The sequence below is a fragment of the Stegostoma tigrinum genome, chromosome 10 (genome assembly GCF_030684315.1).
Source record: "Stegostoma tigrinum isolate sSteTig4 chromosome 10, sSteTig4.hap1, whole genome shotgun sequence".
Taxonomy (NCBI): Eukaryota; Metazoa; Chordata; class Chondrichthyes; order Orectolobiformes; family Stegostomatidae; genus Stegostoma; species Stegostoma tigrinum.
The window spans coordinates 84617202-84681081 of record NC_081363.1 but is presented as its reverse complement, the minus strand read 5'-3'; the positions used below and the strand labels follow the sequence as shown (position 1 = coordinate 84681081).

Here is a 63880-nt window from a genome sequence, read left to right as displayed (position 1 = left end):
GGTTAGTAGGTAGGAAATGGAGGTGCGGCTTGAGGTGGGAGGAGGGGATAGTTGAGAGGAAGGACAGGTTAGGGAGGCGGGGACGAGCCAGGCTGGTTTTGGGATGCATTGGGGGGAGGGGAGATTTTGAAGCTGGTGAAATCCACATTGATACCATTGGGCTGCAGGGTTCCCAAGCGGAATATGACTTGCTGTTCCTGCAACCTAGGGGTGGCATCATTATGGCACTGCAGGAGGCCCAGGATGGACATGTCATCCAAGGAATGGGAGGGGGCAGTTGAAATGGTTCGCAACTGGGAGGTGCAGTTGTTTATTGCGAGCCGAGGTAGGTATTCTGCAAAGCAGTCCCCAAGCCTCTGCTTGGTTTCCCAATGTAGAGGAAGCCACAGGCCCGAAACGTCAGCTTTTGTGCTCCTGACATGCTGCTTGGCCTGCTGTGTTCATCCAGCTCCAGACTTAATGGGGTGTTGTTCTCTCTTACACTTGGTGCACATTTAGATCATTTTGCCTGCAAAATTGCTGAAAGCGAGAGTTGAAAATAGTGTAGTGAGGACAACATGCAGTTTGTGTCTTTGGTAAACAAAGAAACAAATAGTGTATATTCTTAACCAGCGAGATGAATAAATTGAGGAGTAAAGGGCTGAGAGGAAGGCAACTTAAAGGGTCAGTATCAAATCAAGTAGAGGAAGAAAAATTGAGTATAAAAGAGATTGGATAGAGAGAGTCAAAATAAAAGAACGAAAAATTTAAAATGTGACAGTTTTAACATCTCTATCAACACAGCCTGAAGAGAGGAAACTTGAAATTATTCAATGTCTGAGCGGAGACCATTCAATGATACTTGTTATCAGTGCTAACATTGACCGAGTACTTGCACTGTTGATTTAAACTATTTGTGGTATGTTTAGTGGGAAATTAACATGCATCTTAATGAAAATTATGATGTTATGGGTCACGTCACTTTTGCAAAGCTGTTAACAGCTTGAGGTAGTTCACAGTTTCAGGGTTATTTCTTCCTCACTGCTTGTTGTCAGCTAACTTGTACTGACAGTAAGAGTCATTCACATAGTTATCCTTGCAATGAATTCTGGACCGATGTGTTATGTCCCCAAGGTTCCTTTTTGTGAAACAAAGTAGAGCATTCAAGCAATCCTTTTATTGAGAGACATTCTTCAAAATGGATCTTTCAGAACCAGTGGCGCAACAAATAGCCATACTGTTCTATGACAGGAGCCAAAATGATTGAACTGGATACTGTAATCTAAGGTTACTTTCATATCATATCATATAATCATCTTGCATCTAAAAACATTTATGAAGTCCCAAGGTTCTCCACACACTGGCGCTGCTGCCTCAGCAGTAGAAATATCACTTCGTTATTTGAACCTCTGTACAGCTCATTTGGGTAATTTCATTTTGTTGCTTGGAAAACTCAGCAGGCCTGGCAGCATCTGTGAAGAAAAAAAATCAGAGTTAACGTTTTGGGTCCAGTGACCCTTCCTGATTTACAGTTTCTGCAGTTCTTTCAGTTTTCATTTTGTTGCTTGTCTGAGTAAGAGTCAGCAGGAAATTATGCTTCTGCACTCAGAAAAAAACACTACTGAGGATGTGGGCAGCTGAAATAATGGAAAATGCTGAAAATGCCCAGCAGTTCATATAGCATCTGTAGAGATGGGAAAACAGTTAAGTTTTCAGGCTGCTAGCTCTCATAAACTGCCCAATATGTTTTAGCTACAGTCTGTTTTAATTTACAGTCACTTCCTTTCTTTTCATGAAGCAGCCTGTTTTTCAGTAGTACCAATGTCAATAAGTGGCCTGTATTTCAAAATGGCTTCCTTCAGCTTAGTTTCTTGTTCTGCTTTGGCGTAAGTCAATAGGTACATGTTGGGTAGTTTGGGAGGACCGTACTGTAACTATGGTCCTCATTCTTTCCAGTTCACTCATCTTTCTTTTTTAAAACTCCATGATTACTGTTGGCATGTTTAACGGATTTGTCTGAAGTTTGTTTCTTTGCTGTCTCTCAAAAATGTTTTCCAAGCTCTCTCTTTTGTTTAAAAGAAAAAGCAGTAGTTGCTGTACCCTTTACGGTTAGAAGTTAGAGGCAGTTCTTGTGTGGCTGTCTCCATTCCAGTTTGAAATCTGTGTACTTCAGTCCTTGCAGATTTAAGTTAACAGTCTAACATTTGGCTGTGTGTTTATTTTAAAAGTCTTGTCTCCCTCTGTTCAGAGACCTGTTCAGTGTACATAAAGTGAAGGTCCTTGGAGTCCATAAGATGTTGTAGCAAAAATAGGCCATTAGTCATCAAGTCTGCTCTGCCATTCAGTGAGGTCATGGCTGATCTGCTAATCCTCAACTCCGCTTTCCTGACTTTAACCAGTAATTCTTCATTCTCTTACTGGTTTAAAAAGCCATCTACTCCTTGACTATACTTAACATTCAGCCACGACAGCCCTCTGTGGTGAAGAGTTTCACAGACATGCCATACTTTTGAAAGAATCCCTCCTCATTTCTGTTCTAAATGGGTAACCCCTTATTCTGAGATTGTGTCATAGACTGTCACGCAAGAGGAAACAACTTTTCTGCATCTAATCTGTCAAAAACTCTGATCATAATCTCATATATTTCAATAAGCTTGCCTATCATTATTCTAAACTCCAATTTGTACAAGCACAACTTATTTAACCCCTCCTCATCAGACAGTCCCCAGTGCCAGTATATCTTTCCTCTGATAAGGAGCCCAGAACTCCTTATAGTATTCCAGTTGAGGTCTGATCAGTACCTTGCATAATTTTACCAAGACTTCCTTTTTTTTTTCTCCACACTTGAAGAAGAATCTGATTGGTGTAAAAACCCAATTGCTGCTGCTGGTAGCCGCTCCTGCCAGGCGATCTGGGTAGTGGCATTTCCTGCTTTATTGTCCTGCATCATCTTTGTCTCTACTCTGATATTTGTCATCTGACTACACCTAGGCTCATCCCTCTTTCTGCTGCCCTGTACACTCTTTTTTTCCTTCGTCAATCTTGTCAATTATGATCAAATGGCTGAAATACAGAGATACGGAAGAAGGGTCTAGACCCGAAACGTCAGCTTTCCTACTACTCTGATGCTGCTTGGCCTGCTGTGTTCATCCAGCTCCACACCTTGTTATTTCAGGCTGAAATACTGACCCTGTTTTTTAGATGAACTTGTTAAAGTTCTTTTTACTTTTGTAACTTCAAAAATCTATAAATTTGTCTTGTGCTTATGTCTTAGCACTCGCATTGCTAAGGCCTCTTTTATTGTTTCATTGATCTTTACTTGCAGCCCAGGTTTCTGGGCCACATTAGAAGGTGATAGAATGTAGCATCTTCCACATCATTTCCTTTGTTATAAGCTTGAGTGATCCTGTTCACATATCTTCACCTTTTAGAAGATTACAAGCGATTGCTACCCTTCTTTTGATTTCAGCTTTGCAGCATCATCTGCTATAATTTGCCCTAGTTAGGCAAACTTGTCTAACTTTTCCCAGTGTGACACCATCTACATCATCTCCACTTCAGTGACTTCTAACATATATTAGCCCCATCATCTTCAATTTAGTTTTTGCTAATGTATTTCTTCTAGTTAACATTTCTGTCAACTTTTCGGTGTTCAGACTTCAACTTCCATGAAGGGAAATGGAGATAACAACATTGGAAAATGGCACAGAGGAGATTATCTGGCGGGGTATGCTCTAAAAGGGTAGCCAAATGGCCTACTCGTACTCCTGTACCGGAATCCATATTTTAAACTTCTGGATTTTACTTCATCGACAATATTTGTAGGGTCTCTTCTATTTTTGTTTCTCCTGCGTCTTTGGTAGCTGTCCTCTTTGCACACAGTACATCAGGAATGAAATAAATATTCAATATGGGATCAATTTGTTGCAAACTTCTCGATTTGAGGAAATTGAGGACGTGATCAACACGAGGCTCTTGATGGAGCTGATTTGGATAATGGTGTCAGGAAGGTAAAGTATTAATACTAGTCCTGACTTTTTTTCCTTTTTTATTTGGGGTTTCTCTCCTGAGCTATTTGATGCAATTTCGAGGTGAAACAAATATTTATGTACATTTTCTGTTTGCATCTCTATTAGGTTATGACTTTTCAGAAGTTTTGCGATGGTTTGCTGAGAGAGTTGATCGTATCATCCTGTTGTTTGATGCTCACAAGTTGGATATATCTGATGAGTTTTCTGAGGCTATCAAGGCACTGAAAGGCCAAGATGATAAGATCCGAGTTGTCTTGAACAAGGCAGACCAAGTTGATACACAGCAACTCATGAGGGTGTATGGAGCATTGATGTGGTCCCTTGGCAAAGTGATTGACACCCCAGAGGTTGTACGTGTCTACATTGGCTCCTTCTGGTCCAAACCTCTGCAGATTACAGAAAATCGGAAACTTTTTGAGTTGGAAACAGAAGACCTCTTCAGGGACATTAAGAGTTTACCTCGCAATGCTGCCCTTCGCAAACTCAATGATCTCATCAAACGAGCCAGGCTTGCAAAGGTATGCATTTAAATGATGCTTCAATCAACTTCCTTACAAAACGGTAATGGATCATAGTATGGTCAGCTGCTCACACCCAAAACAAAATGCTTCACAGGAGTGGAACCTGAAATAACTTCAGCTATTCTGGGAACAGTTCAGGTTAGGCTGTATCCGTGAAGAGTATGTCAGAGAGAAATGGGCTCAGTGTTTTTATCGGCAGCTGTCTAGATGGTTAGCTTTATTTGTATTTGGGACTGTATTTGTATTTGTAGAAAACTGTGAATGGTTTGACTTTTTCTTAATTCGCACACTAGGTGTTATTTGGAGGGGAACTTGCAAATGGTGGTATTCCCAGGTATCTGTTGCCCTTGATCTTCTAACTGGTGCAGTTATGTGTTTGGAAGGTACGGCGAAGGATCTTCCATTTTAGTAAGAGTTGTATACGTTCTTTTTCTCACCTTTCAGTATATTTCATTGCCTGTAACCTTTTTAAGAGGCAGTCCGACGACTCAGATTCTGAAATAAACTGACAAGCTGATGGGTGGTGGTGTGGTTAGCACTCTGCTTTGCAACACCAGGGACCAGAGTTTGATTCCACCCTTGGGCAACTGTCTGTGCGGGCTTCCACCAGGTGCTCTGGTTTCCTTCCACAGTCCAAAGAATTGCAGGTTAGGTTGATTGACGATGATAAATTTCCTATAGTGTCCAGGGATGTATAGGTTAGTGGATTAGCCATGGGAAGTGGGAGGTAACAGGGATAGGATAAGCAGGTGGCTCTGGGTGAGATGCTGACTGGTGAGATTCAATGGGCACTTAGAACAGCAAGTAGACAATGGATCAGCTTCATTCATAAGCCCATCTGTTAGCTAGGTGAGATGGCATACTGGATTGATGTAATCATTCTAATTGGTGTCATTGCAGCTTCATTTAATAATGAGAAGCTCTCTTTACCAACAATGATACATATATTTAGTATCACACTTTTGGATTTACTGTACTGCAGAACAGTCCAGTGGAAACTAGACAGTTGCAGTGCAGCCCTTGCTTTGACCAAAGATAAAAGGCATGTGATATTTATATAAAGTATTTCCTGAGGATGTGCTGTGGAGTTGTGCTTGAAATTTTGGAACATCTAAAGCTGCAAGGTCATGTGCAAACAGTAATTTAATGTCCCATTTCCACTGATCTGTAGATTGAGGTTTTTAAGATGATTTTTTTTTTTCCCCTTTCTGGTCTGATAAAATTTTGAATATGGGCCATTTGAACATTTGGATTAGGAATGTATTTTATGTTCCAGAGCACAGTGGCCTGATGAACATTTTGTTTTGATAATAAGAATCTTGAACTAATTTATTTGTCACTTGAAATTTCCCCCTTAATCCTTTTTAATTGTATTTACAGAATGCAAATAATACAGGCTATGAAATATTTCACTTCCCTTCAGGATTTGTTGGGATGACTTGATCATTTGTCTTGAGTTGATCTAATGCATTTTCTTAATACCTACACAGTGGATTTAACAAATTAGAACAGAAAGCCTGGAGAAACTCAGGTCTGGCAACATCTGTGGCGAAAGAAACAGTTCTCCAGAATTTTCTGTTTTTAGTTCAGGCATTCAACATCTGCGGCATTTTGCTTTTCATTACTGCGGACTTTGTTGTTTTTCGATGACGTTGTATGTTATATGATGTTATATAACATATGTATGGAATGCTCTGCCCCAGAAGGCAGTGGAGGCCAAGTCTCTGGATACTTTCAAGAAAGAGATGGATAGAGGTCTTAAAGATAGTGGAATCAAGGGTTATAGGGATAAGGCAGGAACAGGATACTGATTGTGGATGATCAGCCATGATCATAACGAATGGTGATGCTGGCTCAAAGGGCCGAATGGCCTACTCCTGCAACTATTGTCTATTGTTGAGGTTAGGTTTATGAATCTAGGTTTAATGTTCGCTTCTGAGGCCCATCCTTTAGCTACAGTCTGCATCTGTGGTCTGTAGCTGGCTTTGTATCTTCTGGATGAACCACAACATACTGCTGGCCTCAAATTTCATCCACCATTCTCAGTAATCCATCAAAGGGGCCCAGATGCGCTCCTACCTGTCTGAAGTTTAACTGTTGGCACCTCGACCTTGTGCGCATATCTCTGCTGTTGTATTTTTCCCAAGCTATTCGAGACCAATCTCATTGCCCTATACTTAGTTGTATAAGTTCCTCATGTTTAAATACGTAACAGTTTTGTTTTGTTTCAGTATATATCCGTTATCTATTTTGGGCATTCTCTGCTCTCAACAACCGGATGTTGTAATGACCCATGTAGTGAGGAAATGCCTTCAGTGTAATCCCTTTAAGACTGAAGTGGACTGGGGAATATTCATGAACCAGCCATATAAATATTGTGATTACAGGAGCAGATCAGACTAGGAATTCTGCAGTAAACAATTTGCCTGCTGTCTCCCTAATGTCTGACCACTATCTGCAAGGCACAAATTAGTGTTCTGAAATATTCTGGACTTGATTGGATTCGTCTAGCTTCTTAACGCCACCATTCGGACAAACCAGTCATAGAGTCATACAATAGTTGGTGTTAAATCAGTAGAGGCATACAGCACGAAAACAGACCCTTCAGTCACAATGTGTCTGTGCCAACCAGACATCCCAATCTGACCTACTCCCATTTGCTAGCATTTGACCCATATGCCTCTGAACCCTTATTCATATACCCATCCAGATGCCTTTTTAAATGTTGTACCCACCTCCACCACTTCCTCTGATATCTCTTTGCATACACACACCACCTCTGCATGATAATATTACTCCTCTGGTCCTTTTTAAATCTTTTCCCTCTCACCTTAAACCTATTCCCTCTTGACTGGCATCCTGTGCACCCCCTTAAATGTCACTCCAACACCAACGCATAATATACACCATGTACAGGATGCACCGAAGCAACTCACCAAGTCTCCTTTGATTTGCACTTTCCAAAGCCATGACCTCTACGGTCTAGAAGGACAAGGGTCAAAGATGCCTGGGAACACCATCACCTCCCAGGTTCCCCTGCCAGCCACACGCAGTCCTGGCTTGGAAGTATGTTGCTGATAGTAGAAATTCTGGAATTCTGTTCCCAGTAGCTCCTCTGAACTGTAGGAGTTCATAAAGGCAGCTCACTACCATGTTCTCCAGGACAAGTAGAGATGAGAACTAAATGCTGGCCCAGCCAGTGACGCCCATGAGTTATGAATGAATGTGTTTAAATAAAATGTTTGCACATGTCTCATTATATCTGACACTAACGGCGTTTTGATCCTTTTCTAATATGAATGAAATCAAAATGTGATATCAGTGCCATCCACATTGTGCTGTTTTTAAGTTTTTGATGAATCATAAAGTAGCAGAAAATCCATGAGAGTATGCGGCTAGTCGGCCTACCATGCTGCTATCCAAAGATCTACCCAGACTAAATATGGTTTCGGGTCTGGCGGTGTCTGTGAAGAGAAGTCGGAGTTAATGTTTCAGAGGAAGTGTCACTGGACCCAAAACATTAACTCTGATTTCTCTTTATAGATGCTGCCTGACCTGTTGAGCTTTTCCAGCAAACTCTGATTTACAGCATCTGCAGTTGTTTAATTCTTTTTTAAAACATGATTTCAAGTAGACATCCATGTCATTTTAAAATGTTTTCCCCTCCACAATAATGTTCTCTCATGAGCTCTTACCACCCGGCATTCTGTTCAATCTGACATTTAATATACCCACTCATATTGTGATCTTGCTTCAATCTGATTTCTCTCCCCAACTCTCTGCAATAGTTTGCACCGATCTATTCCTTGAACTTTTGCAGCATTTTCTCACCAATCTCTTCCCCCTTTCTTAGCCTTCATGTGTTTCCATTTCTTTCGGCCTTGCGTCTGTTGCACACATCTGTGATGTCATGTCTCAGTGCCTTTAATGCCCCATGAGCTGGAACTGCCGAAAATAACCTGGAAGCAGAAAGCAGCTAAAGTAACTTTGGCACGGAGGTAAGTGTTGCACATTAGAAATTAAATGCTTTTGGGCAGAGTCCAGGCAGATGCTTTCTAGATAGAATTTAATTGCACCCAACTGTGCACTGTAAAATCTTCCAGCCTCCTGGCTCACCTGCTATTGAAAATTTCTAACCAACCTGTTCAGAGATGTCAGTACACCCCTCTGGAACAAGTTGGACTTGTAGCTGGTTCTCCTGATGCACGACCACTGTGCCATAAAATCCCAATGAAAGCAGCAGAGGATGGTATTTGTTCTAATATTCTTGGCAACAGCAAAACCGAAACTGAATCAAATTAAGAGGAGCCTGAAATTAAAAGGAAAATGGGGAGGGAGTATGGGGTGGCTCAAATTAAAACATCATTTGTGAGGCAAATGTCTGCCAGTTGATGTCCTTCCTAGCCCCAATCCCCAAAGTTCCCATTAACTAGTTATTGCACAGTACCTATTCACCCCATTACTTTAACTGCTCTCTATTCAGCATCCTGTTAACAGAATCTGATACTAAGAATAGGGAGTGACCCCAGGGGGCAAAGGAAACAGATGGGGCTGTACAAAACATTAAGTGGCCTGGAGGACTGCAGGAAGTAAGGGCGACAATAAAACTGGTTCAAAGGGTGTGAGTGACGTAGAAGGATTGGGGCCAAAATGAAGGGGGATGTGCTTAAATACAGGTTGTATGCTGGGGCCAGAGGAACACCAGTGAAAAGTTTGAGAAACACCCAACTTGGAATTCATGCAGATGTGTAAGTTAGCTTTATAGCCCTGAGGAACTGGAATATGGGAGCAGAAGGCACAGCAGCATTACCTCATGATAGGAATTTCCTGCTATGTTGTTTGTGTAAAGGAAGGGCTTGCATTTGTACAGCGCCATTCACAAACATCTGTGTCATCTAGGATGTCCCTAGATTTTACAGCCAAATGCAAATGACATATAGTCTCGGATAGTTCAGCTGTGAACATTGACTATACCCATCACAAAAAGTATGACAAAAGATAATGGGTTTTGTTGGCTGCGTGCATACATCCTCAGCAAGATATTTAATGCTAAACTGCTGTGACGTTGCAAATAGTGAAAGTGTAAACCATGATGAAGTGGATTATTAGGGCAGTGTGATAATGGAGTCATGGAAAGGTAGTTCATCCAACACTTCTGAAGTATTGCATATTGTTTCTAATTTTGTGAGTACAACTTTAGCTAACTTCTAACAACTAAAATAACCAAATAGAAAATTTTGAATAATTTACAAAACAGAGAAAGTATCTTGGTTGGAATGGATAATGAAATGATATTAAAACTGAAAGTTTGTGCTCCAGAACTAGCTATACAGCCCTGAGGAACAGAAATAATGGAGCAGGAGGCACAGTAGCATTAGCTTGTGGTAGGAAATTTATGTTTTGAATGTTTGCATAAAGGAAGGGCTTTCATTTCGGCAGCACAGTGACTCAGTATTGCATAGCTGCCTCACAGCGGCAGGGATCCGGGTTCGATTCCAGCCTCGGGTGACTGCCTGTGTGGAGTTTGCACATGTTCCCTGTGGCTGTGTGGGTTTCCACTCTCAGTCCAAAGATATGCCAGGTAGGTGGATTGGCCATACTAAATCGTCCATAGTGTCCAGGGATGTGCAGGCGAGCTAGATTAGCCGTGGGAAATGCAGGGTTGCAGGTGTGGGTCTGGGTGGAATGCTGTTTGGAGGGTCAGAGTGGATTCAATGGGCCAAATGGCTTGCTTCCACGATGGAGGGATTCTAACACTGGAATCTTCCCAGTAATGTGGAAAATTGTTGGGTACGTGCTGTCCACAAAAAGCAGATAAATCTATCCCAGGTAGTGACGATGTCATCAGTCTGTTCTTGATCATCGGCAAACTGGTGGAAGTGTGTCATTGACAGCGTCGTCAAACACTACTTATCAACAACCTCCTTTCAGAGGCCAGTCATCTTAACCACAGAGCATCACATCCAGAGTTCTTCAGAAGTGTGTCCTAGGCCTGACTATCAGTGTTTTGTTGATGGCCTTCTCCTCAAAATGAGGTCGGAAGTTGGGATATTCACTGATGACCGTACAGTTCACAACTCCTCAGATACTGAAATAGTCCATGTCTAATTGCAGCAAGAAACTATAACAATTTCCGTGTTTAGGCTGACTTTAGCAAGTAACGTCTGTGCAACTCAGGTACCAGACGTGACTTTCTCTAAAAAGTGAGACCCCAAATGTCACTCCTTGACACTCTTTGGTATTAAGCCACTGAGTAACCTCTATCGACACACTGGGATTGGGATTGCCGTTGGCCAAAAAATAAATTGGGCCATTTACATGAACTATGGCTCCAAGGGCAGATCAGAGGCTCGAACATCTGTGTCATGTAACATGCCTCCCAATTTCTGATAGTATCAAATGTAACAAAAATCATAATTGTGCAAAGTTAGTGCTCATGTGAGGGAGTGATAGTATTCCTATTCTGGGCTAGGAGGTCCACTTTAAGTCCCATGTAACTGAGACATGTTAACAAAAAAAATAAGGATGATCAGATTTGGGTTGCAGGTCAAAAGTCTGGACAGAAAATGAAAAACCAAGCATGACTAAAGGATCACCGATCAAATAAAGGTTCTCAGTATATGAGAAAGCTAACTAGAAATATTAAAACAGGTAGCAGGTGTTTCTATTAAGAATTTTAAAAAATAAACAATTACAAGTGTTACTCCTATAGCTTGTGCATCCAGGTAGTTAATAAAGGAAAATAATGACTTGTCAAATGAATTTAACAGATAGTTTGCATCTTTCTAGAATGGACATAAGCAACAGTTATATCTGACTAGAGTGCATGCAAGCAGCATGCCAGCAATAGATGTACATCAGAAAATAAATGAGAGGAACTTAAACCAGTTAGTCACCAGGGAAGTGGTATTGAGCAAATTATTGGAGCCAAGGGCTAACAAATCCCCAAACGCTGATGGACTTCATCCCAGGGTCTTCAATGAAGTGACTAGAAAATTTAAATATGCATTGATTTTAATTTTCCAAGATTCCCTACATTTAGGAAAGGTTTCATTAGATTGGAGAATAGTGAATGCTCTCCGTTCCTCAAAAAGGGAGGGAGACAGAAAGCAGGAAATATGTTGAAGGCTATTATTTGAGATATCATAGGGCATTTACAAAATAATCAGGTAAAGCCAATATGGTTTTGTGAAAGGGAAATCTTATTAAGCAATTTAAATTCTTTGTAGAAGTAATGCATCCTTTGGATAAAAGGCAAACCAATTTATGTGCTGTACTTAGATTTACCGAAGATTTGACAAGGTGCCACAATAGTCAGAATCAAGAAAGCTTAATGTAGTGAGTACCATGCTGGCGTGGATCGAAGATTGCCTACTTCCTATTTGCTGGTAGTAGCCATAAGTGGGTCATTGGTTGGTAAGATAGGAGTGTTGTGCCGCAGAGATCAGGGCAGGGGGCTTGCTGCCTCTACATTTTACAATATCCAAAAACAAATTTGCATGAAGGGCTGGTAGGTATTGTATCTAAATTTGCTGGTGACACTTGTAGGAACAAAATATAGGGGAGGCAATGACCTAGTGGTATTATTGCTGGACTGTTAATCCAGAGAACCAGGTAATGTTCTGGGGACCTGTGTTCAAATCCTGCCACGATAGATAGTGAAATTTGAATTCAATAAATATCTGGAATCAAGAGTGTAATAATAACCATGAATCCATTGTCGATTGTTGGAAAAAAAAACCCATCTGTTTTACTATTGTCCTTTAGCGAACGAAACTGCCATCCCAATCTTGTCTGGCCTACATGTGACTCCAGAGCCACAGCAATATGGTGGACTCATAACTTCCCTCTGGGCAGTTAGGAATGGGCAACAAATGCTGGACAAGCCAGTGACAATCTCATCTGTGAATGAATCTTTTTAAAAAAAAACGTTGTGAGGAGAACATAAGGAGACTATGAAAAGATTACGAATATGTTGAGTGGGCAAAGTTGTGACAGATGGAGTCTAATGTGAGAAAATGTGAAGTTGTCTATTTTGGCAGCAAGAATAAAAAAGGAAACATTATCTAACTGAGCTATTTTGAGGTGCAGAGGGATCTTGTGCAAGAATTGCTGTTGCAAATAATTAAGTAGTTTAATAGAATGGTATAATTTATTGTAAAGAGAATTTCTGGAAAAGTAAGTAAATTATTCTTCAGTTATACATCTGGAGTATTGTGTAAAGTATTGGTCTCTCTATTCAAGGAAGGATGTAAAAGTATTGGGGATAGTCCAGAGAAGGTTTACGAGACTAGTACCTGGAATGGTTGTCTTATGAAGGAAGGTTAGACTGACTACGCCTGAATCTGTTCTGGTTACGCAGAGTAAGAGACAACCTGATTAAACCACAGTACCCTGAAGGGTCTTGATAGGGTAGATGTGGAGAGATGTTTCTCTCGTGGGACAATCTAGAACCGGGGATCATCTTGGTTTTAAAAATAAGGGGTCACCCATTTAGGACAGAGGAGATGGACATTTTTGAGAGTTGAATCTTTGGCGTGCTCTTCTTCAGAAAGCCATGTAAGCAGAACCTTTGAATGTTTTTGAAGCAGAGGTAGATACTTGATGAGCAAGGAAGGTGAAAGGTTATCAAGGATAGATCAGCCATGATTTTATTGAATGGTAGAGCAGGCTCGAGAGACCTACTGCTTTGGATTCATATTTTTAATGTTTATAAGCAGAAGTGTGTATAAATATAAGATTCTTAAAATATTATGGGGAATATGTGACAAAATACACTGGATGTTGAATACATTATCTAACTCCTGGTGTTGTTTTCTAGGTTCATGCCTATATCATCAGTTATTTGAAGAAGGAGATGCCAGCTGTTTTTGGGAAAGAACTCAAGAAAAAGGAGATGATAAGTAGACTTGAAGAGATATATTTCACACTCCAGCAGGAGCATAATATCTCTGCTGGTGATTTTCCCAACGTAAAAAAGATGCAGGTATGACAGTATCAATGGGCTTTCAATCATTTTTCCATTTGACAATGCACAGTGTAATTTTTTCTGAGTGGAGACGTTGCATGTTTGTGAGAGACAGAGGGAAGGAATTGATGCTGTTATTTCTAGAATTATTTTACAGCAATCCTATCTCGCTATTCTTTTAAAAAATAAGTAATGAATGGTACCCTGTGTACTCCTGTGCCACACCACTTCAGACATTTTGAGAGCTGGATGTTACGTTGTTAGCAAAATGAAAGAATACAGAATCGGGTGCACTAAAGAGCATTTGTTCATTTAGGTGAAATCCTTCTTTAGGTGTAAGTGCGTAGACGTTACAGTATGAAACAGGTCATTCAGCTCAACCCAACTATGTTGTTTCTTACTCTCCATGCAAGTAAGTAATCCCAATCATATTTATTGTTTCTGCATCCTTTTTAAATTCTCTTTCTCTGCCACCTATTCAGTCTAATCATAAGTATTGACACAATTTCTTCCTCAACCCTTAAAATTGAAAGTGAATTTAATAGTTTCTGATCCCTCTGCAAATGTGTTACTCCTGCTTACTGTTCTAAATATCTTGCATTTCATCTTGAATCTCTGAGCATTTCATCTGGATCATAGTGGTGTTATGGAGGGAAGTCCAAAATTTTGATCCATAGCAGTGGGAGAAACTGTGATATATTTCAAAGTCAGAGTGGACAATTGGAATAGCTTGGAGGTTGTGTTGTTCCCATGTGCCTGCTGCCCTTGTCCTTCCGGATGGTTTTGGCCCTGGCCTTTGGTAGGTCCTGACCTGCTCTTGTATTTGTGGGACTGGACTAGTTCAATTTCTAGTCAGTGCTAACTCTAGAAGGTGATAGTGGAGGATATAGCAATGATAATGCTATTGAACATCAAGGGACAATGGTAAGATTTTCTCTTGTCGTTTTCTGGTTCTTGTGTTGCGTGAAAGTAACTTGTCACTTGGCAGCCCAAGCCTGAATGTTATTCAGGTCTACAGATTGACAAGGACTGATTCAGTGTCTAGAGAGTCACAAATGGTGCTGAGCAGGCAGTCATCAGCAAATGTCATTGTTGACGAAGGTCACTGAAGCAGCTGAGGATTTTGAGGTGCTATTCTCTTCTCTGCTCTCCCAGTGCAGCAAGACCGAGCAAAGAATTTAAGTTTAAGTAGCCAGTAAATCTGGAATATAATTTCTGCAGTGATTGCGCAACAATCATTGACTGATTTGATTTATTGCCACATGTACCTAAGTACAATGAAAAATTTTGTTTGTGTGCAGTACAAGCAGATCCTAATAAACAAAGTTCAGAGGTGATTAAACAGAGTGAGGAATGCCAGGTTATGGCTGCAGAGAAGGAGCGCAAAAAGCAGCAGTTGAGGTTTAAAAGTGCAGAACAATTGCAAGAAATGTGAGAATAAGATCTGCTGTAGACGGCCCACAAAGAGTCATCCTGTGTTGGTGCCATCCTGCCCTCTGTAAAGGCGGCAAGAGTCATGTATTATAAACGCTTGTCTGATTCACTAATGTCCTTTGGGAAACGTGATGTTGCTTCCTTACCCAGCTAACCCTCCTTGTGAATCCAAACCAACAGCAAAGTCTCTTTTTAACTGTTCTTTTAAATGGCTCAGGATGCTACTGTATACAACACAGTTGTATCAACATTGTACATAAACATCAAAAGAAAATAAAAGCAGAAGACCACTCATCATCAACCCAGGAACTGGAGATGACGGAGCCATGCAGAATCCCCGTCAATAACATTTCGGGGCTTATACTAAGTATGGGAAAACTGTATTATAAATTAATTAAGCAGCAGTCTGCTGCACTCTGAATTATATTTTAAAGCCAGTGCCCTGGACAACTCCAACCTGGAAATGTCCTGCCCCATTAACAGGACAGTTCCACCAGAGATGTTGGCAAAGACCTGTACAGTCAACATGTTTGGCAATGGAAATCCTCAACATTGACTCAGGACCCCATGACACTTCATGGCAAACATGAGCAAATACACATCCTGTGACTAAGATTTCATAACATAATTGTTGATGGCTAGTTCATCTATTCTGAGCTCATGCTGGATAAAACAGATCATATAGGAGTAAGTGATAACAGTGTGGAGCTGGATGAACACAGCAGGCAATGCAGCATTGTAGGAGCACAAAAGCTGACATTTCGGGCCTAGTCCCTTCATCAGAAAAGAGGGATGGGGAGAGTATTCTGAAATAAATAGGGAGAGAGGGGGAGGCGGACCGAAGATGGATAGAGGAGAAGATAGGCGGAGAGGAGAGTATGGGTGGGGAGGCAGGGAGGGGATAGGAAGTCCGGGGAGGACAGACAGGTCAAGGGGGTGGGATCAGGTTATTTGGTAGGAAATGGAGGTGCAGCTTGAGGTGCGAGGAGGGGTAGGTGAGAGGAAGAGCAGGTTAGGCAGGCGGGGACGAGCTGGGCTGGTTTTGGGATGCATTGGGGGGAGGGGAGATTTTGAAGCTGGTGAAATCCACATTGATTCCATTGGGCTGCAGGGTTCCCAAGCGGAATATGAGTTGCTGTTCCTGCAACCTAGGGGTGCCATCATTATGGCACTGCAGGAGGCCCAGGATGGACATGTCGTTTAAGGAATGGGAGGGGGGAGTTGAAATGGTTTGTGACTGGGAGGTGCAGTTGTTTATTGTGAACCGAGCGTAGGTGTTCCACAAAGCGGTCCCCAAGCCTCTGCTTGGTTTCCCCAATGTAGAGGAAGCCACACTGGGTACAGTGGATGCAGTATACCACATTGGCGGATGTGCAGGTGAACATCTGCTTGATGTAGAAAGTCATCTTGGAGCCTGGTGTGGGAGTAAGTGTAGCACTTCCTGCAGTTGCAGCGGAAGCTACCGGGTGTGGTGGGGTTGGAGGGGAGTGTGGAGCGGACAAGGGAGTTGCGGAGAGTGTGGTCTGTCCGGAAGGCAGACAAGGGTGGGATTGGAAAAATCTTTAGTGGTGGGGTCGGATTGTAGATGGCACAAGTGTTGGAGGATGAGGAGTTGTATGCGGAGGTTGGTAGGGTAGTATGTGAGGACTAGGGGGATTCTCTTTTGGCAGTTATTGCGGGTGTGGAGTGTGAGGGATGAGTTGCGGGAAGCGCGGGAGACCCAGTCGAGGGTGTTCCCGACCACAGCGGGGGTAAGTTGCGGTCCTTGAAGAATGAGGACATTGGGGATGTACGGGACTGAAATGCCTCATCCTGGGAGCAGATGCAGTGGAGGCGAAGGAATTGGGAATAGGGGATAGAATTTTTGCAGGCAGTTGGGTGGGAGGAGGTGTATTCTAGGTAGCTGTGGGAGTCGGTGGGCTTGAAATGTACATCAGTTTGTAGATGGTTGCCTGAGATGGAGTCAGAAATGTCCAGGAAGGTGAGGGATGTGTTGGAGATGGTCCAGGTGAACTTAAGGTTGGGGTGGAAGGTGTTGGTGAAGTGGATGAACTGTTTGAGCTCTTCTTGGGAACATGAGATGGCACCGATACAGCCATCAGTGTAACGGAGGAAGGGGTGGGGTTTGGGGCCAGTGTAGGTGCGAAAGAGGGACTGTTCCACATAATCCTCAAAGAGGCAGGCATAGCTTGGACCTATGCAGGTACCCATGGCCACCCCACTTTGTCTGTAGGAAGTGGGAGGAATCGAAAGAGGAGATATTGAGGGTGAGGACGCGTTTGGCTAGGCGGATGAGGGTGTCGGTGGAGGGGGCCTGGTGGGGTCTGCGGGACAGGAAGAAGCGGAGGGCCTTTAGGCCAAGTGCATGGGAATGCAGATGTATAGGGACTGGATGTCCATGGTGAAAATGAGGTGTTGGAGACCGGGGAATCAGAAGTTCTGGAGGAGGTGTAGGGTGTTGGTGGTGTCACGGACGTAGCTAGGGAGTTCGTGGACCAACGTGGAGAAAATGGAATCTTGATATGTGGCGATGAGTTCGGTGGAGCTGGAGCAGGCAGAGACAATAGGTCGACCAGGGCAGGCGGGTTTGTGGATTTTGAGAAGGAGATTGAAGTGGGCGGTGTAGGGATGGGAACAATGAGGTTGGAGGCTGTGGGTGGGAGGTCACGAGGTGATGAGGTCATGGATGGTTTGGGAGATGATGATTTGGTAAATGCAGGGTCATGTTAATATTTACACAATTGCAGTGCCTCTAATTGCCAAAAGAGGGTATAGGTAAGATTGAGTGGAAAAAGAAAATATATTTTAATTGGCCTGGTGAAACATGTTATAACACACCTCTGTGCCTTGTGGGATTCAAAGCTGGAACATTCTAACCAGAGATAGGGACCAGCGCTGTGCCATATGCCTGCCCTTTAACGTTTGTATTAAAGCATGGTAGTCATTGATCAGGAAAGGTAAAGATGAGGCTTCGCGTATAATTGGGGAGACTTCCCAATGGATTTCTAATCTATTACTTTAACTACTTGCCCCCCCCTCCCTCCCGGTTGCACAGGCTAAACTAACCTAAACAGATAAGCTGGCTATTGAAAGCAGGGAGACATTAACAATGGATGAGTCATTTGCCTAATGTTTCGGTCTTGTAACAAATACCTGTTCAAACTGCAAGTATCTCTAGCACAAATGGTATATTGCACATGTTTTTTGTCTCTTTGAGCTAGGCCACTGTATGCCTATGCGCTAGGTTTGTTTTGTAGAGTATGTGTATTTGGGTTTATTTATTTGTGTGATGTTTACAGGAGCATTTATGTTGAGGGAGGTTGAGAGTGCATCATGGATGATTTTTAAGTACCTCATCTCATTGATACTTCTGCTGTTGAGGTTGCCTTCAGGCTAACCACATTGAGAAAGAAAGTAATTCTTGACTGAGATACCAGCATTCGCCTGCTGAGTGAAGGAAGGCAATCTAACAGCTAACCCTACTTTGAAAATATCATCTGTACCTTTCATGTCAAAATGTTGACACTGTTCAAAGATTTCCAGAATTTGGAATGTCCAAGAACCTTACCACGTGACGTGGTTGAAGCACAAACTGTATTGAACTAAGTTTTGCAATTAACAAGAATTAAGAGTTAAACAGGTGGAATAATGTTTTTTCTTGATAACGCGAATATCCTGGAAATATCAACATCTCCACCTTACGGCTTTGAGTTGTTTCCATGCTCCTTGTTTGAAGCAGCTGATCTTATTCAAGCTGTTCTATTTTAGAATGAGCATGTCACTAGTTGATGTCATTTGGCAGAAACTGAGAAATGTTGATTCCTAATTGCATCAAAATCCATGTTTCCAAAACCAAGGGTTTAGAACAAAAGCTTTATATTTTGCAGAGTTCAATTTATAATCCACAGCTCAAATGTGGGAAGGAAATTGGGAAAACAAAGAAACAACATATTGTGTTTGGAACTTGCAGGCAGGGCAGTGAAGTTGTTTGAAAATAGTTCCTGATCCAGTCCCTAGTGTAAACACAGTACAGTCAAGAATGGCAAATACAATGATAGTGGTTCTGCACTCTTTAAAGGTCAAATATTGACGCATTTTTCTTGGACACGTGAGTTCCTTTGCACTTCCTTTTTTGTTTGGAGTTAAATGTAGATTGTTTGAATGCATACACTCTTTGCAATATCAGGAATAGAGATAGTAATTAGCCATTCATGCCCTTTTAAGTTGTTCCACCATTCAGTAAGATAAAGGCTGATCTTCCTCAGCTACATCCTACATTTCCTGTAGGCTATGTTCTTGTGCAACTGCTCCAAGGCTCCTGCAGCCTCTTGCTGGTATATACCCAGAGCATTCACAACACTCAAAGGTTCAGCATTTAAAATATTCACAATCCCTCATCATCTCCGTCTGAAATAACTAGCCCTTTATTCTGATACGCTGACTGTTTTATGTCCCCAGTTGTAGGCTCTCCATTCGGGTGAAACCTGCTAGCTGCTTATCCTCAAACTGTTGTGCCTCAATGAAATATCCATTATTCTTCTCAAAACCCTAGGTAATGTAAATGTAGTCTACTCAATCTCTCTCCACCAAAGTATCCCCTCATCTCAGGAATTAATCTAAAGAACCTTCGTCACATTCTTTCAAAGGTGAGTCATCTTCATTGTCTGTGCTGTAGATCTCTATGACTATGGTTCTTTTGATCTGTCACTTTGCGCTTGTCAAAACAACCACCTAACCATTCTAATCCTATTTTCCAGCACTTGGCTCACAGCCTTGTATGTCTTGGCTTCACAAGTGCACATCTAAAAACTACCTCAATGTTATGAGGGTTTCTTCCCCTACCATCTTTTACAGGCAGTGAGTCCTAGAACCCTACCGCCCTCTGGGTGAAAAAGGTTTTCCTCACATCCTGTCCTCACTTCTTGGCCCTTAGCTTAAATCCACATGCCCTGGTCACTTATCCCTCCTTCGAGGAGAAAAGATTCTTCCTGTCTACCCTATCAATGCCTGTCATAATTTTATGCATCTCAGTCATGTTCCCTCTCAACTCCTCTGCTGCAGGGAAAACAACCCCAGTCTACTCCATCTGTCAGCATAACTGAAACTCTCCAGCCCAGGCAACAACATCTTCTGCACCAATTCTAGTGCTGTCATATCCCCTCCTGTAATGTGGATTCCAGAACTGCACACATTACTCTAGCTGTGGCCTAACTAAAGTTTTACAGTTTCAGCATGACCTTCCTGTTGTTAAATTCTGCTTCAGCTAAAATAGATAAGTACCCCATATGCTCTCTCAATCACTTTATCCACCTGCCGTCATACCTACGTGCACACCAAGGCCCCTCTGATCATTGGTGTGTCTCAGGGTCTTATCTTTTGTTATGTGTTTGGTTTCTTTGTTTACCTTGCCCAAGTGCATCACCTCATTTTTTTTTTGAAGACTGATTTCCATTTGTCACTGATCAGCCCATCTGACTAGCTTGCCATCCTACTCACTAATTAGCACCCTTGTGAACTTTTCTTCTTTCACTGAGCCTTTGTCCATCAAGCTGCATCATGTTCTGAGTCCAGATGTCTTACTGATGAAACAAAGAGACAACAAATCCTACATATGTGACCCAGTACGACATGGGACGTTCTGTTTTATGTGCCCAAACATCTGTGGCTTGGCTGTTGAGTCTCATGAATATCCACAGTGACTCTGAGGTGACATCATCCTTTTAACTGAAGGACATCAACCATGACAGCCTTTTCTTGGACAAAAGAAATATGATTCATTACCTTAGGCTAGGAAGCAATACAGTAAGAAAAAAAGCTAATTTCTGTACAAGATATTTGGATTCAAGACTTAGTTTTAAGGCCATTTGAAAACGACTTTTAAGAATTTGTATCATTTGCAAATGTTGTAAAGCTGTAAAGGAATCAGCTGTGATCAGAGATAATGGGAACTGCAGAAGCTGGAGAATCCGAGATAACAAAGTGTGGAGCTGGATGAGCACAGCAGGCCAAGCAGCATCTTAGGAGCACAAAAGCTGCTCACTGTTTTAATCTGAATCTCTGAATGGTCCTCATAACCTAAAATCCCATTGAGCCACACATTGTCAAAAAACAGATATACATTCATCTTTCTCTAAGTCGTTCATATTACAGATCACTAAGATATGAGCACTAATCCCATGGCAGTCTGCCAACTTGAAAATGCCTCATTTAATCCTATTTATTAATTCCTGTCAATTAACCAATATTCTATTCATGTTAATATATCAACCAACACCATGAGCCCCCTTCCATATATTAAGTTTCAGTGCAACACCTTATCAATGTATTTTGGAAATCCAGGTACACTATATCTATTTGTTCCTCTTTAATTACTCTCATCGGTATGTCTTGAAAATACTTGAATAAAATTTGTCATTTACGACTTCTCTTTGATGAGACCATGCTGACTTTGATCACATTGTGATTATTACCATGAATGGTGCTGTAGAGAAAGGGTGAGGTAGAAAGGGGTCTCGGGAACTAAAATTTCTTCACTCGTGGAAATATGGGCGTCGCTAGCTAGGCTCAGCATTTATTGCCTGTCCCTAGTTGCCCTTGAGAAGGTGGTAGTGAACTGCTGCCTTGATTTGCTGCAGTCCAAGTGCTGTAGGTTGACCCACAATGTCCTTAGGAAGTGAATTCCAGGGTTTGACCTGGTGACGCTGAAGGAATGGCAATATATTTCCAAATCAGGATGGTGAGTGGCTTGGCGGGGAACTTTCAGGTGGTGATATTCCCATGTAACTGCTGCATTTGTCCTTCGAAATGGAAGTGGACAGACTTTCAGGAAATGGGAAGTGAATTACTTGCTACAGAATTCCCTGTCTCTGACCTGCCCTTTGGCCACAGAAATACTGTGGCTGTATCTGGTTCAGTTGCTGGTCAATGGTAACTCCCAGGATGTTAATAGAAGGGGATAATGATGCCACTGAACATCAAGGAGTTATGTCAATGGGCCACATTATCTATATGCCTAGTTCCAGTTTAGTTTCATGGGTAATCTCTGGGATGTTGGTAGTTGCGGATTCAGTGATGCTAGTGCCTTGGAATATTAAGAATAAATGGTGAGATTTGCTCGTTAGAGACGGTCATTGCCTCCTCCTCCTCCAAGTTAATTGTCCTTCATGACTGGATAAAGCAGAATTGCAATGCTTAGGTCTGATCTGTTGGTTGTTGAATCATTTGGTTGTGTCAAGCAATTGCTACAAACGTCACTGGACACACAAGTAGCTTTAGCAGATTGACTGGAGATAATGGGAACTGCAGATGCTGGAGAATCTGGGATAACAAGGTTTGGAGCTGGATGAACACAAGGAGCACCTTAGGAGCACAAAAGCTGATGTTTCGGGCCTAGACCCTTCATCAGAAAAGGGGGATGGGGAGAGGATTCTGAAATAAATAGGGAGAGAGGGGGAGGCGGACCTGTGTGAGTTGGTGGGCTTGAAATGGACATCGGTTTCTAGGTGGTTGCCTGAGATGGAGACAGAGGTCCAGGAAGGTGAGGGATGTGTTGGAGGTGGTCCAGGTGAACTTACGGTTGGGGTGGAAGGTGTTGGTGAAGAGGATGAACTGTTCGAGCTCATCTTGGGAACATGAGATGGCACCAATACAGTCATCAATGTAACGGAGGAAGAGGTGGGTTTTAGGGCCAGTGTAGGTACGGAAGAGGGACTGTTCCACGTAACCTACAAAGAGGCAGGCATAGCTTGGATCCATGCGGGTACCCATGGCCACCCCCTTTGTTTGTAGGAAATGGGAGGAATCAAAAGAGAAATTGGTGAGGGTGCGGCCGAGTTCTAACCTCATCCCACCCCCTTGACCTATCTGTCCTCCCTGGACTGACCTATCCCCCTCCCCACCTATACTCTCCTCTCCACCTATCTTCTCCTCTATCCCTCTTCAGTCAGCCTCCCCCTCTCTCCCTACTTATTTCAGAATCCTCTCCCCATCCCCCTTTTCTGATGAAGGGTCTAGGCCCAAAACATCAGCTTTTGTGCTTCTAAGATGCTGCTTGGCTTGCTGTGTTCATTCAGCTCCACATTTTGTCATCAAGGAATCAATTGTGGTTTTCTTTAGTAATAAGGAATACTGGCCTGTGTGATCTGGAAACCCTTGGCCTGGAAGTAGTACCAACAGTATGTATGTTAGGGTCAGAAACCGTTTCGCTGATAGACACACAGAGGGGCTATAAGCAAACGAACTGGAGGGTGAAAGTGATCAATTCACTGGTATGGACACAACAGAACAGAAATAGGAGCTCAGAATTTTTGGTGAGAAGAACCAAATCACTCTGGAGCAATTCAGTTTTTCTATATTGGCTGAAAGGGATACAAGAGCTCTTGAAGGCATTGTCTGATCTGGTTAAAATGATCTCAGAGGTTCTTGTGGTGTAGTGGTAGTGTCCCACCTGCTCCAGGGAGGGCATAACAATGTATCTGATCAGGTTGTGAGAAAATATCTAAAATGGTCTCAAACTTGAAAAGCTGTGTGACTAGCTTGGCAACACTAAACCAACGGAGTGTTTTCACGGAAATAGCTGAACCACAAACAGTGATAATGGGAACTGCAGATGCTGGAGATTCCAAGATAATAAAATGTGAGGCTGGATGAACACAGCAGGCCAAGCAGCATCTCAGGAGCACAAAAGCTGACGTTTCGGGCCTAGACCCTTCATCAGAGAGGTCTCTGATGAAGGGTCTAGGCCCGAAACGTCAGCTTTTGTGCTCCTGAGATGCTGCTTGGCCTGCTGTGTTCATCCAGCCTCACATTTTATTATCTTGGAACCACAAACAGTGGTTGTTTTCGTTGAAAATGTACTCTGGAAAGTGACACTGTGGGACTGTTGTAATGAGAGAGGCAGAGCAAGAGTGTTACTATACCTGTGAAACTCTAAGCTAAAATATGCTGTCGGAGAGGATTCTTGACCCACGCTGCATGAATAAAGAACATTGTGTGTGGAGCTGTATAATACCATACACATGGAAGGGAAATTCCTGAGGTTATCTAATGCATACCTTCGTAGTATTGACTGTTAAAAATGAATTTACCATTTTCGTTTAAAGTATTATCTCCCTGTTAATCCATATTTGTATTAATTCTGTTTCATGTTGAAGTAGGAGTTACGGAAAGTGAAAAATAAGCAAAGTGCTGGAGAAATGTAGCAGATCTAGCAGCATGGTGCTATTGGGTAGGTTTCAGAAAGGTTTGGTTGGCTGCAACATGAAATATCCATAAACATGGAGAAAGAAAAATTCCAAAGCAGTAAATGGATCATTTTAGTGAGTAATTAAAAATTACCATTTTAAAAAGTGCTAAGCTGCAGAGCCAACCAGCAAAATCGCTTCCTTTTTATCCTCCCCCTTTCTGTTAAGAAATAGGGCTAGAGACCAGGACTGGAAACATAGGCTGGATGCAGAAGTTGAGTTTAACCTACATTAACCTCGGCTCATCTCTGGTGAGGCAGGTTCCAAGGTGACTTCAGCAGAATTCGCGTCAAAGTAGGGTTCGGATGTGGATCACCTTTTCAGGCCTGGAGCTTCCTCCTTTCGGCCTGCTTTGTGGATAAGTTGTTTTGGTTTAGTTGGGGGAGGAGGTGCAGAGAGTAGGAGGAGGGGAAAAGTGGACGTATGTACAGCACAACCCCATTGAGCCAGCCAACCACCCCCCCATGCCCACTCCCTGATTGCCCTGTCAGACACTCCTCATTTTATTTTGTGGAGGACTGATGAGGGTGTTGCATGAGCTGCTGCCTCTGTGGGTTTTAATAGGGCATTTGTCAATGTCCCATGTGCGAGACTGGTCATGAAAACTATAACCCATTGGATACAGGGGTATGTAACAACTTGGGTCTACAAATTAGAGACGGGAAACGAAGTGTAATGAATGACAGAGATAATGGGAACTGCAAATGCTGGAGAATCCAAGATAACAAAAAGTGTGGAGCTGGATGAACACAGCAGGCCAAGCAGCATCTCAGGAGCACAAAAGCGTTTGTACTCCTGAGATGCTTCTTGGCCTGTTGTGTTCATCCAGCTCCACACTTTATCTTGTAATGAATGACAGATATTTTTGAGAGTGTGAAGTGGTTGCAGTCATGCTCCACAGGCCTTGACACCACCTCGCCAAGAAAATTCATCTGACCGTTTGTTTTTCATCTGACTGTCCTCACTCACTTCTCAAACTCCACTCCCACCATGTTTTACTGACAAGACCAACTGTTACCTGACCTCCTTTGATAGTACAACTCTCAACCCTCAGGCTGTTCCACAACTCCCAGTCCATCATTTAACCTACCGCCCACTCATCATTCACCTTCACCACCACCGCCCCCCGTGGTTGGCTGGCTCAATGGGATTGTGCTGTACATCCGTCCACTTTTCCCCTCCTCCTACTCTCTGCACCTCCTCCCCCAACTAAACCAAAACAACTTATCCACAAAGCAGGCCGAACGGAGGAAACTCCAGGCCTGAAAAGGTGATCCACATCCGAACCCTACTTTGATGTGAATTCTGCTGAAGTCAGCTTGGAACCTGCCTCACCAGAGATGAGCCGAGGTTAATGTAGGTTAAACTCAACTTCTGAGTCCAGGCTATGTTTCCAGTCCTGGTCTCTAGCCCTATTTCTTAACAGAAAGGGGGAGGATAAAAAGGAAGCGATTTTGCTGGTCGGCTGTGCAGCTTAGCACTTTTTAAATGGTAATCATCTGGGTCACCTACTCAATCATTCATTTTAACTTCATTCACTTCCCCAGGCCTACCCAACATTCAGCCTAACTTGCTATGCATTTTCCCTCCATTATTAAGAATGTAGCACACAATCATTTTAGAAAATCAAACCAAAGTTGACATGGTGTTCAATGAACAAGTTCTTTGAAGATGTAACAACACCACCATATGTAACAACGCCAGAAATAAGAACAGGAGTGGACTGTGGCATTTAAGCCTGTGCCGCAACTCCACTTTCCGATTCTCTCCCTAAATCCACAAAAGCCGTGTCTGTTTGATCTTAAATATGTTCACTAATGGAATCAGAGATTCCAAATTACACTTTGGCTGAAGTCATTTCTCCTCACCTCGGCTCCCTAAGCTGTGACTATGCCCTGTGTTTAGAATTCCCTGACTAGCAGCAATAGTTTCTCGGCATTTGTCCCATTAAATCCCATCAGAATTTCATATATTTCTAAGCGATTCTTCCAGAGAATATAGGCCCAGTTTATTCACCCTCTCTCCACATGTTCCCTGTTTATGGATGTGTTTGCCACAAGCATAAGCAAAAATCACATTTTGAGCACATTCTCTGCAAACCAAAGGAATATGCTTTGAGCTTTGCAACGTTTTTGAATAACTTGAGAGTCTGAGGAGCTGATTGTTTCCAGTTGTTTTTTCCACGGCAACACCTTGACCAATCTTGATTGCTTGTTTGGCACCTCATCCACAATCTTCAACATTTTAGCCTTTACCACTGATGCAAAGGAGCACCAATATGTACTGACATTCAAGTAACCATAAACTAATCAGATTAACATCGTTGTCGGGAACATGTTAGAGTCAATAAGAATTGACAAAATAGAGCATTTAGAAACTCTTAATATAATCAAGCAGCATCCGTATGGCTTCATGAACAAGGTACCATGCCTGACAAATTTAAACCAGTTCTGTGAGAAGGTAATAGGCAGAATAGATAAAGGGAAACCAGAGGATGTAATAGGTTTAGATTTCCAAAAGACATTCGATAAGGTGCTGCATTTAAAGCTGCTTAATGAGAGAAATGATATTAGGGATAATGTATTAATGTGGATAGAGTGTTAGCTAACTAACAGAAGCCAGAGAGTTGAGCTGAACGGGAATCTTCAGGATGGAAACTTGTAATGACTGGTCTAACCAGTGCCCTGTGTAGTTTTGGCAAGACTTTGCCTATTTTATATTTCATTCCATTTCAATTCAAGGCCACCTTTCCATTTGCTTTCCCTATTACCTGCAAAGGCCTGGTAGATTGGGCCTGTACTCACTGGCGCCTAGGAGAATTAGAGACCTTATAAAAACACAAGATTTTTAGAGCTTGACATGGTAAATGTGACAGTTGTTTCCCCAGTGGAGGTGCCTAGGACTAGAGAGCATAGTCTAAGTGTAAGGAGTTGCCCCATTAAGGCGGATAAGGAGGAATTGCTTTTCATGAACTGTAGTGATTCTATGGAATTGTTTGCCAAAGAGGGCTGTTGAGGCTGGGTCAGTAAATATGTTGAAGATGGATTTTTAATCAGTAAAGGGAATGAAGGGTTATGGGGAAAAGGCAAGAAAGTGAAGTTGAAGATTGAGATCAGCCATAATATTAATGAAAGGCAGGGCTGATTCAATGGGCTGAATGACCTACTTCACCCTACACATCTTATGGTCTTGTGCTGCCATCTACAAGGTGCCCCACAGCAACATACCAAAGCTCCTGTAACAGCACCTTCCAAACCAGTAACCTCAACTGCCTAAAAGGACAAATTTGTAGATGTGTGGGAACGTTGCCATTTGCAAGCTCCGCTCCAAGCTCCATGCAATCCTGACTCAGAGCCCAAATCAACTTAAGTTCACTGTTGTTAGGCCAAAATTCATTCCTTCCTTCCTAATAGCCTGCACTCTTAAGGATTGCAATAGTTGGAAAAAATAACTCACCACTAACCTTTCCAGAGCAATTCGGGATGGATGTTAAATGCAGGACCAGCTGATGATTAATTCACGTGAGCATTAAAAAGAAACCAAACCTGACTTACTAACAAGTGGCACCCTTTCCTCAGCAGTATAAATTGTTGTGACCATTTGAAACTGGCATTTTTGCATTTGTCCTGGTGAGCGCAAAAGTTAGATGCTTCAGTAGGGTGTCTCTATTTTCAGTGAGATTCAAGTTCTGTACTACTGAGCAGGTGTTAAGTGAAGATCACAAGTCGGATCAATATACTGACCTTTTGGCAAAACTTAGTGACCGAGAGTGAGTCTTGGAAATGTTTTAAAAGTACATCTTAGATTAGATACCTCATTGGTGGAAAACTGAAAGTAAGGATCCATTGTGGTACTGCCAGTGCACACAATTCTGCGGAGGTGCTAATGTATTGCCTGAGAGAAGAGTGTAATGGTGTAAGCCTGTTATGTAAACTCACACTTACTAAAGGCCAAGATCAGTCATTAATGTGTAGAATACATTAGATTTCCACCACCAACAGTCTGTTTGGCCCCACTGATTCATTCTGGCATTCATGAACCACCTTCCATTTCTCATCTGTTCCGATCAGCTCCTGTTTTTCTTTCTCTACTTAAAATTTTCCTTTACACAGCAATTAAAAGTGACTTTCCTTAGAACTGTTCAGTGGTTTACTGAGTAGATGACAGTTGGAGATCTGTACACTGGTAGCCGGGCATGAAATTCTGTATTGCAATGACCGGAGAAAGGCTGGTGTTGGGGACTGATGTGATTTTTGCTGCTGTTCAATTTTCAACTTTCTTCTCTCTTTACTTTGGCAGGAAATGCTGCTGTCCTGTGACTTTAGCAAGTTTCATACCCTGAAACCCAAGATGCTAGAGTCTGTGGATGAAATGTTGGCCAACCACATCGCTGAGCTGATGAACCTGATCCGACAAGAAGAGGCAAGCAAGCCAGCACAGGCTGTGACTGGTGGCGCATTTGATGGCAACCTAAATGGGCCCTTTAACGAAGGATATGGTGAAGGCGCTGGAGCAGGCATAGATGACAGTGAGTGGATTGTAGCAAGGGAGAAGTCCAAGTATGATGAAATTTTCTACATGCTCTCGCCAATTAATGGCAAAATCAGTGGCAACAATGCAAAGAAAGAAATGGTGAAGTCTAAGTTGCCAAACACTGTGTTGGGGAAGATCTGGAAACTGGCTGACTACGATCGCGATGGAATGCTGGACGATGAGGAATTCGCTCTGGCCTGTCACCTGATTAAAATAAAGCTGGAAGGATATGATTTGCCAGGGGAATTACCAGGGCACCTCATTCCTCCATCCCAGAGAAAGAACTGAGTCGATTTAGCATTTCAAATTAGAGACAAATTGAATGGATGGCAGAAGAGACCATTCATTAACTCTGGGGAAGGATGGTAAAGCCTGTAGATTTGGGTATACAAGATCTATTTTCTGTACAATAGAAACGACTTAACCATATTTGCTAAATCACGTGCTGGTGCGTAATAACTGAAAGGTATAAAATATTAATGGGTTTGATACTTAAGACTCAAAATCTTTCCAGACCATGACACAGTGCTGTTGCAGCAAACGTCTGACTAATATGCCCGAGTAACTCTACATAGACTCCACGTTTCTGCACTGCCCTGACTGGATTGGAATTGCAGAGACCTCCCCACTCCAGTTCCCTCATGTCTGCCCCTGTAGTCCACCATCAGCCTGTTTTCTGGGTACCTGAGCAGTCTGGCACATGAGAGCAAGGTGTGAGAGCTTTCTGCTCCTAAAAGAGGCTGCGAATGCTCTGATGGTAACTGTATGCTACCCTGTCAATGCATTGTTTATCAAAGCCTTCACTCCTGTGTAAAGCATATCTTGATCTGGCCGATGACTACAGATAGGGAAAATTCATTCAGTGGAAACCTGGGCATGTGTTGCTTCAAAGCAGTCCCTTAGGCTTGAACGTTTGTAGGTATGTCATCACTGCAGTTCTGGGTGAGACCATTAGCAAGTGCTAAATGTGTAGGTTGCGAAGGGATGGAGATGGCACCAGTACAATGAGCGGAAGGATTTATTTATTAATTTATCTTTAAAATTTTCTATTGTAAAAAAAATTCTGGTGACCAACTTTTTAAAAAAAATCTCTTGACCTCCAATATTTTGTTTGACAGAGACACGTTTAAAAATTAGGGGCAGGAAAGCTTCACATGTTGGTCATTGAGGCATTGCCTCAACCAGCCAGTAGCAGAAGTACAAACAGAGGGAGGCTCAGCCTTGAATCCTGGGGTATGCACTGCAGTGTGACATTGTGAATTGTGGAATGGAAGGTTAACTCCATGGGGCTGAATTCTCTTGAACTGAATCGGAAATAAACGTTCCATTAAAATGACCCCAGATCAGTTCAGAGTCTTGAGCACATCAAAATGGGCAGACTATACGTCGTCTTGCATTGTCATAAGTCACAAAAATAGATGCGCTTCTTGCACATTTAAAGCCTTCTCTTGCTTCCCCTGTGGTGGTGCATTGTGATGACCTGCTTTGGTGATTAATCTTGTTTTGTAAATGATGCCCTGCAGCACAAGCTCCTTGTAGCAGCAATGGTAGTTATTCATCACCCTAAACAACAGCCACAACCGACGTTTATCATGTGATTTTTAAAGTGGAAATCCTTCTAGACTTCACAGAAGAGGTGTAGGCACAATATCTAGCTCTAGGGTGAAGTTGCCAGTGGAGTTATGTAAGGATATGCCTGCTTCTCAGTTGTGTCCCTGCACTTTTAAAACCGAGGTGATGTTATCAGGGCAAGCAGAGAAGCTGATAATTGTGCAGTAGTATCTGTTCTGTTATGATCTGTTTGATCTGAGAGGTTACCCATGCACTCGTTCTTCTCTCAGTTATGCGGCTACTGTCCACAAGCAGTGGGAGGAACTTTGAATAGGAATACAATCAGGCTAAATCGTTATTAGAGTTGTTCATTGGATTGAAGGGAAAGAGCCCTTTGGGAGATGTTAGGAATTTCTGAAGCTGCACTGTTGTTTGAACGAGAAACACAATCAGGCCTCAATTGGCATGAAAAAACTCAGTCAAAACAATGAAAAGTTACACTGAAGTGTTGGCATAGTTGACATTTTCTAAAAGTTAAGGTCAGAAAAATTACCCTGTGTGCAGAATGTGTGCATGCCTGTCCTTCTAGCATTCTTCCTGACTCCGCATCATTTTGCATATTTAAATAACATGCACAATTGAAGTGTAATTCTCTTGCTCTTCTGTAATTTCTTAACAGGGTGAAGTTCTGAAAATTCGTAATCTGAGAGCTGATGAGATGATATTGGTTAATACTGCAAATCACTTTACAGCTGGACCTTTTAGGAAAGGTTCTATTTTTAAACTTAGCCACTTCAGTGCATTAGAGGGACCAACCTGATTTAGGTCAGTTTCGTTAAGTGCTGATGCCTCAAGTATAGACTTTTGCAGATAAGCCTTGTTTTATCTTGCCCTGTTTATGAAATGCTGATAATTAAGCATATGTCTATTTACTAAGACCGTTAAGGTAGTTTCAGGGAAATACTAAACGTGATAGCTGAATTTGGGCCTGTTTTGAAAGGTTCAGTAATGATGGAAGGTGCCAATTCAAACTTTTCTGGCACCATTGCTGCAAAGTATTGCAATGACCCTTTATTGAGGAGTGACAATATCATAACAGAAGAGATCCCAGGTGCTTGATGACAGTGACTGATCCTAGATAAGTTGCAGACAGTACCTTCTGCCATTTGTAATTGACCTCACACAACAGTGGTGAACAATACACTGTCCATTTCCCCAGTTATAGTTTTAACTCCAAAATTCATTGTTAGTGTGTAGAGCCATACAACATGGAAACAGACCCTTTGGTCCAAGCTGACCGTGTTCCCAAACTAAACCAGTCCCAACTGTTTGCGTTTGGTCCATATCCTTCCAACCTTTTCTACTCATGAACTTATCCAAATGTTGTAACTACTTGATTCCACCAATTTCTCTGGAAATTCATTCCACACAGAAACCACTATCTGTGTATAAAAAAAAATGTTGCCTCATGTTTTTTTTTGTCTTTCTCCTCTCTTCTTAAAAATATGCCCCCTAGTTTTGAACATTGCTTCCATAAGGAAAAGACCCTTGCCATTCACCTTTATATATACCTGACATGATTTTATAAACCTCAGTAAGGTCACCTCCCCCCCACCCCCCAACCTCCTAAGCTCCGGTGGAAAAAGTCCCAGTCTATCCAAACTATTTTTTATATCTATAAGCCCTCCATTCCTGGCAACATCCTAGTAAATCTTTTCTGAACCCTCTCCAGTTAAATAAAAACCTTCCTGTAACAGGTGACCAGAACTGCGCACAGTACCTAAGTAGAGGCCTCACCCATGTCTTGTACAACCTCTATAAGACACCCCAGCTCCTTTATTCGATGGTCTGAGCAATGAAGGCAAGCGTGCTAAACAGCTTCTGAACCACTTTGTCTCCTTGTGATGCAAATTTCAAAGAATTATGCACCTGAGCCCCTAGGTGTCTCTGTTCTATAACATTACTCAGGGCTCTACCATTAACTCTATAAGCCCTGTCCTAGTTTGTTTTTACCAAAATACAACACTTCACATTTATCCAAATTAGACTCCATCTGCCACTCTTCAGCCCATTGACCCTTGTGACTCGAGCTTTATTGACAGGTATTTTTGGTAATTCCTATCTGATAAATCTGAAGATTTTAAACTGATGTATATTTGCTCAATAATGACAGTTTTTGGTTTTGAAGTGAGTTTGTGAATTTTTAAGTCTGATCCACTGCATTCACCTCTTGACATTAGCCTTCTGTGTTACAGCAGTGTGTTTGTTGCACTCCTGTTGGGTGGCTTGGAACAAACACCGCTGCTTCTCATAAATCTCAAACAAAGTGACATCCCGTCTGTTTTTGCTGTCCTGTGTAATTCTGAATGTGACACTGGATTTCAAGTGTGTATAGTTGTATTATGCAGTTTGCGTATCATTTAAAAAGACATGCTGTGACAGCTCAGAGTTTGAAGCTAAACAGTTTCTTAAACTTTGAACACCCATAGAATTTGCTTCTAAAGAACTGAATGAAACAAGTGTCTGCTGCCGTCTAGAGGCTATATAACCATAGTAATGCTGCTGTAGCTACTGACAGCCCTCAATTAAGTGGAAATGTCTTTAATCTGCTTGCTGGCAGACTTGTCCTGGGAACAAGTAGTCTTTCAAATCACTGTGTACTTGTATATCAATGCAGATCCTCGGATGGTTGCCACTGAAGCTGCTTGATTAATTTTTGTTAGTAGGAATAGACGTTATGAGTGCAAACCTTTTCATATAAAATATATTCAGAAATTAATTGCGAGGGATAACTGGAGACTGAAATGAATTTACAGTTTAGCTCTCCCTTTTGACTGGAAGAAAGATCTTAATTGTAATGTAGTAAACAATGAATTCTGCCTGAGAATCCAGAGTGCTGGCACTTTAAGTCCTGATGTTTCACTTTTCTGTGAAACGAGCAATAAGCCAGATGTTGACACACTTCAAATCATTTTAGTTCCTGTCTGCAAGATGAGAGATTGTTCACTTATGCACTTAACTAAGTAATGTTGTCCAAATTTAAAAATGGGGCTTGCTACTTATGAAAATTTGTTATAAAAGTTAAATGCCTGAAATGCAAATAAAGGAGAAAAATTAGCAATGCTTGGCAGGTCTGGCAGCGTATGTAGGGAGAGAAGAGCGGTGTTAACATTTCAGGTCAATGACCTTTTATCAGAACTGGAAAAAGCTAGAAATGTAATAGGTTTTCAACAAGGGGTGGCATGGGAGGGAAAAAAACCAACCAAGGAACTTCAGAGATAGTGGGAACTGCAGATGCTGGAGAATCTGAGATAACAAGGCGTAGAGCTGGATGAACACAGCAGGCCAAACAGCATCATAGGAGCAGGAAAGCCAACACTTCGGGCCTCGACCCTTCCTCATAAAAAGGAAGGATCTGGGGAAGGGTCTAGCCCCAAAGTGTCGGCTTCCCTGCTTCTATGCTGCTGCTTGACCTGCTGTGTTCGTCCAGCTCTATACCTTATTATCTAAGGAACTTCAGACTTGACTATTGCTCATATAAGTGAAAGGCACAATTTTGTGATTGTCCCAATGAGTGCCAAATGCAGAGCTTTGACAAAAATAAGACTCTTTTTTTTTTGTTTCAGCTGTACACAAGTTCTGTATGACCAAACATCTATTTGAACATTAGGCTCATGTTCCTCACAGTTGAAGGTTTGGATCTGCAACCTTTCACCGAAACTGGACTGAAAGGTCACAGACCTGAAACATTGACTGTTTCCCGTTCCACAAATGCTGGTCACTTTGTCGTCTTGTTTTGTTTTACATGTTGATCTGGAAATTATTCCCCCAGTGAATGGAATGTTTCCATTCTACAAAGAAGCTGGCATCTTGACACTGCAGCTCTCTTTTAAACCCACATTGCTCTGATGTTTGTAATATTCCATACAAAGTAATGAACCAGAACCTGATACAATGTGCAAGTTAGAGAGCTTGGTGCTGTGGGGGCTGTACGAATGCAAGTTGTGAGTTTTGAAGTGAAGAATGAGCCTGCTGGTGGGTGGCTCATTGAATTTTTCACTGTTACTGTCCTTGGACAGAAACCAAATCTGCGATCTAACTGAAAATTGAACAAAGCCCTTGCTGCTGGTCTCAACTGAAAAGTAGACTACCAAAAATCAAAAAACTTTATGACCGTTGTGGCTGACATGAGGCTGGACCTCATTGACTCCAGCATTGATTTAATATTTATCAACAGTGTATTGTCAAAATGTCAGTCACAAACTGAAAGAGGGAAAAGCTGTTGAAGATAATGGTAACAATAAACAAAACATACATATTTGCAAAACAAAAATATTGAGATCTTATGAGGACCAAAGTAAACAGTTTACAGCCATCTTGGCAATTTTATCTCAACCATGCGTGCAGTGTCCTATGTGGAAAGTTTTCCCTTAGGAGATACTTTTTTTCCCACTACTATAACTTGCATTGCCAAATTATCCCTTTTGCTTGCATAGAGAAAAAGAAGTTTTAATATTAGCATGTAATTTGGGAAATCTACAACTAGGGGCAGAGTTTCAGTTCAAGGACTTCTCCATTTTAGAATGGAGATGAGGGATTTATTCAGATGGTTGTTAGTTTTTGGAAATCTGTACTATAGAGAGCATTGGAAACTGGGTCATTGAAAACAATGAAAGTCTCTCATAGTGCAGATGTTGGAGGTCTAAGAAATGAAATCACAGTTAAACCTCTTGGACAATGAAAGTAATGTTTATATCAGCCTTTCCTCCTGTCAGGTGGATTCATGATCCTCCTACAGAATCCATCTGACTTGTATGTCACCTGAATTCAGTTATTTAAACTTTTACTATTGCTAATGGAGTTGTCAGTTATTTCATCCATTGCCACATCTCTAAATTTCCCCTCTTGGTTGATTATGAGGGAAAAGAATAGTACTTTCTGTAGGATGAAAATCAGAGGATTTGGTTAGTAAAAGTTATAATATTATTTTCATAGTGCAACAAGCATTGAAGCTAAACCCTCCCGTTTGAAAACTGTTTTGATAAGAAGATTATTATCGTGACAGTTACATTGAACACAGCTAATGATAAAAACTCCTTTGTACCCAATTTAAGATCTGTTAGAACTCCTCTTACTATTATATTTGAAATTTAATTGTACCTGCCTCCAGGGTTTTCAGTAATGCAGCATGACATCCTCCTGAATCATCATCTAGTCTGTGTTGCCCTCTTTGTTTTGTCAAGTTAGCTGTGCTACTCTGCTTGCTGCTCAGCTATAAGTCTCTGCTTTATTGGGTTGGTTGTTTGCCAGGCTTCTGGTTTGAGGTGTTGGTGAACTAACCTTTGGATGCTGTTAATTTGAGTAAGTTTCCCTACTCAAAGTAGCTTGAAGGCTTGAAAATATTGAGCTATTCTATCACTGATCCTCGGCACTGTGACCTAGTTCTTGACCGTGCACTTTCGTTCAATGGTAATCCAACGTCTAAGGGGTGCAGAATTAGTTAAGGAGGTTGAATTCCACTCACCTTGCCCTGGCCACTGAGACCATCCCCACCATCACATGCCAGGGGTCCCTCTTCAATCTGAGACCTTGGATGGATGGCACACCCTCAGCAGCCACAAGTATGCCAGTTAGAGTGTTGAAGAGCTTTTGCTGGGTGGGACATGGAAGCATAGGTCCTTTGATCCAAAGGTCGAGGCTGGTTAAGTAGCTGACTAATTCGGTACAGGACTGCTGTTTCCGAAAAGAGCAGGTGTAGGGTTTTAAGACTCTGCAGCCAACAGCTAAGACTCTGCCATCTCCACAAGTTTTCACTCAGTCTTGTCACAAGGATCTGTCACTATTAGCTTTAAAATGACATTTTTCTGTTTGTTTTTCATTTATATGGATTTTTAATATAGATGGCAGAGTGTGAAAAAGCCGTGATTGTGTTGAGACTAATAGCTGGCACAAATTGCCCACAAGTCAAACTATAGCCTTACATATTGCACCAAAGCATATTGTGCCTATATCTCACTTAATTTTAATACCTTAAAGAAGTTGATTCATTACGTTTTCCTCCCATCTATTTTAATTGCACTTTTGAAACCTTATCAAAAATGCAATGAGCAGAAACTTGGTGGATTGCAGAGCTGCCAGATTTTATCTCCCACTGCTTGGGCTCTGTGCACTATCACAGCTACACATGATCCTTCAGGAGAACTTTCAGCAAAACTTGAATGATGAGGCCATATTGATGAGCATTGCTCTGCTCACAGCAGGCAGACTCTAACCCAAGTATGATACGCCAGATATTTCCACCCTGCTCAGCAGTACGGGTGAAATGCTGTAGGTTAACATGTGTCTTACTTTTGTAGGCTTTTCGGGAGTTTCAGTGATTTGAAACCATTCCAGGTATATTGTACAGGGTTATGTTGTGTATGTGCACCACAGATGGCTTGATCTTGCCCCTCTTACCTAAGACACTTCCTTGCAGCTTCTCACAGAACAGCATTGGGAGAAGATGCAGCCAAAAGAGAGATTAATCACATCTCATTAGTCTCTGGTGAAAGCTGAACAGATTCATTGCATAGGGGACAGGGATGATGGTGATAAATACACTAATATTGAATTATTAGTTTGTAAACTTACAAAATGAAGAACTGCTAAAGAAGTTTTTTTCCCAAAGTGCCTTACTCAATGTAAGAGACATGCCAATATATTTTTTGTTTGTGACAGACCAGTGGATTTTATTGCAAATGAGTAATTTTCATCCACTGCTGATCCTGCTCTGCCCCTGTGGCTTTCTTTCTGGGGCTGTTAACTTGTCAATATGTTTTGTATTGTACTGTACATTTTTGGACAAAACTGCAGCTTGGCACATCAAGGTGAGAATATACTGTACAAAAGTATTCCTTGGGATTGTTTCTGATGGATTGTTACTGCATGTACCATCCTTGGAAGAATCATAAACTTAACTGGATTATCTGAGATGTGCCCAAGTATTAGGCTGCCCTGGATAGTTTATGAATGTAACTTGAAAGTGATACTGGAAATATATTTAAAAACCTGCTTCTGCTTTATATACAGCTCTTCATAAACTCTAAACTTGGACTGAGACTTTAAACATGGCTTATCTATTTTTTATCTTTCAATTATTCCTATATTTGAGAAGACAGAATGACTTCATAGTTTTAAAATTGTTAGATTTGCAACTTCAATGTAAAATTGCATTAGAAAATTCTCTGAATTAAATAAAATTTTAATTTCTAACTTAAATGTGACGTTGTTTGACTTGTTGTGATTACATTCTTGTGTCACCTACATGCATGCATAATCTTCAAGTCAGCATGTGAATGATCAGAGAAAATGGACACTGAAGTGCGATTGAGCATCTTGCTTTCTGGTTTTGTAAGGCACCTAGCTGCATGTCAGTAGGAAAATGCAGCTTGTTTATGTTCTTCTTGGCATCTCCGTCGTATCAAGTAACACCACCTAAAGCTCGTTAATCGTATGGTCAAAATGCAGCCAACATGTTTTGGTTGTTTTGAGTTTAGCTAATTACGAGTTTGATTCGCTTTGTCCACATGAGTGTTGCCCTTCTAAACATAGTTGAGATTTTCCCCAGTTAAATTCTACGCACCTTGCAAATCTAAATCAAACCAGGCAGTGTTTCCTGAGGTCCGGTGGTCATATTGGTTAATTTGTCTCATTACATTGGCCAAACTCTGATATTTGGTCTTATGCAGCCTCGAGAATAATGCTTATCTGTGGGTTCAGAGTTTATGTTTGGATTAAATGAAGGTTTTGCTGAGAAGCTCTGTTTTTAGAATGTTCAGTCAAAGAGGCACCGAGATTATGGAAAATGATGCGATAATCGTCAGGTCGGTCATGCTTACTGTATTTTTTAAAATTGTGCAGCTTCATGCACAACCTTTCCCAGTCGTGGCAATACAAATAAGAGTCAAAAATGAAGAAAAACGCCTGTGGATGATTGTGGGAGAAAAAAAGATCAGGGAGCTCCAGAACAGTGTAGGAGAAAATAATTCTATACAGAATATCTTCATCCCAAATATATCCTGATAACTTGCTGAGGAAGTGTACCAAATTAATGGAAAGAATAACTTTGTGGTCACACGACATCTTTCAAGATCTCGGGATGCCCCTTCCCCCCTCAAAATACTTTGTAGTGAATGAAGAGCTTCTGAAGTGCAGTAACTGCCACAAAGTAGAATAGGGGAACCAGTTTGCTAAGTATGATCTGTTACAGAGAGGTAGTAATTGGAGGATGTGCAAAAACAAGCAAAGCAAAGCAGTAAATGCTTCAATAAGTATTGGAGGAGGAAAAGAATAGATACAGTAGGCATTCATTCTTCAGAGCATGAGACCGGTGGTTTAATAATGAGAAACAAGGAAATGGATAAAGATTTTTAAGAACTGTTTTCATAGTAGAAGACACGAGAAGTACCCCAAGCATATTTAAGATTGAGACAAAAAGGAGAGAGGAATTTAATGCAAGCACTGTCATTAGAAAACAATGTAAGGGACTCGTGCATGACAACTTGTCTAGACCTGATGGTCTACATCCTAGGCTCATAAGAAAATGCAAGCACAGATGGTGAATGCATTAGTGTAATCTACCAGTATTCCTTAGGTTTTTTTCCAATATCTAATAGATTTGAAAATTGCAAAATTGACTCAACTGTTCAAGAAAGGAGGGAGAGATGGAATATCTGTTGTTGTGACTATTCGTTGTTAAATAGCTTTTAGAATATTACAGTATAATCAGCATAATGATTTTATTAGAAATCTAAAGTAGGGGGAAAATTGCAAGTTTGAACTGCTGAATTGAGAACAAACGTATTATTTTGTTATAGCTTGAAACAAAAGTGGAACAGTGTTCTTTTGCTGGCTCTGAATTTGATACTTTGTACTGGCACCAGATGTCTTGCAGAGTCTGGGGGTGGGTAACGGAGGTGGAAAAAGGGTTTGAATAGGTTTGAAGTTTTGGCAATGAAGAGAGAAAACAGTTCAGACTCATACCTGTAAAAACCCTGCAGCAAGTGAAACACTGTCTTTAAATGCAAAGAAATAACACTTAAAGATTTTCCATCAAGCTAAGATCTAGGTGCAATTGACCGACTATTAAATTGAGAAAGACATGATATCGCCAAACATCAAAAAAGAGAACTGAGAGAAAAGTTACTTAATACCACCCGCTTTGGCTTAGATTTTGATCCATAGACGTGTTTTGCCTATATTTTCCACCCACAATGTTCCTCAAAAGACTATGCGTTGACCAGCTGTCCTTCCTTTGAATGAATTTGTGTATGTTTTGGATTTTTAAAGGATGCATAGTTTAAATTTGCATTAGTAACTTATAACCTGTTTTTTGTCAAATGTGAGAGGACCAAGTTTATTATGATGAAGGGCTTGTACTGCGCTGTTCTATGTTCTATGAATGTTTTTGATTTGATGTTCATTGATGGAACTTGGTGTGGTTTTCCTTTATCTTAGTGCTAGCAGCCAGGCATTAACTGTGTGGTCATATTTCACACTTGACTCGGAATAAAGAGGCTTGACTTCCAGCAGACTAATCCCATTCGGGTTGTGATAACTTAGTTTACTGAAAATGTATAATGTTAATCTAACTGTGTGGAGCTGGAGGAGCACAACAGGCCAGGTAGCATCAGAGCAACAGGAAAGCTGAAGTTTTGGGTTGGGACCCTTCAGAAACAGGGGAGGGGTAGGATGCTCTGAAATAAATAGAGGGGATGGGTGGGGCTAAGGAGAATAGATGGAGTGGAGATAGGTGAGTGCAGGTAGGCAGTGATATGGATTAGTCAGTGAGATGGGAGGTGCGGATAGGTGGGAAAGACGACTGACAGGTCAATGTGGTGGGGATGGGGAGTGGGAGGATGTTGGTCATGGGATGAGGTCGGTCATGGGATGAGGTCAGGGCTGGGGAGATTTTGAAGCCAGTCAAGTCCACTTTGAGACCTGTAGCCTGTGGGCTTCCAGGGCTGAATATCAGGTGCTGTTCCTCCACCCTTCAGTGTGTGTCGTTGTGACACTGGAGGAGGCCCAAGATGGACATGTCATCCAGGGAATGGGAATGGGAGTGGGAGGGGGAGGGGGAGTTGAAGTGGTTCACGACTGGAAGGTGGTGTTGTTTGTCGCGAACCAAGCACAGATGCTCTATGGAGTGGTCTCCGAGCCTTTGCATGGCCTCACCGATGTAGAAGGAGGCCACATCAAAAACAGCAGATGCAATAGACAACATTGACAGATATGCAGGTGAACCTCTATCTGATGTGGAAGGTTTTCTTGGGACCTGCGATGGAGGTGAGGGGTGAGGTATAGGGGCAGGTGTAGCACTTGCTTTGGTTGCAGGGAAAGGTGCTGAGGGTGGTGGGGCTAGTGGGGAATGTGGAATGAACAAGGTAGTCACAGAGAGAGTGCTCCCTTTGGAAGGCAGATAGGGGTGGGGAGGGAAATTTCCAGAAACTGGAGGAGCAGCACCTCATGTTCCCCCTCGGGAGTAATGGACCTTACTAGCTTCAAAAACCCCCGCCCCTGACCTCATCCCATGACCAACCCTCCCTCTCATCTCCAACTCCTTGGCCTGTCCGTCTTTTCTCTCCCAACTATCCGCTGCTCCCACCCCACTGACCAATCCCCACCACTGCCTACCTGCACTCACCTATCGCCTCCCTACTTACCTGCCCCAGCCCCACCCCCCTCTTTCTATTTATTTCAGAGCCTCCTATCCCTACCCCAGTTCTGAAGAAGGATCCTGTCCCAAAACGTCAGCTTTCCTGCTCCTCTGATGCTGTCTGGCCTGCTGTGTTCCTCCAGATCCACACTGCGTTATCTCTGACTCCAGCATCGGCAGTGCTTACTATCTCTAATTTTGGTCTGTCACTTAAGGAAAAATATCTTCTTGTTAAAAACAGCTCAGAGAAGGTTTGTTATGTTAATTCCTGGGATAAAGGGGTTGTTTATTGAAGAAAGGTTGAGAACACTGGGTGTATACTTACTGGAGTTTAGAAGATAAGAGTTTCTGAGGGGTGTTGATAAAGTAGAAGCTGAGGAGATTTTTTTTATTTATGGGAAAAATATCGAACTTTTAGGACTGAAAAGTTGTTTAAAAATAAGATTCCCAGAAATAAGAGGAATTTCATCCCTCTGTGTAAAGTTTGGAATTCTCTACCACAGACATCAATAGAGGTTGGGTCATTGAGTTAATTCAATGTGAAGTGAAATGGATTTTTGATTAACAGGAAATCGAAGGTTATGGATGGTCAAACAGGAATGTAGATTTGAGGCTGCAATTGGATTGGTCACGATGTAATCGAATGGCAGAACTGGGTTGAAAGATTGGCTTATCCTGCTCCTGTTTCTTGTGTTCTTGCCCCTTAGCCAAGTTGTAGTCACTTAAGCTGTTGACCAGGAAAGCAGCAAAACTCTCCCATCTATGTCTTTAAAACCACATCTGGGGATATTATTATACACCCACGTAATGAGCAGACTGTTTAATTGCTCATCTGAGAAAGGTCCATCAGAGTATCAGCATAGATTTTGTACTCCACTGTTAAGAAGCAGACTTGATTCCATGCAGTTCTGATCAGAGAATCCTACCAGGATATAACATCCATTGGATTGAAATGACACTGCTGAAGCAATTTCACATACTCACTTTGCACATTACATTCGATTTAAGATTATGTTGGTGTATGCTGGATTTAGACCCAAAGTGTAGAGTGTTCATCCATTATATGCTACCTGCCTTTTTCACTTATCACATGTACTTTCAATCACTTTCCCAGTTTGGTGGCTGATAACTTGCCAAATCATCTGTTAGTCAGCAAAATTCTGTCATCGTTTAAAGGAAAACTGTCCAATGATTATGTTAAAATCAACCTTTGCCTTTTCTGGGTATAATCTGAGCACTTTATTACCCATCAGAACCAAGCTATTCTCAGCCTTATCGACAGATAAGGAATTTTTACAAGTTCTCATGATTCCGAGCATTCATCAACCTTTCACTCAGCACAGGAGAGCTTCCTTGTTGGGTGTGGCAAACACTTAGGTGGATTGTGATTCCTTCCTGTTGATCTGGGAAAATGTCATTGAGTCAGAGTTGTACTTCACAGAAACTAGACCTTTCAGTCCAACCCATTCATGCTGACCAGATAAATTAACCTAGTCCCATTTGCCAGCATATGGCAGAGAGATAATGGTAAATCCTGGGCCTGTGTGCTTGCCTCCACTTCATCTGACAAAAAGGAGCAGCGCTCCAAAATCTTGTAACTTCGAATAAACCTGTTGGACTATGACCTGGTATTATGTGACTTCTGACTTTGTCCACCCCAGTCTAACACCAGCTCCTCCAAGTCATCGCTTTTAAATGTTGTAATTGTTTTAAGTCCAGGGAGAAACAGCTTCACATTGGAATGTGCATATTAACCTTTCAAAGTTCAATCAATCTCACTCATAAGTTGCTATACTATCATGCAGGCTCATGGCTTGAGTGAATAATATAGAAACTTTTTTTTGTGTTGGAACTTTTAATCTTTCTTCCATGCTGTCTCCTGAGGCTCTCAATTTTTTTTCAATATATGTCAAACCCTATGTAATTTATGGTTGAATTCTTGACCATTGGGGCTAGGCGGAAATGAGCCGAGATCCCAATTGGATCAGCTGTTATCATTTGGAACAACAGAGTAGGCTAGATGAGCCAAATAACTTCCTTCTGCTCCTGATCTGTCTCCACTACCCTTTCAGATTGGGCATTTTAGATCATGCTTATTCTGGGAAACAGCAGCTAATAGTCACATAGCTGATATCATGATCCATATCAATTGAACTGTGGGGTGCACACACATTAAAAAACCTAACACATCCTCATTGCAGATTCAACAGAGGCCCCTGGTTTTGTCTTTCAATCAAGACAGTGGATAACACTTAAGCCAATGTACTCAGAGCATGGACAATGGTGCTACCTGCTCCATGATTGGAAAATGAGAGGCCATCCAAAACTGAGTCCCAGACCATGGGGAATATAGTAGACAAACCTGTTCATTAAGATCTGTTGTGGGAAAAACACCTTGCTTTCCACTTGGTATTTCAGGAGGCCATTGACTAGATAGATAAACTGTACGTTCCATGACATACCTTTCCTTTTTAATTTTTCACTCATGGGATATGAATGTTGCTGGTTGGTCAGCATTTATTGCCCTGTCCCTACTCTTAACAAGGTGATGATGAGCTGCCTTTATGAGCCACCGCGGTCCATATGCTGTAGGTTGACTTAGGAGGGAATTCCAGAGTTTTGGCCTCTTGACAGTGAAAGAATGGCAATATATCTCCAAGTCAGGACGGTGAGTGGCTTGGAGGGGAATGAGCAGATGGAGACAAGTGGAGTGTATTCCATTATACTCCTGAGTTGTGCCTCATAGATGGCGGACAGGCTTTGGGGAGTCAGGAGGTTAGTGACTTGCTGCAATATTCCTAGCCTGTGATTTGCTCTTGAATTTCTGGTCAACAGTAACTCCCAGGATGTTAATAGTGGGGGATTCAGGAATGGTCACGCCCCATTGAGTGTCAAGGGGTAGCGATTACATTGCCTCTTGTTGTGTGGCATGAATGTTACTTGTCACCTGTCAGCCCAAGCCTGAATATTGTCCAGATCTTGTTGCATTTAAACATGGACTATTTCAGTATCTGGGCAATTGCAAATAGTGCTGAACACTGTGCAATTGTGAATGAACATACCCACTACTGACCTGATGATGGAGGGAAGGCCTTTCATGAAACAACTGCATAGCCTAGGACAGTACCCTGGGGAACTCCTGCAGAGATGTTCTGGAGCCGAGATGACTGACCTCCAACAACCACGACCATCTTCCTGTGGGTCTGCTATGACTCCAACTAGTGACGAGTTTGCCCCCTGATACTCATTGATTCTAGTTTTGCCAGCGCTGCTTGATGTCACACCTGGTCGAATTCAGCCTTGATGTCAAGGGCAGTCATTCCTGCCTCACCACCTTGAATTCAAAGCTTTTGTATGCGTTGTAATAAGGACAGAAGCTGAGTGGCTCTGGCAGAATCTAAACTGTGTGTCACTGCGCAGGTGCTGCTTGATAGCATTGTGGATAACATCTTCCATCACTTTATTGACGATTGAGAGTAGACTGGGGCAGTAAATGACTGGGTTGGATTTGCCCTGCTTTTCTGTTTACAGGACATACCTGGACAATTTTCTACGGAGACCAGTGGTTTAGTTGTACTGGAATGCTTTGGCTGGGAGTGGCTAGTTCCGAAGGATGAGAGAGAACCTGCTGCCTCTTGACAAATGGGCAGTTAAACTGCCTGCAGATGGAATGTCCTGAAGTAAAGGGGTTAATTGCAGGACAGGCTGTTTTAAACAGACTGCAAACACTGTAACAAGGAACAAGGAGCAAGAAAAGAAGGCAAACTGCAGACTTAAGGGTCTCCAGAAGTGTAATCAATGTTGGGGTCGAAAGAATATAAAGGATCATTACAACATCGCACCACAAACTTTGAAGAGAGAAAATTGTATAGGAATGCAGCACCAGAACAGTTCGGCAGCAGAACTTCAAAGAACAACACTACACAAGGATGGAACCCTGGACCCTCCTTGAGGCAGACATTGTTGGTTGGAATTGTAGCTAAATTCCCCCATTAATCATGTACCAGGCAAGTTCTAAGGCTTATCTTGCATACTTGAGGGGTGTTATTTTGATTGCTATATGCAATAAAAATTAAGTCATTGTTTCAGTATTTGATTGTCTGTGAGATTTCTTAAGTAGTTGCATTAGTGGCGATTTGTGGTTATTTGCCCACAATCGTGCTGGTAAATCAGTACTGCACAGGCTAACGTGCTGTTTGATTTCATTGTTTATGTTTGGCACATGTTACCTTCCCCAGAATAGGCTCAATTTCTTGGTGACTTGTGTGGATGTATTTTGGACTCAGAGTAACCTTTCCTCTTCGCATGACTATGGTGGTATCATGCCAACCTCAACCTTACTTTTGAGGACTTGGTTTTCAGAATTCATGTTCACGATTTCTTGCTTTCGGTTGCTTGTAGCGGCTTTCACAGTTGTAAACACATCGCTCTTTCCGGAGCTAAAGTGCCTGTACAGTTCTTGAACACTTCAGCCCAACTCCACTTCTGAGCTCTCAAGACAAAATTCTTACCTGCACTGTGACTGAAACTGGCTACAAGGTCGACGTGACCAACCAGTGCTTCGTGGTAGATGTCCCACTGAATGCAGCATGTCTTCATCGGTACAGTGTTACGTTTTATCAAATACGAAGATCTCCATCCTCCTACAACTTCCTTCACCACCCCGTTCGCAACTCTCTTTAACTGTCTAGGCCCTCCGTTTAGAATTCATTTCCTAAAACATGAGCGATGGATAGGTTTGAGGCACTGCTTACTAAACATTTGGTCGCTGGTCCTAATCCCTCCTTTGGTTAGATACAAATTTTTCTTTGATAACCAACCTTTGGTGTGCTACGGGATGCTTCACAATTGCTAAAGGTGCTATATAAATACAGGTTGTTTGAAACTCCCTCTCTCCCATTGCTCACCTCTTCCCCCTGGGCGGAATGAATTTTATTGTCTACACTTCTACATGTCGAGAGAGGAAACAATGCATTACAGGGAGTTAACCTGGGCCAAATGACTGTCGTGTGCAGATGAACTGTGGTATTGTCAGGTTGAGAGATGAAACTGAGGTAAATTACTTTAGTAATTTCTGAGACTTAATCTTTGCCCTCTTGTTTAGGGAGTGTCGCTCGCTCCCTCCCTCCCTCAGTGCCATTTCAGATCTGATTTCTCTGGCCTTTAACCGTGCCATGGGTCAGGTGCTTGGCAAGGAGGAGGACCGTAAATGCGTTTGAGTTATCAAAGATCACAGGAGGAAAAAGAAAGTCATCTCAGGGACTGCAGTTGATGAAGGAAGGAGCGTGACCTAAATCTTTGTACGTGAGGAATAGCTGGTCCAGTTTATTCCTAAACGTTCAGAAATTTGGCAACGTTGATCATCATTGTCGGAGAACTCTGCAACAACAGGTAAGGAGCCACGGGAATGTGTACATCTGAAGCTTCTGTACTTGCTTCAGAAATGAAGAAGGGTCTCGACCTGAAACGTCAAACTTTCCTGTTCCTCTGATGCTGCTTGGCCTGCTGTGTTTATCCAGCTTCACACCGTGTTATCTCAGATTCTCCAGCATCGGCAGTTCCTACTATTTTTGATTATTGTAGCTGGTTACGCAGCCGGAGCTAGAAGTAAGAAGTTTAGTTCTTGCAGTTCTTGCCAACAACATTGACAGTACTCCATACTTCATTGGATGTAAAATACTTTGGGGGTCCCCTGGTTTGTAAAGGGCTCAGTTTCACAGCAAGTAATTAATGATTTGCCATCCTTCAATCTTTTAAGATTTTTGTCATGTAAATCCACAAAAGAATGTTTAGAAACATAAGTGATCCATATGCTATGAAGTGAATGAATTAATTACCAAGAGCTGAAGCTTTCAGGGTTAATAATTATATCAACATATCTTACACTGGGAATAGGTATTTCATTCAAAACAGTCATACAGGTCTGCCAGGATTCACTGAGTATGTGGTTAACAGAAAGGAACACACACAAATGAATGAATTTATTATATTGATGTTGGGGAAAAAAAACTTTACATTGAAATATCCTAAAGCTCAAAGGCATCATATCCTGGAAAATTTTAGTCTCTTCCCCTCTCCCCCTCACACCCCGCCTTCATTGTCAATATTATTCACCCTTGTCACTCTAGCACCGTGGGGATGGAATTATATGGTCATGTTCTGTGACAGTGTTTCACGCTCTCCTTGTTCTCTGAGCAGCAAGCGGTCAAACTGACTCTAGTCGGTGGTGTATTTACCAGCTAGTGACTCTACTCATGTTGGAGAGGAGATGAGTAGTTTCTGATAGAGCCGGACAGGATGGAAACAGACCCTTTGGTCTAACCAGTCCATACCAATCATAATTCCAAAGTAAACTAGTCCCACCTTCCTGCGTTTGGCCCATATCTCTCCAAACACTTTGTATTTGTGTACTTATCCAAATGTTTATAGTGTTGCAATTGTGCCTACATGCACCACTTCCTCTGGAAGTTCAGTCCACACACGAACCAGGCTGTTTAAAAAATTGCCTGCATGCCTTTTTTTTTAATCATTCTCTTCTCATCCTAAAAAATTTCCCTTTTGTCTTGACTTCCCTCACCCTGTGGAAAAGACACCTGCCATTCACTTTATCTATACCCCTCATGATTTTAGAAACCTCCATAAGGTCACCCCTCAACCTCCTATGTTCCAGTGGAAAAAGTCCCAGCCTATCCTCATTACTTAAGTCCTCCATTGCCGGCAACATCCTAGTAAATCTATTCTGAAACATGTCCAGCTTAATCATCTCCTTCCTATGATCGATGATTTACTGGCAGTAGAAAGTCAGAACCAGTCAACCTTCTCTGTCCGTTTGGAAAGTTAATGCCTAAAACGGGCCAGTCCATCATATTCCAGAAATGAACTCGTAGGGTGGAAATGCCTTGTAACGTGAAAAGTACTTTTTATATTGGTGTGTACTTTGGGATTTTCTGAGGTCATGAACTGTGTTCTATATCAAAGTCAATTCTTCTTTAGCACATTTTCAAGCTAACTGCTGCAGATGCCTTTAATCACAAATGACTTACGTACTGTACCATGCTTGCACAGGTTTATAGGGGATTAGTTTGGTGAAAGGCGGTTCAGTGCTAGTATTCCGATCTATTTGAAGGTCTAGTTTTAGCATGAAATTCTGTTTCAAATTGCTGATCATCATAATTTGAACCTGCCTGGTTGAGTGCAGCTCCAGCAGCACTTAAGAAGCTTGACATCATCTGGTCCAAAGCAGCACGCTGAATTAGCACCACCTTCACAAACACCCAACCCCTCTACCACTGGTGCTCAGAAGCAGCAATGTAATATCTACAAGGTGCCCTACAGAAATTCACTGCAGCTCCTTAGACAGGATCTTCCAAACCCCTGACCACTTCCATCTGGATGGACAAGGCCACCGAAATATGTAAATACTACCGCCTCCAAGTTCCCCTCTAAGTCACTTAATACCCTGACTTGAAAAATACCACCATTTCTTCAGTGTCACTGGGTCAAAGTCCTGGAATTCCCTCCCGAACAGCACTGTGTATCCTTTGTCCCAAGGACTGGAGCAGTTCAAGAAACCAGCTCATCCTCACCTTCTCCTGTGTGATTAGGGGTGGGCTGTAAATACTGGCATGGTCAGCGATGCCCACATATCTGAAATGAATGAAAAGAAAATCAATCTCTAATTCCAAGTGATATTCATGGAATGGTCTATAATCCACAACACTCCCTCTTCCATAGAATGTGCTGGCTGACACATAGTGACACAGCTGAAGATCACCCAGCAACCAAGGGAGAGGGCATCCAGTAGAGAGGTCTGCAGATAAAGGTGGAGGAAGTTGAGTAGGAGGTTTGTCCTGGACCCGTCAACCTTCCTGTTCTTTTGTGTTGGTGCAGCTCTGTCTGTCCTCCTGAAGGTGACCTCCTGGTGACTTCTATAATCCAAACAGGGACTAGCAAATAAATGCTGGTCTTGGCAGAAATTTTCGCAACCTGTGACTGAACTTAAAAAAAAGAAAAATCAAGGCCTTGCAGTTCAAGACCTCATCTTGGCCACCCTGGGAGGCTCTATAGTCTCCAAGGTATGTTGGGAAAACCCCAAGTGTATCAATAACAAGCACACCTGCACTTGAAGCCAGCAAAGGCAGGTGCAAGCAAATTTTACTTGTTATTTGATTATTAGTTCTTTTAAGGTGAGGGATTGGGAAAAAGTGGGTATAATTCAGGGATTTAAGAAAAATAAGCTTTCTTTAGAAATCAACAGACTGATTTGTTTATTCTGTATCTGCTGTGAAAATTAGGACTCACCAATCTGCCAGACAGCTCTAGCTTGCGCTCCCTTTTATGACTTACAGTAAAGCAGTACTTTAATCGTTTCAGGAACTGGGTTATTACAAAGCCCAATCATGATCAAGTTTGTGATCAGTTATTTGACTACATTTCATACCAAATTACTCTGAAAATGACCAGTTTAGAAACCAGGTTATTGATGAAGTTAAAGCTAGTTATTGACCAGCTCACGAAAATCATTTCGCTGACATACTGAATAGGCCCATGCTGATTTACATCAGTGTGTTACTGACAAATTATACTTTCTGCACAAAATTGTCATTTTCTAATGTTGTAACTTTGGAGTGTTCACTGTAGTTCCTCACCTCTGCAACCATCTCCCCAATTTACCTCTTTTGACTCCCCTTAAACTCTCATCCCCATCTGAAGGATAAACAGACCGTAGATTGTTTATAGATAATAAAGTGTGAAGCTGGATGAACACAGCAGGTCAAGCAGCATCTCCAGGAGCACAAAAGCTGACATTTTGGGCCTCGACCCTTCATCAGAGAGGGGGATGGGGTGAGGGTTCTGGAATAAATAGGGAGAGAGGGGGAGACGGACCGAAGATGGAGAGACAAGAAGATAGGTGGAGAGGAGAGTATAGGTGGGGAGGGGATAGGTCAGTCCAGGGAAGACGGACAGGTCAAGGAGGTGGGATGAGGTTAGTAGGTAGGAGATGGAGGTGCGGCTTGGGATGGGAGGAAGGGATGGGTGAGAGGAAGAACAGGTTAGGGAGGCAGAGACAGGCTGGGCTGGTTTTGGGATGCAGTGGGTGGAGGGGAAGAGCTGGGCTGGTTGTGTGGTGCAGTGGGGGGAGGGGACAAACTGGGCTGGTTTTGGGATGCGGTGGGGGAAGGGGAGATTTTGAAGCTGGTGAAGTCCACATTGATACCATTGGGCTGCAGGGTTCCCAAGCGGAATATGAGTTGCTGTTCCTGCAACCTTCGGGTGGCATCATTGTAGCACTGCAGGAGGCCCATGATGGACATGTCATCTAAAGAATGTGAGGGGAAGTGGAAATGGTTTGCGACTGGGAGGTGCAGTTGTTTATTGCGAACCGAGCGGAGGTGTTCTGTGAAGCGGTCCCCAAGCCTCCGCTTGGTTTCCCCAATGTAGAGGAAGCCACACCGGGTACAATGGATGCAGTATACCACATTGGCAGATGTGCAGGTGAACCTCTGCTTAATATGGAAAGTCACCTTGGAGCCTGGGATAGGGGTGAGGGAGGGGGCGTGGGGGCAAGTGTAGCATTTCCTGCGGTTGCAGGGGAAGGTGCCGGGTGTGGTGGGGTTATCGTAGATTGTTTAGTTCAGTTTTAACCATATCCAACCAGTGTGCTGTCTCAAACACTAAATGCAAGTGTAGTGACTTTTCAACTATACATCTGGTATTCTTAACCTGCATCAAAGCTAACCACATTGCCAGCTTGAATCAATGGTGGCTCATCCATCTCTGCATTTAAACTGAAATAGGTGGGGAAAGGACAGGAGCGTTGGGTAGAAATGGCATCTCTTTGAGAGATGGCACAGGCTGTTAGATGAATAGAGTAAGATCAAGGCTGAGGTGAGAGATATTTCAAAGAGATTGCAGACTGCCATGCTGTAAAATTTGAAGATTTGGCATATATATCTGCAGTGGAAATTGGACCGTTTAGTTCGTCAAAGGAAAGGCAAACATTCGTGCTTTGTATGAGAATTTGACACAGTCTGATGTGGATGCCATGCTGAATGCTTGAGACTCTGTGGCTGGCGCAGGGCTGGAAAATCTACTGGTCGCCCCATATGGTAGGATCTCTATTTTTTTAAGGAGTTGGAATAGACAGTTCATAGAATCATAGAATCCCTACAGTGTTGAAACAGGCCTTTCGGCCCAACAAGTCCACATCAACCCTTGGAGAGTCCAACCCAGACCTATCCCCCCCCATAACCCACCTAATCTAAACATCCCTGAACACTATGGGTAATTTTGCATGGACAATCCAACTAGCCTGCACATCTTTGTGACAGTGGGAGGAAACTGGAGCACCCGAAGGAAACCCACGCAGACACTGGGAGAATGTGCAAGCTCCACACAAACAGTTGCCCAAGGGTGGATTTGAACTCAGGTCACTGACGATGTGAGGCAGCAGTGCTAACCACTAAGCCACCATGCCACCCCTGAGGTTACTATTGACCAGAAACTGAACTGGACTAGCCATATAAATACAGTGGCTGCAAGAGCAGGCTATAGTCTGAGAATTTTTGTGGCCAATAACTCATCCACTGATTTCCCAAAATTTGCCCAAAGGCACAAATCAGGAGTGGATGGGTGCAGCTTTAGTAACAGTCAAGAATCTCACCACCATCAAGGACAAAGCAGCACACTTGATTAGCACCACATCTTCAAGCATGCTCTCCTTCCAACCACAAAGTTCAGAACAGCAGTGTGCGTGATCTAAAAGATGCACTGCAGAAATTCGTCAAAGACCTTCAGAGAGTACCCTTCACATCCATGACCTGTACTACTGTGAAGGACAGAAGACACAATTTTATATATTCATTCATGGGATGTAGGCATTGTTGACTAGGTCAGCCTTCATTGGCTGTCAAGAGTCAATTACACTACATGTTGACCAGGCCAGGTAAGAACAGCAGTTTCCTTCCCTGCAGGATATTAGTGAACCAGATGGGTTTTTCCTGATAATTGGCCATGTTTTCATGGTTATCATTGGACTCTTAATTCTAGATCTTTTAGTTTTGAATTCAGTCTTCACCATCTGATGTGTTTGGATTTGCGCACTGATCCCCAGAACATTACTTAGCACTCTGGATTATTAGGTCTGGCGATAATACCACTAGGCCAACGCCTCCACAAGACGAGCTCCCTATCTGGGAGTTAAACCCAGTGACAGGTGTGGATACTAGCAATCTACATGTTCCCCTCCAAGGACACGTCATCCCAACTTGAAACTCTATCCCCCTTACATCACATCTACCTACCTAACAGTACTGCAGGTATACCTATACCTCATCAACTGTAGTAGTTCAAGCAAGTGGCTCATCACTGTTATATTAGCAGGTGAATTTAGTCTGCATCTCAACTATGGGGTTGATTTGCTATCACTTTACCCTTTAAGTGTATAAAGAGGAAGAGAGAGAGAGGGCCAATTGTTCTAGTGCGGTTGATGAAAAGCACTTTAAGGTCTAACTAGAGGAGTCTCTTTTAGTTAACAGCAAGTAATTCACTGCAGCTAGTTACAGGTTGCAATGATATGATAGACATTGTGGACAGAAACTTTGAGGAGGGTCAGATGTTGGATCTCACTCTTTTGAGATGCTAAGTTTATGTGACATTGTCATAGTGGATGGTGCTTAGGGCTTTCCGCAATATTAACCCTTGCAGACTCTCACACCCTTTGACAACAACCACCACCAGTGTTGGCATTCAGTCCTTTTTGGTTCATTTTTTGCTTTGTTTGATCAGACAGCCTGCATGTTCCTTGACCATAAGCCCTGAGTTCTGCCAAACAAATCCTTATTGAAAATTTTTATGGCAATGAGAAGTCAGGACTGGGTCAGGTTTTGATTTTCTGACCTTTCTGGTTCAATAACCTGATCAATCACAGCTGTCTGTTTTCTCATATGAAGGCTAACACCAAACGTGGCTTCAAGCTAGCTGCAGTACTGTTTATAGGGGAGGTGAAGTAATTCAGAGTGTTCCAGGTAATGCAGTAGGTTGCTAAAATCTGAAAGACAACACCTAGATTTTGTGTTGGAAACATATTTTGATTAGCTGTGGAAGGTGCGATTACTTAAACAGGAGACATTTGCAGTGCTATGGTAAGTAGAATGGAGAACTGGATCTATAGTCATACAGTCATAGAGATATAGAGCACGGACACAGACCCTTGAGTCCAACCAGTCCATTTGGACCATAATCCCAAACTAAACTAGTCTCATCTGCCTGCCCTTGGCCCATACCCCTCTAAACTTTTCCTATTCATGTACTTATCCAACTGTATTTCAAACGTTGTAACTGTACCCGGAACAACTACTTCCTCTACAGGTTCATTCACAACAAGAATAACCGTGTGGGGAAAAAAAATGCCCCTCACGTCTGTTTAAAATATTTCTCCTCTCACTTTAAAAATATACCTCCTTGTCTTGAAATCCCCCAACCTAGGGAAAACACCCCTTACATTGACCTTATCAGTGTCCCTCGTGATATGGTCCAGTGAAAAAGCCCCAGCCTATCTAACTTTGCTGTATAACTCAAACTCTCCATTCCTGGCAACATCCTTGTAAATCTCTTCTGAACCCCTCTCCAGTTTAATGATACCTGTCCTATAACAGCGTGTCCAGAACTGGACACAGTACTTCAGAAGAGGCCTCACCAGTCTCTTGTACAACCTCAACATAATGTTCCAATTCTTACAGGTCTAAGCAGTGGCGGCAAGTGTTAGAAACACCTTCTTTATGACCGTCTCTTCCTGTGATTCTTCAAAGGCGTCTGTACATGACCCTCTAGGCCTCTCTGTTCTAAAACTTTACCCAAAGCCCTATCTTTAATTGTATAAGTCCTGCTGTTGGTTGTTTTACCAAAATGCCTTGCATTCATCCAAATTAAACTCCATCTGCCACTCTTCAACCCAGTAGAATATTGTTTCAATAGCTGGCACATCTACCATTAGTGACATAGCATTCTTCTTTGTTTAAGGTTTGGAGGCACTTAATTATATGAATTCTAAGCCATGGTGATGAAAGGGTCAGTATGCCAGAATCATGGCAACAGTTGATCATAGAATCCCTACAGAATGGAAACAGGCCATTCAGCCCAACACGTCCACACCGACTCTCTGGAGACTATTGCACCATCCCCCCCCAAGATTTTCCATGGCTAACCCACCCATCCCTGGACACTATGGGCAATTTAGCATGGCCAATCCACCTAACCTACAAACCGTGGACTGTGGGAGGAAACCGGAGCACCCGGAGGAAACCCACGCAGACACGGGGAGAATGTGCAAACTCCACACACAGTTGCCCGAGGGTGGAATCGAACCTGGGTCCCTGGCACTGTGAGGCAGTGGTGCTAACCACTGAGCCACCATATTGAACTCCTCCCTATCCCTGAATGGTTGTAGTTATGTCTTGTGAAACTCTTGCACATTACTGTTATGTTAAGATAAACAGGGATTTGAATTAAACACAAACAAAAGCTGTTACTCTTCTCGTTGCTGGTTCCTCCTCCTCTTCCTCCTCCCCTCAGTTGAAAGTTACCATATAGAGGAGCCACAATGAATACTGTGTATTCAAAGACCAGTAAGCTCTGAAGTTTTGTACACGGCCGGGCACAGTGCTGTGCTGATGTGTTCTGTCTGTGCTGTTCGTCTGCCATGTCACAGCCCCTTCACAGTGTCGTGTCTCCGTCCCACCCGCAGGTCAGGATGGATGAGGAGTTCGAGAAACACCGCATCAAGGAGCTCCAGCAGCAGCGGATGATAGTACAGAAAAAAACCTTCACCAACTGGATGAACCAGATTCTGTCAAATAACCCGGTGAGCAGTAAATCCTGGGTTCCATTAGATCTGGAGTTTTTGACAGTGGAAGACTGTGCTCTATTGGGAATTGGGGAATTTGGCTGTCCTTCTACATAAGTCAGAGAAAGTTAACAATGCATTTGAGAAATCGTGGCATGTTAACTAGCTCTGTTACCTAGAGATTGCAATGTAAGAATAAAGAAATCGCGCAATGGTTGTATAGTGCTTTGGTGAGACTGCACCTAGAGTACTGTGTGCGGTTTGGAAATTGGTAAGATATTAAGAAGAATCAGGACCAGCTAGCCCATTTTGTAGATCTGTAGAACTCACTGTATGGAAACAGGCCATTCAGCCCACCAGGTCCACACTGACCCTCCGAAGAGCATCCCGACCTGACACAATCCCCTTCCCTATCTCTGTAACCCTGCATTTCCCGTGTATAACCCACCTAGCCCACACGTCCCTGGACACTACGGGCAATTTAGCATGGACAATCCACCTAACCTCTATATCTTTGGACTGTGGGAGGAAACCGCAGCACCCTGAGGAAACTCACGCAGACATGGGGAGAACATGCAAACTCTGCACAGACAGTTGCCCGAGGGTGGAATTGAACCCAGGTCCCTGGTGCTGTGAGGCAGCTGTGCTAACCACTGAGCCACTGTGCTGGCAAAAACACTGCAGCACTTGAAGATTATCATTTATCTTCTCCCTCCGTTACATCTTGCGCACTATCCCCACATTCTCATCAAACGAGTGATAGGCTTCCCTTGGACAGAATATGATAGTTTCCCTCGAATAATTCCTGGGATGAGGAGACAGTGGGTTTATAATATTTGACATTTGCAAGAATGAAATTGAAAGCATTTAGAAGGTTTAATGGAGTTGACACTGAGACATTGTTTGTCCACCTCATGCTGTAGAGTCTATCACTTGAGGTCATAGTTTCAATATCAGGGGTCAGTCCATTTAGGATAGAGGTGAGAATTTTGGCTGCATTGTTTGTAAATCTTTGGAATTCACTAACCCAGAGAGGTGTGCATGCTCAGTCATTCAGTATATCCAAAACTGAGTTCAATGGATCTATGGTTTCTCAGGGAATCGAGGGATATCACAAGAGTGTGGGAAGGTGGAAATGAGAAATGGAAGAACAGGCTTAACAAGTTGAATACACTACTGCAGCTTTTGTTTATCTTACTCATACTAAATCCTGAAGGAGCAGCAAACCCACTGCTACTAGGGGATTGGGCTGGGAGGAAGGCAGGGCTGTGTGTGTGTGTGTGTGTGTGTGTGTGTGTGTGTGTGCGCGTGTGTGTGTTTATCAATGAAACTGGAGAGGTGGATGGATTTAATACAGCATGTCTGAACATGGCTTATTTTTATTCATTCATGTCACTGACTGGGCCAGCATTTATTGCCCATCCTTAATTCAGAGTCAGCCACGTTGCTGTGGGCCTGGAGTCACATGTAGGCCAGACGAGGTAAGGTGGCAGTCTCCTTCCCTGAAGGGCATTTGTGAACCAGATAGGTTTTTCCTGACAGTCCGGATTCATGGTCATCATTTGACTCCTAAATTCCAGATTTTTATTGAATTCAAGGTTCTACCATCATCCATGGCAGATTTCGAACCGAGGTCCCCAGAACATTACCTGGGTCTCTGGTTTAACAGTCCAGCAATAATACAACCAGGCCATCGTCTCCCACTGTACTTGATGTGCCAAGCTTGAGGAGTGGAGGTGTTGCCAGGATGACAGCGTTTCACACTGGGATGTAGTGGGATAAAAACAAAGTGCTAGAGAAACTCAGCAGACCTGACAGCATCAGTAGAGAGAGAAAGAAAGTTCATGTTTCAGATCTTTAGCTCTGTTTCTCACTGTACCAGTGCTGCCTGAGCTGCTGAGTCTGCCCAGCACTTCATTTCTTATTTCAGATCTGCAAGAATTTTTTTGATTATTGTTATAGGTGATCTGGGGATTTGATGTAGCAGGTTGGGGGGCCAGATTATGACGTCTGCCACTTGTAGCGTTCTATTGTTTTGTGTTGGTGTGTGATGGAAGTTTGCAAGTTAACCCCTTATGGGAATTCCTTTCTGGGAATATCCTGATCTTGGCCATGTCAGTGGATGGAATAGAAGGCAAACGGTTCACTCTCTTCTTCCCACCTTGTGAAGCTTTGCTCAGGGGTGTTGGATAACACTGCTTAAAGTGCAACATGCTAGCAGCAGAGCATGGTGTTGTTCCAGCTGGATTAAATCCAGCGTTTAGCAGTATGGAGATGTACAAAAAGCCACAACAAAGTCCCTGGTTATTTAGGCTTTATGATTAGAGGCACAGAGATCAGAAGTAAAGGAATGGTGCTAAATGTAGGCTAAACATTAGTTAGCCCATGGTTGGAATGCTGAGTGCAGTTTTAGGAAAGTGGCAGAGAGCATACATTTCCAATGCACCAGGCTAGTTAAGGAGATTGATTATGAGGAGAGATTCAAGATACCAAGGCTGCTCTCACTGCGATTCAGTCTAGCCACTGGGTTCAGTGGATAGCGTGGGTCAGAGGACAAGTTCAGTCTAGTCACTGGGTCCAATACAGAGAATGGCTCAGAGGAATGGTTCAATCTAATTGGAAAAAATTATCAATTTTGCTTCTAATTTCCACCCTGCTCTCACCTTCACCTGCTGCGTCTCTAACTCCTCTGTTTCTTTCCTTGACAATTCTCTTTCAATTTCTGGCCATTAATATTCACTACAAATTCATTGATTCCCACAGTTACCTTTGACTATATATCCTCACACTCTGCTTCCTGTGAGGATTCTATTCCATTCTTCCAATTCCTCCATCCCCATATTATCTGTTCTGATGATGCCAGCTTCAACGAGGGGGCCTCCAAAATGTCCACTTTCTTCCTTACCAAAGATTCCCAGCATCATGGTTGACAGGTCCCTCAGCCTTCTCTGAGCTATCTTCCGCACATCTTCCCTTCCAAACAGCGATAGAGTCCCCATTGTCCTCACCTACCATCCCGCCAGCATCCATATCCAAGGGAACATTAGCCACCATTTCTGCCACCTCCAGTGGGATTCTGTTACCAGACACATGTTCCCCTCCCCTCCCTAGTCAGGGACCATTCCATCCCTAGGACACCAAGGTCCACTCCTCCTTCACTCCCAGCACCGCCACATACCTGAACAGACCTTCCTGTGTCATTGAAGAAGATGTATCACTTGCTTTTTTACTTCCTCTTTCCTCACTGTCCAAGGCCCCAGACACACCTTCCAGGTGAAGCGGTGATTTACCTGCACTTCACTCAAACCGGTCCACTGTATTCACTGCATTTGGAAGACGAAACACAGACTCGGTGACCACTATGCCAAACGCCTATGTTCTGTCTGCAAAAATGGCCCCAAGCTTCTAATTACCTGCCATTTCAACATACCACCACGTTTCAACATTTATGTCTGACTTGCTGTGGTGCTCAATAATTTTTGGTCCTGAGCACCTCTCATACACCGGGCCTTGGCGTCACATTAGTCGCTATCGGAAACAACCCATTATCAGCTCCCAGGCTGATTATTACCCATTCATTTGTCTGTCCATCAGTCCTTCCCCCTTCCCCATTGAGTATGCACAGCGCACCACACCTCTTCCCCCCCCCCCCAACCCCCGCAACCATCTTAAGCATATCCATCAATGTTTCCCTAACTACAGTCGACATTGAAGAAGGGTAACCGGACACAAAATGTTAACTCTGTTTTCTCTCTCTACAGATGCTGTCTGACTTGCTGAGTTTCTCTAGCAATTTCTGGTTTGGTTTCTGATTTCCAGCATCTTTGATTTTATTTTTATTTGACAAGTTTGGTCTAGCCACTGGGGCAAAGGATAAAATTTGAGAAGATTTGGAAAATCAAAGCATAGAGTCCAGGCTCAAAGAAAGATGTTAATATGGGTAATGACAAATAGACATGACAGGAAGAGAAAGAGGGTAAAAATGTGAGAATTCACAATCAGAAAAAGTTGAAAATTCACAAAGACAGTAAAAAGACAAAAGTAGAGGACTTGTGGTGTTTGATATAAAATAGATGAACTGAGAATGCAAATAGAAATTAATAACTACTATCTAGTAGCCATTTGGAGACGTTGTCACAAGATGACTTAGATTGGGTCCTGAGTTTTGAAAGGTAATGGAGATTTAGGAAGGAGAGGTACATAGAGAAAGATGGAGAGGGGGCTTTGTAATTTAATGATAGTATTTACACGATTGAGAGGTGTGATCTAAGTCCAAAGAAAATTAAAATGTGGTTACAGTTTAGACAGAAGTGAGAAATATTAATTACAAGAAGTCATTGTGGGAGTCATGTATAGGCCTGTTAACAGTAGGTATATGATGGGGTGGGGCAGTAAGGAAGAGACTTGAGAGCTTGTCAGATAGCACGCATTAATCATGGGATATTTTATGCATTGATTGGAAAAGTCTGAAGGGTAAAGGTAGCTCAGATGAGCTTATGGAATGTTTTCAAGACTGTGTCTGAGAATGTTCTGGATCCAACCAGAGACCAACCCTAGGATTGTGCAATGAGATAAGATTAATCAATGATCTCATGTCAAAGCAATGTAGGTAGCAGCGATCATAACATGATTAAATTTTACATTCCATCTGAGAGAGAGAGAGAGAGAGGAATAGAGAAAGGGCATGAAAGCAAGCTGGCTAAAATGAATTGATAAATTAGGCTAAAGCTTAGGTCAGTGTAGAATGCAGTGACAGACATTTGAAATGATATTTCAGAATATACAGATATATTTCACCAAGCAAGAAAAATTCCAAGGGGCAGACACTGTCCACAGTTAATGAGAAATGTTAAACACCATATCAGACCTAAAGAAAAAGCATATAATTGTTCAAAGATAGGTGGCAAGTCAGAAGATTGAACAGAATGTTAAAAAAATGCAAAGAATAATCAAAAATAGAATAAAGGGATAAAATGAAGAATGGGAGAAAGCTGGCCAGAATTCTAAAAGCATAATAAGAGTTTCTTAAATATTTAAAGAAAAGAGTTAACAAAGTGAATGTTGTTCCTAAAGAAAGTAAGTTTGAAGAAGTAAATATGGAAAATAAGGGGATGGCAGATGAATTGAAGAAGGATTTTGCATTACTCTACACTATAGAGAATACAAGTAACGTTCCAGAAGCAACAATAAATCAAGGAATGGAAGGAAGTGAGAGGGGACCTCAGGAAAATTACAACCACCATAGAAGTGGTACAGAGTAAATTATCAGAACTGTGGGCTGACAAGTTGTGGGATCCAGATGGACTTCATCTCAGGGTCTTAAACAAAATGACTAATGAAATAACTGATGATGATAACGGTTTTAATTGCCGAAAACTCTCTTGATTTGGGACAAACCCAAATGGGAGTTCTTTGAGGAGGTAAAGTGCTGTGGATAAAGGGGAACCAGTCAATGTACTGTACTTGGAATGAATCTGATAATGTGTACATCAAAGGTTATTGTGGAAAATAAAAGCTCATGGTGTTGGGATAACATGCTGGCGTAGATAGAAAATTGGCTGACAAACATAAAGCAGAGATCAGGTGCAAATTGGTCTTTGTCAGGTTGTAACATGCAATGTTATTCAAGGAGGGAGCAAGCGAGAAAGCAGAAAACTACCAGCCAACTTGACTAGCCTCAGTGGTGGGGGAACAATTGGAAGCATTTCTGAGGGACGGAATTAATCTGCACTTGGAGAGGCAGGGATTATTCAAGCTCACCTAGTCAGGCACTCTGATGAAGTAACAGGGCAGATTGTTGAAATAGATGAGCATTTTCACTTTAGGCAGCCATCAAAAAAAAAGACACAAGGCATCTTATGATGGATGTCTATGGGATAAGCTTTTTTGTTTTTTTGTCTTTTGTATAAACAATTTGGATGAGAATATAGGAAGCATGGTTGGTGAGTTTGTGGATAATACCCAAACTGGTGGTAAAATGGATAGGGCAAAAAAAAAATGGATATTGATCAGCTGGGCCAATGGGCTGAGGGATGGCAGATGAAGTTTAATTTAGATAAATGCAAGGTGTTGCGCTTTGGTAAGATAGACCGTGGCAGGACTTTTACAATTAATGATAGGGAGCTGGGGAGAATTGTCTAACAGAGAGACCTAGGCATTCAGGTACATTGTTCCTTCTAAGTGGTGAACATGCAGCTAAAGTCAAGAATTAGGAAAACTGATGCAGTATGAGCCAAATTGAATACAGATGTAGGGAGGTCATGCTTCAGTTCAGGCAGGGCATTGGTAAAACTGTATGTGAAGTACAGTGTACAGTATCACTCCTTATTTAATGAAGGATGTAAATGTATTGGAAGCAGTTCAGAGAAGGTTTTCTAGATTAATACCTGGAGTAGACAGGCTAGGCCTGGAGTTTCAAAGGCTTGAGGATGACTGATTGAAACATAAAGTCTAGACAGGTCTTAGAGGTGGAAAGTATGCTTCTTTTTTAGGAGAAGCTAAAACTAGGGGGTCACTATTTTAAAAAGTTCGTGCTGCCAGTCTAAAACTGAGATTAGGTGAATTATTTTCTCTCCGAGAGTGGTGAATATTTACAATTGTCTCCCTGAAGAGGTGATGGAAGCAGAGCCTTTGAATATTTTTAAGTCCAAGACTGATAAATTCCCGTTCAGCAAGTGGGATGGACAGGAATGTGATTTGAGGTTACAATCAGATCAGCAACGATCTTACTGAATGGAGGAGCAGGCTTGAGGGGCTGAATGATCCTGACTGATTTGGAAGGGAAAATCAAAGGACAAGCTCAGACTAGTCACCAGGCCTACAAACTGTGTAGGTCAGAGAGCAGGTTCAGGCCCCATTGAATGTTTCAGGTGTTATGCAGTGATGTGGATCTATAGATGAAATAGTTCAGCAGCTTTGTAATTATGTCACCAAGCAATGATAAGTCTCAATTTTATATCCAAATAAGGCATGAAATCAGCAGAAACTGTATTTGATAAAATAATGTGTCAGAAAAGTAGATAATAAAGTGTGAAGCTGGATGAACACAGCAGGCCAAGCAGCATCTCAGGAGCACAAAAGCTGATGTTTTGGGCCTAGACCCTTCTTCAGAGAGGGGGATGGCGTTAGGGTTCTGGAATAAATAGGGAGAGAGGGGGAGACGGACCAAAGATGGAGAGAAAAGAAGATAGGTGGAGAGTAGAGTATAGGTGGGGAGGTAGGGAGGGGATAGGTCAGTCCAGGGAAGACGGACTGGTCAAAGAGGTGGGATGAGGTTAGTAGGTAGGAAATGGAGGTGCGGCTTGGGGTGGGAGGAAGGGATGGTTGAGAGGAAGAACAGGTTAGGGAGGCAGAGACAGGCTGGGCTGGTTTTGGGATGCAGTGGGGGGAGTGGAAGAGCTGGTGCAGGGCTGGGAGGGGACGAACTGGGCTGGTTTTGGGATGCGGTGGGGGAAGGGGAGATTTTGAAACTGGTGAAGTCCACGTTGATACCATTGGGCTGCAGGATTCCCAAGCAGAATATGAGTTGCTGTTCCTGCAACCTTCGGGTGGCATCATTGTAGCACTGCAGGAGGCCCATGATGGACATGTCATCTAAAGAATGGGAGGGGGAGTGGAAATGGTTTGCGACTGGGAGGTGCAGTTGTTTATTGCAAACCGAGCAGAGGTGTTCTGTAAAGCAGTCCCGAAGCCTCCGCTTGGTTTCCCCAATGTAGAGGAAGCCACACCGGGTACAATGGATACAGTATACCACATTGGCAGATGTGCAGGTGAACCTCTGCTTACCTCTCCAGCATCTGCAGTTCCCATTATCACTGTCAGAAAAGTATGTGGTTTCATAATGATGCTAGGTGCATCTGAAGAGAGGAAGTCTGGATCCTGTAGTTCTGTGAGGGACATTGCTCGAATGCCAATTTGAAATCAAGATAGCAACAGTTAATATTTAAAAACGCTACCTTTGTGAATGTCAGATTTGGAACTCATGGACTCATAAGGCATCCAGAACATTTGTTTCTTCATAGTGTTCATCGTGTCTCCCTGACTCTGAATCAGGAAGCTGTGAGTTCAAGCCCCATGCCAGAGACTTGAACAGTTGAAACACCACACTGCATGAGGCTAAGGCCAGGTGGTGGAAAATAGGATGAGAAAAGGTGGATGTTTGATCACTGGTGTGGGCATATTTGGCCTCTTTGCATGCTGTAAAAACACTAACTTTAGACAGATGCTGCAGTGCCATATGAAGGAGTGCTGCACTATTAAGATGCTTACTCCAGGTCTGCTCTTAGCAAAACCTCTATTTAATTACAGGAACACTTACTCACTCATATTGTCCAACCTTTCCCCTGTAATAAAGGCTGCCATTCCAATTGCCTTTGTAACTGCTTACGTTCTTGCTTGTCAGTATTAATAGAACATAGAAAAGTACAGCACAGTACAGGCCCTTCGGCCCACGATGTTGTGCCGTGGAATAATCCTAATCCAAAAATAAAATAACCTAACCTACATTCCCCTTAATTCACTGCTGTCCATGTGCATGTCCAGCAGTAGCTTAAATGTCACTAATGACTCTGCTTCCACGACTATTCTCTGATTTATGTCCAAGGACATGTTAATCCTTTTGACTATCAATCTACTCTGATCTTTCACCCTTTCAAAGCTGTTCTGCTTTTCCATTCTTTCCACCAAAGTGGAAAGCCTTGCATGTGTTCCCACCTTATCCATCACTTCCATGCCCATTTTACTTCACTTGTCCATATCCTTTGCATCTCCTTACAGCTTACTTTCTCACTGAACTGCATCATTAGCAAACCTGGACTATTGCACTTTAAGTCTCCTGATATTAAGCCACTGATAGAGATTGTAAATAACTGAGACCCATGCAGTGATCCTAACAGCATTGCAGGCTGCCAACCTGAAAATGAACATTTCATTCTAAGAGATAACAAGTTTACTTTTTTTTGTCTTTCTGACCTGAGCTTCAAAGTTGGCTGGTGTGAGTCATTTTTAGCCTTCGAGCTGCTCCCAAACGCTGAAAGAAAATAGCTGATGAGTAAATTCCGGAAGCTTAGTAAGCGTTGACGTCCCT

At 42.5% G+C, this 63880-nt stretch overlaps 2 protein-coding genes across 3 annotated transcripts in view; both read left to right on the top strand.

Annotated features, from left to right (window-relative positions):
* The first annotated feature begins 3657 nt into the window (after positions 1-3657).
* Positions 3658-33610, top strand: LOC125455775 (EH domain-containing protein 4-like). Its single transcript, XM_059649472.1, has 4 exons — positions 3658-3706; positions 4116-4528; positions 13353-13517; positions 28475-33610. The coding sequence occupies exons 1-4, from the start codon at positions 3658-3660 to the stop codon at positions 28994-28996; spliced, it is 1149 nt and encodes a 382-aa protein (XP_059505455.1). The 3' UTR covers positions 28997-33610.
* A 12551-nt stretch (positions 33611-46161) lies between these two features.
* The window catches only part of sptbn5 (spectrin, beta, non-erythrocytic 5), a 365898-nt gene continuing 348179 nt past the window's right edge, over positions 46162-63880 (top strand). For both annotated transcript variants that reach the window (XM_059649324.1, XM_059649323.1), the window contains exons 1-2: positions 46162-46343; positions 54697-54813. In XM_059649324.1, the coding sequence (XP_059505307.1) occupies positions 54703-54813 (111 nt within the window). In that variant the 5' untranslated portion in view covers positions 46162-46343; positions 54697-54702. The remainder of the gene's footprint in view (positions 46344-54696; positions 54814-63880) is intronic.

Excerpts from the sequence above, each read along its gene's own strand:
- LOC125455775 (XM_059649472.1), top strand. The coding sequence starts at position 3,658 with ATGGAGATAACAACATTGGAAAATGGCACAGAGGAGATTATCTGGCGG. Across the intron at positions 3,707-4,115 it reads AGAGGAGATTATCTGGCGGG|GTTATGACTTTTCAGAAGTT; the intron begins GTATGCTCTAAA and ends CATCTCTATTAG. Across the intron at positions 4,529-13,352 it reads AACGAGCCAGGCTTGCAAAG|GTTCATGCCTATATCATCAG; the intron begins GTATGCATTTAA and ends GTTGTTTTCTAG.